This window comes from Vicia villosa, linkage group LG1, assembly GCF_029867415.1.
Source record: "Vicia villosa cultivar HV-30 ecotype Madison, WI linkage group LG1, Vvil1.0, whole genome shotgun sequence".
In the NCBI taxonomy this organism is placed as follows: domain Eukaryota; kingdom Viridiplantae; phylum Streptophyta; class Magnoliopsida; order Fabales; family Fabaceae; genus Vicia; species Vicia villosa.
Window position 1 is genome coordinate 135592513 of NC_081180.1, and position 72089 is coordinate 135664601.

Sequence of the window (72089 nt, forward strand, 5' to 3'; positions counted from 1 at the left end):
TGTCTTTTCCATGCAGCGAACTCGTCTCATAAGCTTCTTAAAATTTATAGGTAATCAACTTCTCCCATTTTCTATAGTTCTTGTTAAAAAGATTTTTTTTCATTTGGCATTATATTCTCTTTTTTTATTTGGTTAACGTTCCATGTATGCTATTAATGTCATGGTGTTTATGTTTTATGACTTATAAGAAAAATGAATGAAGAAAACCACCTTAGCAAATCGCATACTTTGGCTATGGTTTACATATGGTTTATGTTGCTATGGAAAAGTAATACAAGAAGTATGAAGCTGTTGTGTAAACTTCATCTGCCTTGTATTTTTTTCATACCAACATAAAGTAGATGAACTTCATCATTAACTCCAAGATTCTTTTCAATAAAATGTATGTTCGTGAAACATTTTATTATGTATTATTTATTGTATGTTATTGTAGGTTGTCAGTGTCTTGTTGATAAAATGTATGTTGTTGTTTGTTGTTGTTGTGTTGTTGATAATTGTTATTGTTGATTAATATTCTCAAAGCAAGAATAAAATATTGCTAAGTCATAATAAGCATTTTTCTTGTAACTTAGTAATGTTTTGTTCTTTAATTTCTTATGCAGATTGACAGAAGGTTAAGTTGAGTTTATTATATTGTATGTAGATTGTTGTTTCAATAACCTTTCACTAAAAATGTATTCATTTAAATTGATTTAGAAACTTATAATCTGAAAATTAAGTTTTATTTGAAAACCAAGTTAGATCAATCAATGTTTTCCGAATTGCATCCATCTCATAATTCATCTCATGATCTTTAACATATAGAATATGGTTCAATGACCTAAGTTCTTCATGACATCGATTCCTTCTCTTGTAGTTTATTTTGAATAAATTCACTTTATTGGCTAAGTCTACCTTATTATCGTCACTTATCATCATAATTGTTAAGATGATAAGTCATCGTCACAATCATCATGATAATGACGATGATGAGGCAGACTTAGCCAATAAATTGATGTTATTCAAAATAAACTAGAAGCAAAGGAATCGATGCCATGAAGGACTTAGGCCATTGAACCATATTCTATATGTTAAAGAATAAGATATGAGTTATGACATGCATGCAATTCGAAAAACAGTAGCTTGTTTAAGTTATTTTTCAAGAATAGTTTAATTTTCAGATTATATACTTCTTCACCGATTTGAATGGTTGTATTTGTTTAGTGAGGTGTATGGAAAACAAGTAATCTATATATTATATAATAAACTCAGGGTACTTTCCACAACATATATCTAATGTAAATGTGGTGAAATGTTAATTATATTCCAAATAAATTTATGCTACTGGGTTTCAAACCTATTACCTAAATATATATCACAATGGTTGGTAATCGTAACCGTTGAGATAGGTAGCGCGCGTCATGCCTTATTATCACTGCCTCATGACCGTGGTGGAAAGCACCACACATACAACCACCTCTTACCTTATAACGGTTGGTCAGACATTGTGGTATCTCTTTTTCAACCGTTGTGGTATGATTTTTTCGTAGTAGTGCCCACACCTCTGAAAACTCAAAATTTCCCTCATAAATTTTTGTAGATGCATCTCCGAACGCACCTTACCCTGTTTTTGCCAAAAATTGGTTCGGAGATGCATCTTCGAAAATTTCCAAGGTGAATTCAGACGTTTTCATTAAAATTGGTGTCATTGTTGGGGACTCTGTCAATTTTAACCAATATTAGAGTCATTGGAATTGTATCATCGCATTTTGGCCCATGTGTTCCTCTATTTCTAGCCTTTACGCGATCTAGCGTAAAAAAACTCAGTTTTCTGAAAAATTGACTCTAAATTAAAATTTTACCGTGTCATTTCATCATAAAAAATATGGGACACCACCCTAAAAACCCTTAAATACCTTGTTTTTCTATTTTATTTGATTTATTTTCTGTTTTCATATTTTCAGAAAAATCCGAAAAAAATATGTAGACACTTAATTTTATTTTAATTGATTTTTAGTTCTATATTCATATTTTTAAATTTTTTTAATCGTTTTTTTATTTTTTAATTGTTTTTTAAATAGGGACATTGCTGGTATATACATCCGAATAGATTCAATATTAAATTAAAAAAACACAACAGAGAACTTTGGGGATATGCGTATTCAAAACCGCCATTTTTTTATAAAAAAAAATAGAATTTATTCGGGGGCATCTTCAAAATTAATTATAATGGGATGAGTCACTCGTTTATGCTCAATTTTGTGAAAAATAGATACGTCCGAAGATATATCTACAAAACTTAAAAACATTTATAATTTTTTCTCAAAAATTTGTGAGAAAGTATAAAGGTAGGAAAAGAAATTGTGTATTTGTTAAATTTCTTTAACTAGAGACGAAAAAAAATCCAAATAACCATGTTTAAAAAAAATTTTACACCAAAAACCAGGTTTTCGAGAAAATTACCTGTATGACCAGGTTTGGGAGGTGGTCTCCACGTAGGAGCCACCTCCGGTGGCGCCAACACACAAACCCTAACACATATGCGCCACCTGGGGTGGCGCCATTGTGCAAATCCAACATACAAGCCACCTGGGGTGGCGCATACTTGTTGGTTCTTTTTTTTTTTGTTTTTTTTCTTGTTTATGAAGGGGACGTGGTTTGGCATAATGACAACATGGGGAGGAAGAAAAGAGGTCGACCAAACAGCACCCGGATCAGAACCGAGATGGATCATGAGAAAATGGTACGAAAGTGTGGCATATGTCGTGAAGTCGGGCACAATAAAAATACCTGTCCTAACCGTGGATCAACCTCCACCAACAATTAGTTGTATGTCATTTATATTTTGTATTTGTATTTGTACTTCTTATGTATTTCTATTTGTATTTGTATTTGGACTGTTTATGTATTTGTATTTGTATTTGTATTTGTATTTGTATTTGTATTTGTACTGCTTATGTATTTGTATTATCTCTTATTAAATCAACTAGTCATGTATTTGTCTTGTAGTGAAACTGTCTTCATGACCCATACTTTCAGACTGTATTTTGGACAGTCAAATACGCATGCTTTCGTCTAGTCCCATCAAGCCATGCATTGATTAGTGTGCCTTCATTTATCATACAAGTTAGGCGTGCTTGTAAACAGTATGCAACAGTACTCCTTTTCTACCCACTACTATTATAAATTAGGGGTTCCTAGGATTGAGTTTACACATAGAAACACAAACTCCAAACACCAAACACAAACACAAACACAATAATGTCTCGCATTAGGCTAGATGGATGTCACCGGACAACAGAGTCGCCGCCCCGGAGATCAACATGGCGTATCGAACCTGAACCGGAGTATTGCAGAAGGAACGGACATGTCATATTCTCTCCCGTCAAACCTCCCATGCCGGTTATGTTTTGGAATATCTCTTCCGTCGAGCAACTCAAGAGGACTCTCATGACTTTTTTAGAGGGGGAGTACGAATCCGGCGAACAGATAAGAAGCATCAAGAGGCTTAAAACAAGGGTTGATGCTGTGACTGGAGCAACGATAAGTTTCTGGGATAACGTGGAATGCGACATTGATTGCATTCAAATGATGCATGGACCCAATGACATTGTTTTAACCGTAGTAATTTCTTAGATGTTTTAGTTTTTTTTTTTTGGTTATTTTCAATGTACCTTTTAATGAATGAATTAATGTTTTCCATGAACGCTCGTGTTAGCTGATTCACTGATTCCCTATTTATATCATTAATCACTACCTGTCTAATTATTTATTTAATAGTTTTTTTTAATTATGTTAAAACAATTTTAAAAAAATAAAAAACAAAATAAAATAAATATGTTAAAACAAGAAAAGAAAAAAAAAAAAAGAACCAACAAGTATGTGCCACCCCAGGTGGCTTGTATGTTGGATTTGCACAATGGCGCCACCCCAGGTGGCGCATATGTGTTAGGGTTTGTGTGTTGGCGCCACCGGAGGTGGCTCCTACGTGGAGACTACCTCCCAAACCTGGTCATACAGGTAATTTTCCCAAAAACTGGTTTTTGGTGTAAATTTTTTTTTAAACATGATTATTTAATTTTTTTTTCACTAGAGACCATCATACTAATTAATTATTTTACGACCAATTGCCAATAAGAGTTATCTATGATAGTGACGTTAATATCCCTCAAGTGATTCCCTACCAAACTCTCTTACACATCTTATCTAAACTCACAGTAATTATTGTTTTTCACCTCTTCACTCTCACCCTATAACAATTTTTTAAAAAGTAGTAATACAGATTTAAAGACAGTGTTAGATGGAGTCTGGTATTTATGTTTCCATTTCAATAATTTGAGAGAATTTTTTTGGTGGTGCCTCCCAAATATGGTCATCGGGATGATTTTTTTAAATATTAGTTTTTTTTTTTTTTAAAAACTTGGTTATTAAAAAAGAATCTTCAATTTGTGAAGCACTGCATCAATAAATGTTTTCCATGTGTTTTTGCGTCTTGGGGTTCTTCCATCTATCTAAAATTAATATTTATTATAATCACTAAAAGCATTTCAGTTCCTCTTCTTAAACTTGAAACCTATGAACATTATATTCATCCGATCTCTTCATCAATGTAAATAGTGTTTTAGTTACACAAATGAGATATGGAAGAAAATCCTTGAGTGGATTAATGTGAACCATATGCTTCTGCCGTGGAATGAAGAGATGAACCGGATAAAAGGAGTATGCTGCCAAAAAAGGATAGAAAGCTAAGCCCTATATTTGAAAGCCCCACTTTTTTAGCCCCATCAAAGTCCTAATATATTAAGCCCCTATTATTGAAAATTAATTTTAGGCCCTAAAATGTTAGGCCCTCTACATAATGCATTTTTTTGGCCCCATTGAGAGGGCCCTATTTTATTCCAAAAACTTACACAGGATTCTATTTGTTCAAAGACTCCATTGTACTGTTCAACAAAGAATTGTAATTATTCCATTTGTTAAACAAAAAAGTATTTTTATTTTAAAGCATAATCCTTTGATTCTTAAATCACATTTATAGAAATAACTAATAGTCATAGAAAATAATTTAATTGGATCTATCTTTAGAAAGAATTGTTGTTTACATATACAAATTGAATCCAAATAATACATAAATTCAATTGTTTTGTCTGTGTGTGTAAAATTAGATACCATATTGCATCCTGCAAATTATATTGTCAAAGCCTATTAATTAAATTTTCTCCAAAACAAAACTAGGTATGAACAATTAATTTTCTATTTTTAAAAATAGTTTCATAAATTAATTTTCAAAAACTGTTTTAATAAAATAAAATAAAATAAAATCTGTTAGCTTTACTTTTGAAAACTGTTTAAGGATAAAAATATTAAAAAATTGTTTGAAAAAATTGTTTCCTAATTCTAAATTTTACCAATGAACATTTTTAAAAACCTAAAATCTAATATTTTAAACTTTATAGTAAAACATCTTTAATATTATTCAAAGCTACAAATTTATCAATTAGATAAAATAAGTTAATAAAGAACCTACTTAATTATTTGAGATTCTCTATTTAAATCTTTTACTATTAACACTCGATTTGGAAGTTTTCTTGTGTGCGGTGCTTAATAAATAATAGGTTGTAAATTTTGAATTCAGTTATATATATATATATATATATATATATATATATATATATATATATATATATATACTACAAAAAAGATGCTCTGCAGCGACGTGGAAAGCACGTCGCAACATGCAACATCACGTTGCAACCAAAAAACAACGACGTGGGCCAATACGTCGCAGGAGCCAAAGTGGCAACTTTGTAGCGACGTGGAGACCACGTCAGAAAGTAGCGACGTGACTCCCACGTCGCAACAGGATTACATGGGGAACAACTACCTGCACACACAGCAGGTGTGGCAGGTGTTGAGAAGTGTGTTTGTTGACCATTGTAGCGACGTGGTTTCCACGTCACTACATTAAATGTTTTTTTTTTAAATTTAATACGCAGGAGCTATTTGATTTTATATAATTAATTTATTTATATAATAAAATTAATATATAATAAAATATATAAAATAAAATCTATTTAATAAAATATATAAAATATAATTTATATAATAAAATTTATATCATAAAATTTTATAAAATAAATTCATATAATAAATTTATATAATAAATTCAATTAAATAAAACTAAAAATTTAAAACTAATATTTTAATGAATTAAAATGTATAATAAGTTACATAAAAATAAATTAAAAACAAATAAAATACAAAATGTTTTTAAGAGGCATCATCATCCGGAAAATAATTATCCGGATTAAAATCATCAGCCACTCCGTCATCCTCCGGCTCTTGAGGAGGAACATTACTGTAATTTCCACCTCGTTGCATAAACCGTCTCATCTGCTCCTCCATCTCAGCTTGTTTCTTCAGAATACCCTCTATCTGCCGCGCATGCTGCTCCTCCATATCAGACTGCTTCTTCCGCATCATCTCCAACTGGGCCTCATTTTCGCGTCTCACCAATTGCCTTATTAATTCAGTTTGTTCCTGTGTCAGATTTGGTTGACGCGATCCACCCTCTCCATCCTGAACTCTTTTAAACAAATTGCGGTCACCACGTCTATAGCTGGACGCCAGATTTCCAGCCCCAAAAAAGCAACCATTAGGCCCTTTTTCTTTAATAACCTCACACCAAATGTAGTGATCAACATCCGCGTTAAGCGGCTCCCCCTCTGCTGGCATGAATTGAGGATTATTTTCCAGAAAAATGGCAAGTCGGCTATCATATTCTTCCTGCACACATATTCAATAAAAAAAATTTAAGTTAAATATTTAAATGCATATTTAATGATACTAAATAAATATGTACATACTATAAATTAAAATATATTAAAAAGTTGCCACGTGATTTTCACGCCACAACTTATGATTTGTCACATGATTTTCACGTGGCAATTTATCAATTGCCACATGAAATTCACATCACAAATTTTGTATTAATATAAAAAAAATAAACAACGTAAACTTCACTTACAAGATACATCTTCGTGCGCTCGTCGACAATACCTCCCGATCTCCTTGTACGGGTCCTCGAAATCAGCTCAGGCATCAATGGTCTTCTCCCCAACTCCTTAGCCTAAATAATATAATTAAAAATAATTAGTAAAATATATTATGAATAAAGATGTAACTTAAAAATTTTAAAATTTTTACCAATCTTCGGGCATGCTCGGCGGTGCTAATACTTCCAACTGTGTTGACACAACCGCCCTTTTCAGATGCCCTCATCTTCTTAAAAGTTTCTGATTTAGCCCGGAATTCTGGAGTCCTCCAATATATTACAAGCTCCTGAAAAACCTCCTCGCCTATCCAGCTAGGACGGATGCCGTGAAGCTCATAATTCTCCCTTACTCGCCGCAGCATATCAGACATTCTTTTAGAGCATCTGGTATTGAAAACTTTCTGAACGACTTTTTCACTCAATGGATCCCACACACATTTCTCCTGCAATAATGTTTTGTATGACATTGAAATAAAATGTTAAGTAATTATAATGAGAATTTCATTTAAATAACCATAACTAAAAAAATAAATTAAATGCACAACTTAAATAAATAACAATACCTTAAACATTCTAAACCATTCATCTTTATTTTCGACGTCCCCATAGCTCTTAAAAGCTGATTTATACATCTGCTGAATTATATAGTTAACAATCCTAGCAGCAGTCCGACTCGGCGTAAAACTGAAACAAAAAATGAAAATGTTAGATATAAATTTATACAAAAAATGAAAATGTATACATACTATAAAAGTTTTTAAATAGGAAACTTACTTGCTTCCTTCGGGATGAATCCAAAATCTACCGTCAACGACATGAATCTCATCGGGATCATCCCTCCCACGAAGATCAGCTCCATCTATCTCATCAACTGCCTCATCAACCTCACGGACTGGTACATGTGTGGGATGTGGGGTGCGTGAGCCTCCAACCTGTGTGGGGCGTGGACTAGGAGATCGTCCAGCCTGTGTCGGACGTGGACGGGGAGATCGTCCAGCCTGTGTGGGGCGTGTACTAGGAGATCGTCCAGCATGTGTCGGACGTGTACTGCTGGATCCTCCCGTCTGCTGAAAGGATGAAGTCATCTGCATGGGATATGAAAAACCAGATCCTCCAGTATGCTGGAAGGATGAAGGCATGCCAGTATGGGCGAATGGAAAGCTGGACGGGGGCACACTAGTATGTGTGAATGGAAAGCTAGGTCCTCCCGCCTGTTGGAAGGACGAGGGCACACCAGGATGCTGGAAGGATAGCGGTACCGCTGAGTACTGGAAAATGAAAATGAAAATGAAAACTTGAGTGTATGAAAATAATTTATTAGTTATAATTTAGCGTAAAACATTACTTGAGTGTATGAAAATAATTTATTAGTTATAATTTAGTGTAAAACATTACTTGAGTGTATGAAAATAATTTATTAGTTATAATTTAGTGTAAAACATTACTTGAGTGTATGAAAATAATTTATTAGTTATAATTTAGTGTAAAATATTACATGTAGAAATTATTACCGTATTATAGAAAAAATTGTGCACCTTAATTATTAATCAATTAAAATTAGAAATAAAAAATTACCAAAGTGACATTAATGAAAACATAGTGTTTTCAACATGTTTTCATTTTTTAGATTTTTTTCAAACAAAAAACTGAAACTGGAAACAAGTTTTACAACTTTTCTATTTTTTAGTTTTTAAAACTAAAAAACAAATTTTTTTTTTTCGATTTTTTTATTTTTTTTTCATAATTATGTTTTTTTTAATTTTATTTGGGTCTTATGGCCCCCTTTTGAATTTTAGGGCCTTCTAATTTTAGGCCCTATGTATTTGAGGGCTCACTATTGTTAAACTTTTTTAGGCCCTCTTAATATTGGAGCTGGGGCCCAAATTAATTGGCCCCTTAAATTGACACCTCTAACTGAGACCCTATTAGAATTTGGCTCAGAAGAAATGATGTGGTTTTTGGACATAATACTCATACTGATATAGTTTATAGCATTCTAGACTGTATAGTTTATAGAGAATGAAGATGGCAACAAAGAAAACTTAGGAATCATTAATCACTTTTGATGTTATAGGTTATTTTGGTTGTTAGAAGGTTGGATCTTTAGATCACCTTTATGTATAAACAGCTTTTTTGATAGTAATATATTCTATTTGCTTCAAAAAATAGTGTTTTAGTTTATCATAATTAAATGCTTAAATAATATATTAATACTTAAAGCAAGTGTTGAGAAATAATGCTTTCAAGAGCTTATGTGGCAATACGGTTTACTACTCCAGCTATCAAATATAAAAAGTTTTCAATGCAAATCTATCCTGAATGGAAGTGGTAGAAGAAAAGAAAAAAACGAGATGAGTCAATTTGAAAGTAATTTGAGAAAAACTACAATAATGAAAGGCAGGTTTTCAAATAGAAATATAATTCTCCATAGTTGGATTCAATACAGCAATGACCATTTCCAGATGAAACAATTGGAAATAAAAATGAATTCAGCCTAAAATTCACATTAGTAAGTTTCCACATCCTAGTCTACATTCACTTCTCGTAATGTAATCAGGAAGCCAATTCCAATTGACTTATCCATCACACGTAACAATACTAGTAATCTCTTGGCCAACCAAAATAATCAGGCTAACATATAATAAGCGAGTCTTCTTTCCTCAAAAGAATATTCGATCTCTTGACCCGGAGTCATGTCCAATCCAAAAGGAGCTGACGAGGGAACTGGAGTTGTCATGGCCACATTCATCAAAACTGATGAAGGAGCTGGAGTCAAGGCCATATTCATAGGAACTGATACTGTTGAAGGTGTTGCAGGGATAGGAATGGGCATTGTCTTAGGAGTTCTATTCTCTGTATCAACCACAGTCATTGCCTTGCAGGGACTAGTGAAGGGCACATTGTTGAGTGGCAATACTTTCTGCAACTTCTCGCTCTGCATACTATGTTCATTTGCAGCATTCACCACATTGGCTTTTGAGGACACATTAGATGAGATGGGAGAAAAAGGTTGCCTTGTTAGAGGGGATTCCATGCCAGGAACACTAGGTTGTTTTGTTAGAGGGGATTCCGTACCATTAGCACTAGCAGCACCAAATGAATATTTTTTAACAGGAATACCAGCAATATCCAGTCCTCTTCGAGCTGCACATAGGGACAAAAAAAAGCACTCATTAGAGTTTAAGTCCATATTGTACACCAGAATGTGTCCGAGTTATATTATCGATCATATACGTGGCTATTTGTGCTATACATAGACATCAAGTAAATAGCTACTCCAGATATGTTATTTCCTCCTACAATGTACAGCCTCAACTTAAGCAAAGAGTTTGAGAGAAAGTACATAGAAAACATAAACAGATATCATGTCATCATCTCTTACTATAACTCTTATTATGCAAGAAATTTTTGGCAACAACAAAAGGTATAACCAAAAGTAGAGTTTGAACAAACTACCTGATGATAAACAGGAAATACCATCTTCTAGGTAACTTAGTTGCTCAATTTGATGCACTTTGTCAGTCTTTCTCATGGCACGTGAATTAGCAGTAGCTTTGGAATCAGGTTTTGGAGTCTGAAGCATTGCTCCTCCAAGTGAAACTCTTCTACTAGCTGCACCTCCTGTTGACATCCTAGCTCCTTTCTTTACACTCTGGGGCTTGGAAGGGCTTGGTTTAGACCCATATAGTGCCTCCTGTTCCGCTATCATTTGTCCCTGAAGCTTCTTCATATCCTGAAACAGAAAAAACAACATTATAACAAGTTTAGGAGAAATAGAAAGTACACAAAATATCTATCTCTTCCCGAAATATGGTGTACTCTTAAAGTATTGAGATTACAAGGGTTTTCAAAATCCAGTCTCAGACAATACTAGGAGGACTGTACCCGCTGCCTACGGCGTTCTTGCTCTTTCTCTTCCCGTAATATGTTGTACTCTTCAAGCATTGAGAGTAAACGAATCTAAAAAAACAAAAACAGACAGAATCATTGGAAGCTGATTTATTTGAGCAACCAACTATAAGAAAAATACTTAATAAGTAGAACATTCCAATTTTTAGTTCGAGAACTGCCAGGGACTTAGAGAGAAAACTTACACCGTCATACGTGAACTGTACACCTCTCTCCGCTTCCCATGACATAGTTTTTGAAGTCAGCACATCAACCATTGCTATATACAAAAGGAAAAAAGGACATATCACAAACATATATAAATATTGATGCAGATGGCTTGGCATAGAAATGAAGTTGCAGTGGAACAAAATGTAAAGTAAAAGGAAACCAATAAAAAAAAAAAACTATGATGGTTATTTATTCCATTCTTGCTTTTGGAACTCACAAACAAAGTTAGAATATTAAGCACTATCACTACACATTTAAATTGGCACCTTTGCTGAAACTCCACATAATTAAATGATGTATTATATCGTTGAGCCATGACACATGCATAACAATTAAGAACTATAGATACCTGGAATTTTGTTCACCAAGCCACGAGCTTTCTCAGCTCGCTTCAGAGTGAGATGAGCGCCTCTTCCAGCATTATATCGATTATCATCCTGGAAGATGAAAATAATGAACAGTGTGAGACAAGTATGATTGAAAAATGGAAGTCAAAGTGCCACGCTGAAGGAAAATACAAACACAACTAACCCTGTTGTATTCTTCAAGCCAAGACTCTTCATCACATGCTGCTAACCACTTCTCAACCTTTTCAAGTATTTCTTTTCGACCCAAAGCTTCCTCTTTAACTTGGGCAACCTGACGCTCAAACTGTTCAAGCACACAACCAGGGTCCACAGATCCTGTACAAAGAACATGCGAACTTAGAAGTGTGCAAAGGAAATAATTGCAATCATGTTCTGGATACACATTACTCATCAAAATAGATAGAATGTTACCGGATTCTATAGCTTCAACAGCATATTCGACTGCACCATCTATTTCTGGAATCAAATGAGTCTTCCGACAAACCTCCTCCAGCTCGGTTCTCTTCTTTAGTACAAGCTCCTTCATTTTGCTGGATTTTAATTCTTCTAACCTAGATACTTCAACCTCCACCTGCATGGCATTAGTATTAGTACTTCTCCATGAATTATGAACCGCATAAAATAAGGAAAGATACTCCATATTATACTCGAGTAACATTTAACTCACACAATTGATGAAATCCGCAGATAAGGTGTTTGGTTCAGTTATTTCATGTTCTGCAGCAGCTATATTACAAGTAACATTCTGAAAATTTTGTTGCTCCTCAATAGGTGTATCCATCAGGTTCCAGAGCTCCAACATTGTTGTTGCAAGATCTTGGAGCTGCCAAACACACCATTTACAACTATCAAGCAGAGGAAAGAACAGAAAATTCAAAATATAAAGTGGCAGAATTTATTATTAAATCTTTGTTTACCTTCTGCATTCTCTGTAGTTTAATTTCCCGTAGTTGTTGTATTGCAACAGCCAATTGCTGGATGGTGTCATTACTTACACTCTTGGGTCCTTCTAAGTCTCCTAAACTGGGATGAATTCCAAGGACTGTCTGCTTAAAGTCAAAACCAAGCACTAAACAAAGAGACTCTAAAGTACACAGGTGCTCCTGAACCGTCTTTAAGCGAGAACTCTGCATGAAAAGAACAAACAACCATTATTAGTAATTGGTAATAGTGATAAAGACCAAGATGACAAATTATCATTAAGAAGTAAATTAATTGACCTTTTCACTTTGAAGTGCATTTAGTTGTCTGTGCAATTCTTCAAGTTTTCTCGTAGACAAATCAGTTTCATCTACAATGGAAGGAATATCTTTGGGGCCAAAAATCTCAATTGAGAGGCTTTGAATCTGCTCTTGAACTTCTATAAATTGATTTCTACGCTCAGCCTTCTGCTTTTTCATCTCTTCCAACTGTGGAAGAATTCGTGCGTGCTCTTCTTTTAGGCTTCCGGCATTTTGATCAGACTGGGCAAAAGTGAAAGGGGACATAGTAACAATCATATTAGTAGTCTAACTTAAGCATAAAAAAGATACCCAAGAAAACAGAAAACTATGCATTAGCAAGGCTAATGTCTCCTTGTATAATATAGGGTCCAAACATTCACCATGTAAATGTGAAAGAATGAAATGACTTATCCTTTGGTCTATTAGTGAGCCATCCCTCCCGAGATTGTGAAAGTTGTTGTGTTCAAATAGGGTAGCAATCCCTTCAGGGTGCTTTTTTAAATGCTGATCTTACCACATCAAATTATTTTCAAATCTAGCTCTTCTTTGGAGCGACAAACACACCCAGACTAAGACAAAAAAGAGCAAATAATGCGGTTATTAAAACAGCCAACCTGTCTGATATGCACCGGACGCTCTCCCATTGCTGAACAGATGGCTGCAAGTTCAGCCTCACAATCCGCAATTGCCTGTCTCAGTTGAGCTCTAGACCGATTCGCCTGATCTACTTTCCTTCTATAAACTTCAAGACACTCTTGTTCAAGCTCAAACAACATTCTATCTCTGTCAGGCTCAGCCTCCCCAACTTCATCCCATATTATCTAATAAACAATTCAAAACAAACAATAATAAATTCTCAAAAGCTTAACAATCATTTTCGGTCATAGATTATCACTTTTTTTTTGCATAAAAAATAACTGCATTGCATCAAAATTCAACGCATACCTGAAGTTCATACAGAAGCGATCCACAAGTTGTCTCAGCTTGCGAAATAGGATCATTCTGAGGATTAGACATTTCGAATCACTCGTATCTGCCAGACACATTCTCTTCAAAATTCAGATTTATATAAACTAGCTACAAATATATCTAATTCAACTTGAAATTTACTTTTCATGAAGTCCGAAACAAAATTATAAAAAATAATTAAAAAAATAATTTGAAATTGTTAGGGTTTCAAAAGTAAAATCTGAATTCAAACGTTACTCGAATTTGAAAAAAAAAACGGGGGAAATAATTACGAGAATGATTATAGATCTTAGCTGGAAGTAGCTTGAGGATTTGAAATTCCAGGGAGGGAAAATGGAAGGTTGGTAAAAAAGGAATAGAAATGAAATTAAAGTGTGTGAGTCAGGAAGAGAAATGAAAATTCGAAAATTAGGGATATAGATGAGAAAAGTGAAGTGAGTAGTAGAACACTGACCTGAACGACGGAGTACGACGGAGATCGGAGAATTGCTTTAGGGTTAGATTCCGGTGTTCTCGAGTTGAGTTTTGCAGAGAAAATGAGATTGAGGTTTTGAAGTTTGAAGTTTGAAATGATGTGAGAGAGAGATAGAAAGAATGTAGCCGTTTTAATTTTAATTTTATTTATTTTAGGGAAGGGAAAATGCGTGACCGTTGAGGTTTGAAGAAGCGCTCAACGTGAATTTGATTTGGAAATTTGGATTTATTTATTGTTGTATTATTATTATTATTAATTTTTAGTTAATTAAATAAATTGTGTACGGACAGATCTATTGTGGGGTTCAGATTCGTAAAAGAAAAGTGATAATGATGAGATAGTTAAAAATTGAAACGAATTTTTCAAATTTCAAATTTATAAGAGAGAGACATATATATAGTTGTTTGGATGGTATAGTAACGTAACCAAACGTGTGGTGATATCTCATAGGGTCCAGATTTTCATCAAAGTAAACGTATACAAGATTTTTTTTGAAAAATACCAATATGATTTTATGACCATAATTAAGCACATTTCACAAAATTGGAAATGTTGTTACCCTCGGTAAAAATGAAATATTTTAGCTAATATTTTTTTTTTAGTAAGCTAACATGTTAATTTGTACCTTAAAATAACATCTTAAAATATACTCAAAAATAAAATGTTAAAACAACAAGATTTAGCAATTTCAAGAAATTGAATATGTAATTTTCAAGACAATATTTTTATATTTGATTTTTTAACATTTGCCCTTATGATTAGTCAAAATTCCCTAAACTTAAAAATGGTTAGAAAAATACAATATAATCCAATATAAAATAATTAAATATTTTTCTATTATATAAAGTTTAATGGATGTTATCAGAGTGTTTTTTTTTTTACACAAACAAACTTAATTCATATAATTTTTCAAACAAAATTCAATACAAGGAGGGATCATATGTTATCAGAGTGTTAAACTATTTGAAAAGTAGTCGAATTTAACAATTTGACATAATCCAAATGAGGTGGAGCAATTCGACGATGAACCGCATAACTCAAATGAAGTCGATGAAGAATCACATGATGTTGAAGAAAGTGAGGAAACTATTGATGACAACCTGTTGGAAAGAGACATGTAAAAAAGAGTTATGAAGCCACCTCATAGACTTGGTTTTGCAGATCTCATATCGTTTGCTTTAATCTATGCTAGTGAGGTACTTGATGAAGAACCTAGAGATTACAAGGAAGTCGCGAGGATTCAAAACAAGACAGAATTGGCTCCTAGTGAAACCTATGAGTGCCATAAACCTATGTATGTGTTTATCCTGAAATTTGGTAAACAAACGCTAATCTTCCAAAACAAATGTTTTTAGGTTACTCACAAAATCGACTAGACTGATCCTAGGACATGTGCTTTATTTCAAATAATATTCTTCGAAATTAAGAACACTTCGACAATATTCATAATGTTGTTTGTATTAATCTGAGTTAATCTTGAAATAACTTCACAAAACTTGTAAGGAAATGCAGTAAAAGCAATTGAAAGTAAATTGCAAGAAATGAATAAATTTTGGAAACGTAAATTGAAAACTGAATAAAGATGGTGTTTTACACATACATTTCTCAAGGACTCTTTCTTAATACGCAAATACTTTGAGTTTATGTGAGAATTTCTACATATGAATGAACACACAGATTCCTAACATTAAGACTCCTATATATAATAAATCGAAATAACCGTCTCTAACGACATTTCTCCCTGAACATGACACATTTCGCTCGACAAGCCTTTCTTTCACCCTGAAGCTCCATGTGTCTTCTGTTGAAAAATGGATAAGGATGAAATTCAGTTATTCCTTTATTCAAATTCAAATCTCCTTCGAATGCCATATGTTATTACATCGAACCCTTTTAATACTTAGAAAATATTTCTAAGTCTCATCCAACATATCCTCCTTGTGCAGAGGTGGCTTCTACTGGATTTCTTCAACTAAACTTTCCTCGTCGAAAGGCTTACAATATCTCTAAAGATATTTTCTCCTCCTTATTAATATAACCAGCGTCGAAAACTTTAGCTAACAGTATGCTATGTATTTATGTTGGGATCCTAAATGACTATAAGTATTTATGTCACTTGGTTGCATATAGAAAAAAGTTTTGAAAGACAACTTGAGCTATATTGTGACATAAGTCAGTCGGATAACGTTTCAATAACAGTTTTATAAAGTTCATTGACTTATAAGTTATTGTTGTTAAAGGATAGAACATATGAAGAGAAACTTTATGCTAGTTGACTTACTAATAAAAAATTTGACAACTAAGGTCTTTAATATGGTTGTCGTCGCTAATGATGTCTTATATTAGTGGGAGTTTTTCTTCTTTTATGTTGTATTTTTGTGTTTGATACATAAATAAATTTTGTTATGATTTTCTGCTGAAATAAAGTTAACAGGGTTATTATTGTTATAACTATTTATGTATAATTTATGTAAGTATTAAATTTGCAAACTTAAGTTTGATCTCAATAAAGACTTTAGTTGGACCAGTTGGAAATAGGCATGATTCAGATATCACATTACATAAAATTTTCATGTCACTCATCCATATCGATCTATGTCATCAAGTACATTGATGTGGTGGTCGTCAGGATTCTGTCATGTTATACGTCAATGGCAACAGCCGCGGTGGTCTCATTATTGATGTATGAGGTGGATCAGGTTGTAAAGTTAAAATCTAAAGATAAATAGCATTAGGATGCGCGCCTAAAAATTGTGATATAATTATTGTAAATGTATTGCCCAAGTGGGAGATTGCTGAAATATTTTGTAATTAAATATTATTTGATTATTATATTCTGATAATTATTATATGGGCATATATATTTTAATTGTATTAGCTATTTATCAAAATTAAGAGCCTTAATTGATGAAGTGATCAAATAAATTTAAAAGGCTAATTAGATTTATATTCAGTAGTTAATTAATTAATTAATTAATTGGATATGAGCTCAAATATGAGTGGATATCAGGATGGTCTATTTCAGAATAATGGGAGCCCTAATTGGCCATCACCCTATGTATAGACTATGCTCCCCAATATACCGTACACAGGCAGTATTACCTCTTCTCCCTATCCGAAGATTATTCAAGGCATTATGAGTCATCAGGTGTTCGTTGTTTGTCTTCTAACTTTCAGGATTACCGCCAACAATTTTTTTTTCAATAGATCCTGGTATTCCTACAATCTCTTCTCTTTATACTAACATGTCGTAGATCATGTAATTATATACATGTTCGTTTTATCTATTTTATTTTGCATTAAAGTATATGACATAATATGTAGAACATGTATATGTGATTAATTTTTATTGATTTAATTTACAACAGTTTATAAATAGACTGATTCTCTCACTTGTTAGAGAGAGTGTTGGTTGTTGTTATTCACTTGTAATCTTTTGCCTTAATTGAGAAAGTGAATAAAAAACGGTTATAACCAATTATACTTCTTCTTCTTCTTCTTCTTCTCTATTCTCTCTTTTTTGTGAAACTGAAACGTTTCTCGGTTAACCAATAAACTCTCTCTTTCTCACAGAATTACATCGTTATTGATATCGTTTATTACAACATGTACACTAATGAATTTTAAAAGAGAGGTTTGTTACATGCATAAATCTTGATTTTCTTGCATCCATCTAACAAATACCTCATTCTTGAGAATATAAACAAGATTATTAGCGTTGAAGTGCTTTAACCTTCAAAGGAGCAAATTTGTACAATTAGGTCAAAAATCATATGGTTTATGGGCTTTGTGGTTTGGCAAATTAAAGTTCACCTTGCATTAAAGATGGAAAATGTTTCAATTATTATCCCAAAAAATTTCAAAATTCAACTATAGTTAATCCCTATATATAGAAGAAGAGGTGATGAACACAGACAGGGCCGTCTCAAACTATTTAGAGGCCCTGTTCTAATATAAAAAATAGGCCTCTAATAAAAACACGTTTTTTTTTTTAAATATCAATTTTTATATATATACTACAAATTATAAATGTCACTAAAAAATACAATTAATAGTTATATGTTGCTTAGTGAAAAACGTAGAAATTCAATTAAACTTTTATTTTGAATTTATCGTTTAACTTTAAAGATAAAAGAAAAAATATATAATAATTAGAGTATGTATTATTAGAGATTAAAACAAGTCCCACAATGATCAATACAGTAGATTTTAGTTTCATTTTAAAAAGGATAAAAAAAAATTAATTTAAGGTTCACAAATGTTGAGAACTCCCACATCGGTTGTTTGTGAAATTGGAAAAATGAGATATGTTATAAATACCAATGCACATTGTCATATTTATCCCATATGAGAAATGATTATTTTCCTTAAAGAGGAATCTCAATAAATGCATTAATGATGATTCGTTTCCTTTTCCAAAATAAGCTTTTTAAGAAATTTAATACTGAGTTGGACTGGGTTGAGAAAAATGAGGCCCCTCAAATCATGAGGCCCTGTGCTAAAGATCAGTTTGCACTGGTTTATCACCGGCCCTGAACACAGAATTGAAAAAATAGAATCATCCTTCATGAGGGTTAAGTAGTGCCTCACAAAACAAGTTTATTTGTTGAAGTATGAAGCACACATCAAGTTTAGAGAGATAAGTTCTTCCCTCTCTCTAAACTTTGGGTTTCCCATGTTCCCCTCTTTTGATGGGTGTCATTTCCCCTCTTCTAGGGGCTCCTCCTCCTTCATGGAAGCTATTCACCACCATTATGGTGGTCATCTCCTCTTCAATGGAGGTTCCTCCCCCATTGTAAGTTTTCCCTCCTCTCTTTTCATTCATTTGAAACCCTCACTCATGTTAGATCCATACATGCTTCTTCCTCCAACCTCCATCAAGCTCATCCTCCTCTCCACCATCAACCATCAATCGTTTGCAACTCCAAAATCACCTCCACCAACCAATGGCCTAGAGTGGTATCGACATGGAAAACGACCTCCACCGGAGCCTCCGCCACCGAAAGATAAGGAAACCCGGATTTTATGTGTGTGTTTTCATGTAATAGTTTATTTTATTGTACTTGTTTTGTTGTGGGTTCTATTTTGTCTTGTTTGGTTTGTCTTGTTGGGTGTGTTGTTATTAGGCTTAGGTTGTTTTAAGTTTGTACTCAAGGTATTTGATGAAATGCCTCAAAGAAGCTTGGACGAAGGATATGTATTTTGGAGTAAGAATCTTACTAGGGATGTGGCAAATCAAACTTCTCTTTTCAATCAACAATTGTTTTATTCACAAGTTGTGAGATTAATCAATATTGTGAACTTGAATAATCGATTTGAGCGTGATAAAGCTAGTGTCAAAGCTAAAGATATGATCCGTAATTGGATAGATTTAAAGATTGGAGTTCCAAAACTCACATGTCTCTTGCGGAAGAACTTTGCTTGGTTGATTGGATTAAAGTTTTGGTGTGATACCTTCCTTTTGGTTTCTATCCTCTCAAAGCTTCTTAATGTCCATAGCTTGTTAGTCTTAATTATTAGTGATGTTGTCAATGTGTGGATGAGAAATGCCCTAACACATTTTCTTTCTCTATGTTTGTACTCTCTTTTTTATCTAATGAATGAGATTGTTTTCTATAAAAAAAATAATAATAATAAGGACACATCAACATGCAATGATGCCTCACAACCTAAGTTTATATACAGAATGTAAATGAAAAATAATCAATGTTTACCCATTTCACCCTGCCAAATATTCCTCTTTTTTGATGTCTTTTATCAAATGATAAATTATAATTTTGAACTACCAACTTACTAAATTTGATCTTTCATCTGACTTGAGTTAATGTCTTAAAATGTCAGATCATTTATAGTTGCATCTAAACAAGATAAATAAATCAGGATATTCAACTCATCCACAAATTATCATAACATCTTAATAGTTTTGTATCATTTATCTTGCTCTACTAACAAAAGTTGAAGGCAAAACAATTCTCTTTTAGAGTCTTTTTAAAATGTGTATTTTAAATAATAGTAACCATAATCCTTTTAAAAAATAATACTTCCTCCGTTTTAAAATGAACTAGATTGTCCACCCGTACTCCGCACGGATATATTAGAAATAAAATTATATTATTTTATAATAATTCATATTAAATTTTTATATTTGCATATAAAATTAGTTTATAGTCCATTTAGCTTATGTTTGAAATTATACTTTTAATTTTTTAGTTAGAAACAACAATATCTATTATGGTTGCATTTATATATTAAAACATTAAGAGTATAAAAATATTACTACTTGAACTATAATAAGTTTAACATTTAATTTATAATTTATATTAATTTTATTACAAATGAATATAATTGTAATAATCGTAATATCGTAGAAATAAAAAATTAGAATTAAAATAAATGTATTTATGTCAACAACAATCGCATCGTATATTTATAGTTAATATACTAAAAATATCAAATTTGAGAAAAAAATAATTTTCACTACTGTAGTGAAAAATATGTAGCTATTAAAATTTCAAAAGCACAATTATGAAAATACATTCTAGTAAATCACGTTATTCTATATATAAAACATTTACATGTAATAAATCTATATAATACACAAATGGTTGAATATGCAAGTATTGATTTTATTTTATTAATTAGATCATATAGTATTGATTAAATAAATATTTTATTTATTAGCACTATTATTAATTTTATTATATTAATTAGATCATATAACTTTTATTAAATGAATATTTTATTTATTAGCATTATTATCAAATTTCGAATACCATTAATTAGAATAAAAAAAGGCAAATTTGACGATTTTGCTTTGAAACAATAATCCACTTTACTATATTAAAAATAAAAGGACAATCAACTTTACTATATTGAAAATAAAATGACAATCAACTTTACTATATTGAAAATAAAATGACAATCAACTTTACTATATTGAAAATAACAGGACAAATCAATTGCACAACATGCTTGCAAATCCCAATTGTTCTGATTATTCTCATTTTGGTTCGACTCCTCCACTCTCTCCAATGTGGCTGTCATTCCTCACAGAAAAAAATGAAAATGAAAATTCATCAAAACCAAAACAATAACAAACAAACAACATCAATAACCACATATCATCATCATACTTACTTATCATTGTATAATTTATATATTCTCCTATCTTCCGAGCATTCAAATCAAGTAAAAATTTGCATTTGAAGCCCTTAACACATTGACCCAATTTAAAAAACTCACATAATATAGACTTGGGATCAACCCGTAACAAAATTCAGCTACATTAGTTTCCAGCACCACTAAATAACACAAACTTGTTAAGAAAAGAGCATGAAAAAGATAGAGGAAGAATAAAAGAAAGATGATGGTGAGAATATGAATTTTGGTGGAAACCCTAGCAAAGTGATCTGGAAATCCTATTTGCACTTTTTTCTCTTATCGAAATTGAAGAGATCCAATGAAGTTGATAAGCAGACAGATTTGAATCCAAATATATAGGTGGGAGTGAGAAGAAGAAAAAAGTCTATGTAGATCTGCAAATGAAGTTATTAGATTTACGGTTATTTATGGGATATGTGATAAGTAACGGTTGTAGGAACCGTTTTTTTGCATATGAAAGATAAACTATTTTGTAACCGCTGAAGAATGAGAAGGATGCACAAAATGTGAAATTATCGTAGAAGTTTGAAGAAGAAATATCACGTTGGGTATTTTACCCATTAATAAAAAATAGTAACCGAAAAAAACAGAAATAAAATATTGCATTAAAATAGTAATTTATGGCACCTTTAATGAATAGTTAAAGAGATGAAAAAAAACTAAAAAATAAAAAGTTGTGGGTGGTTATGAAATAGAAAAGATATATATATATATATATATATATATATATAAATAAATAAATAAATATATATATATATATATATATATATATATATATATATATATATATATATAAAATTTATACCAAAATATATTATTACTATTAGAATATAGGAATATAAATAAAATATAATGATAATTTTTTTAATATAAATTTATATTTTGAAATTAAACAGTGAATGCATCAATTAAAATTAAATTTTATTATATCAATTGTAAAATGTAACCGAGTTTTAAGTAATAATATCTTCATAACTGTTATTATAATTTATTAGATATCATTAATAATTGAAATATAAATGTAAATATTTTTATAAGGCTTAATATTTCAATTTATAATTGGAATTGGGATATAAATAGAAAAATAATAATAACAATAATAGTAATAATATTAAAAAATATTTATTAATATTTTTTAATATTTCTTATGATATATCAAAAAAATTATTTGATTAACTAATTTTCAAAAACAGTTTAAATTTTTTAAAAAATTAGTAATTTGAACTTTAAAAATTATCATACTAACTTATAAAAATAAAAAATATATTTTATTGAATACCATGATTAAAATTTGAATTATATAAAATTAAATATATAATTTAGCCCCAGAATAAAATTGAGACAAATTCAATTTTTATAATAATTTACACCAAAATATATTATTACTATTAAAATTAGATAAATATTAAATTAAAAATAAATTTGTTAATTTAAATTTTAAAAATTATTGTTCTTATTTATATTAATGAATTTTTTTAAAATTATATTTCATCATTTAATTTTGAGTTATATAAAATTAAATATATGATGTAGTCACTAATTAACAATTTATATAAAAATATGAATAAAGTTTTAAATAGTTTTATTCTTACTTGATTTCTTTAAATTTTGGTTGGGTAGTAATTATTAATATTTTTTTTTTGTTTTTTATTTTTATATTATCATAATTGTAGTATACTAGTCATAGTTAAAGTGATTATAAAATGGATTTTATTAAATAATTTTTATTTTTTGAATTAAAATAAAAAGAATGAAGAGTTTTATTTTTTATTTTTAATTATAAGTGAATTGGATTAGGAATGAGTTTTGTTTTGTTTTTAATTTATAATTGAAATTGATAATTAACATATTAGAGTTTTTTGTCCAAAGTTACTAAACTTACTATGAAGATGACATGTCAGCATTTGATTACTATGAAGGTGACATGTCAACATTAGGGTTAGGATTGTGTTCAAGGTTGTCATCATGACAACCTTGAATTTATATTAAGTAGATGATATTTAATGTTTTTGCATATAGATTAAAAAATACAATAATATTATCAATAAAACATTGCACTTTTATTAAATTAACATTATTAATGTGTTAGAAATAATGTACTGAGTAATAATTAAATGACACAATTAAAAAAATAACAATCATTTTATATTTAAAAATGAAAAATATCATTCATTTTGAAACAAATATTTTTTTTTCCTAAAACAACACAAAGTAAGATAGTAATGTTTTAATACCTGAACTTGCTAATGAACACATTTGATAAACTAGCAGCTTACCATCCTGATCCTTCAAAATAAATAATTTCTCTCTCTATAACATATATTAATTATTATTCTGTGAAAAAAAAGATACAAGCCGTCCCTATTTTTACCTCTCTCTAAAGTCTACACAAGTCAACCTCATGAATCCAGAAGCACAACATGCTATATAGTAAAAGACAATTCAACTTCCCTTAACTACAAACACCTCCTATCTATTATGTAAAATAAAATAGAGAGGGTGTCATTTGAACAGAATCAGAGGTGTCTGCAATTGCAACCTCCAAGCGAATGCGGGGCGGTAAAGGGATGTTTGCGCTATTTAAGCATATCTTGTGAGAGGTGCGCATCGCATGAGGCACTTCAACCTTCGTATTCTCTTTTGATGATTTCCAACACCAGTTCATTCCAGGTATCAACAGGACCTGGCATGCACCAATGCAAGCAATCCTGTGGTGGCGGCCTTCCGTCTGGGCCACGTTTTGTGATCTTATTTGGGTCGGGGCTCCTGTAAGGCCCGGGATGACCATCATGTCGGTATTGAAACATTTGAGTTATGTCCATTAATTTCATCTTTGATGTATTTGTAGTACCCTTTTTCCCAGCATTGTTAAAACCTGTAACCTGTTGCCTGTACATCGTGTTCGTGAACCCGTTCTCTACTAGTTCACCGAGTGGAATAGGCTTAACCTTCCCAGTGCATGATCCACCGGTGTTCCAGGCTCCACCCTCATAATGATCAGGCGAATAGGACCTCACAATTGTTAGACCTTTGTAAGTTGGATGTGTAGCAAGAGCGGTAAGAATTGTTTCGACAGATATACCAAATGCTTGAATATTGTTGACCTTCATTTGCTTAGATTTGTCTGGCCACCACAACTGTCCTCCCACTATCTCATTGTTCAAGATGTACACAGACTTCTTAGCAAACCAATGACCGGAAGAAAGGACGACCACGTCAAAGTTTGGGATATGTTCCATTAACTTCACATCAGGGGCATCAAGATGGAGCTTATCCACACCAGCTGGAGCATAATTAAATGGTTCGGATGTTACTTTGACGAGCCATGAGGACCATATCCTGACTATCATTACAGATGCGGACCTAAAATAATATCGTTGCATATTACGATTTCCCCGATTCTTCGGTACCTCTACCTGAAAGTACCATATTTTAATAAAATAAGCATCCATAATAACAAGAGTTAATCAATTTATTCAGATGAAGCCAAACCAGACTACCATAAAACCTAAACAGCTTGATAGCATTATCACGTTGAAGTCTTTCTTCCACGAAATCATTAATATAATAATTTATTGCCAAACAAATTGAACTGTATATGGTTCAGATATGAAAATCTCATATATCGTACCTAGTATCATTCAAAGTCAACATACCTAAATTCCGGCTTTATTTCTAGAGAACTCATTATCACAAATGATAGGCAGCAACAATGACGATAGTAATACCGTTAATATTTCTGTAATCTTGAAATCATTTAATTTCCAATGCAAAAATAGTTCAATAAGGAATCAAAGAAATAACCTGCCACAGAATACACAGCATTGACTCCATCTGGTTTCGAGCTACTGAATCTCCAATGAAAGCCAAGGTCTTTCCTCTCATGAGCTCCAAAAATTTCCGAGGATCAAATCGTGGGATGTCACACTGAGAGGGTTTCCATCGCCAATTCTCATAATCCTTGTCAGGCCTCCCATTGCCCTGGCAATTTTGCATCTGTGTCAATACAGGGCATGTATTGTTTGTGTATAGTGGTCCCAGTGGATCATGTACCCAATTCCCATGGTACAGATCACAGCCTGCACAACAGAATGGAAATCCAATTAAAAAAACTCATACCGTGTAATTCCAATTAATAAACATCATCATGTCAATACTCCTCTTGTCATGTTGATTATAGATCGCCAAACTCAATGGTACAATCTATCCCAGAAGACAAGAACAAAAGTAATGTTTTGATCCTTTTTGAAAAAAAAAAATCACCTATAACTTAGAAACTTAACAGACACACCAAAATTCCAGTAGATCTTCCTTTCATTTTCCCTAAACAAATTAGTCCCTAAGTTTATGGAGAAGTTAAAGTTGATTAACATGTTCAACAATTTAGTTTACTCGCCCAACCCAGAAAACCACAATAATAAGTGGTCACAGGGTATTCAAGTCAGCGGGAAAAGGAACATAAACTGGCGAAGGTTGAAAATGTTTTATTTATTGACCTGGATAGATCAAAGGCAAATTTGGAACAAGAAACTTATAAATTTTTTCACACAGAGAAGACAGTCATTTTCACGGAAACTCCTTTTAAGCAACCATGAATAGCACACTAAAAGGAAAGCCACAAATGTATTAAACATAACAAGTTATAACTGTAGATACAAACTGCACCATTGCAAGAGTTTTGGCCTTCTTTGTTTTCTTCAAAATCTATAAAACAGGCCATATAAAATGACTTCAATTTGAAAGGATACATCCAAGTCACTAAAATGTCATTGAATCCTATGAATCTAAGACAACGAAAGTCTGAATAAGGAGTGTTAAGACTCTCACATCGGACAATATATGGCATGAGCATATGTTTATAAGTAGGGTGTATCTGGTGGGCATCGGTCACACTGGCGTGGTTGTTTGTGGGAAAAAGGTCTCTGGGAGGGTCAAATGAGAATGGACAGTTAAACGGGCTTGGATAGTAGTGAATGACATGACAATAAGAGAGAGAAGTAGTGAATGACACGAATATCCACCCAAAATAGAACTATATAATGTAACAACAAAAAAGGTAAAAAATTGTGGATGGAACTAAATGACAAATCTCTGGGGCTAGCACGAGCAAGAGTCAAATTTTGCATCTGACGCACTTGACCGTGAGCTTGCATAATCACCTTGTGTGGAAAAAAATGAAGTTCTAATGGATGATAGCTTAACTACAAACCAGTACAGTAATATCATTGACAGTTTTCTCCATAATACAATGATATAGACAATACTTAGTGATCTGAGGCATCGTAACATGCATTCCAACTCAACATATCAGATTTATGCTGACATTAACATGCAAAAGAAGTTCTAATAATTTTCACAAACCACTTAATTAATCCAATTGAGAACTAAACAGAGACCAGAGTAAAAGAGAGGTTACTTGACAATTGTACTAAAATCAAGCTAAAGTGGTGGATGCATGGAATCTCATTCCAAGCCCTCATTCCTGTACTAAGAAATATATATGGACAACATCACTTTTTCTATATTATTGTCTACTGTAATATATTTCTTTCTCTTTCAACCCAAATCCTTTAAAAGTATGAAGCAGAAGCAGTACATATGTATGCATGTGTTAAAGACTAAATCACTAAATGAATCTCTCCCTCAGTGGTTTTTGCTACTACAATATTAACAAGACAAATAGCTAAAAGGGTGTTTTAAGTTGATCAAAATTTTAAGTTAGATAAAAATATCCTTTGTGAAGAGAAAATTTGGGGGCTGAATTATCTAATTTTCTTTGCCAATTCCAGTAATGTTTTGAATAATACACTTTGATCCTCTTGATTTTCCTATCTTCCAATCACTTCAGTTTTTCTAGGTTTCAATCCAAACAAGTAATGAGTTAAAATGAGACTATTTTATGTCACACAATGGGTTTCCAAAAGAGAGTGAAGTAAAGAAAAGCATAGAATTTTATGCTATTCTTGATTACATAAAACAAAAACGGTAAATACCAGACACAAGGATGCATTTAAAACAAGCTAGTGCAGGTGAAAAAATTGCAACTGTAACCTGAATTAACTGAACCAGCATCAGATGCTTTATCAGGCTTCTCAACTGATTCTGGAACAGCTGTTGATGTGGAATTATCAGAAGTCACAGAAGCCTCATTTGATGTCGTAAATACCGCACTGGACTGATTGACTGAAACCTTAGAAGCGGGTTCCTCAGATCTAACACTACCTGTCAAATTAGAAGCATCGGTACCTACTTCTACCGGAATAGTCACACTTGAAGCCGAACCAGCTTGCGAATTTGTTTGAGCAGGCAATCTAGTATTGGCCGCATCTAAACTATTGCCAGATGTTTCATTCACACCCTCCTTCTCCGGAAGTTTCACAAAACTCGACTTACTATCATCTACTCGCGAGTTCGAACTAGCATCAATTTGTTTATCAACAGAAGCATCATTTACGGACAAATCTAACTTCTCGGAACTACCTATACCGTAAAAATACCCATGAACATGAGCACCAATTGGGGACGAAACAAGAACAAACGAAGCATAAATCAAGAAAATCGCGAGTGCTCCTACTAAAACAACAATCCAAGAAAGTGGCCTTGGATGGTAAGACATTCTGGGAGAAGTATCAAAACTCATGACATTCAATCAACCATAGAAAAACATCCAATATCCAATATAAAAAATTCAAGCATAAATCATAGTAATTTTCAGTGATGAAAATCACATAGTAGTTCCCGAAATGATGGATCAACGACCGAGATCAACGAAACCTGTTACATCGAATAATAAGATAGAAGTAATCAATAGAATGCAATAAATTCGGAGTAATAAAGTGAAATAAGAGAACACTTGTCTTAATAACGCATTAAGTTGGAAAATTCGTTAATTACAAAGAATCAGAATTGAATAATCGAAACAAGGATAATAATTAGGAAAACCCAGTGTGAGATGAAAATGAATGGAAAACGAAACTGGATCAGGGAATGAATGAATGAATGAAAAGAAGAAACCTTTGGAGTGTGTTGTAATGAGATGCGGGATTTGGATTGGAAGAAAGAAGAGTAATAAATTGTTTGATTGGGATGCTTGTCGGTTCTGCAACGAATGAAGCGTGGCGTGATGGGAGAGAGATTGTGTTAATGTGAAGAAGAAGCTCACATCACATTCACGAGTTTGCTACTTCTTTTTTTTTTAGAAAAATAAAATAAAATTTTTTCTATGTGTTTGGTGGTCAAATAAATGTTGGAGTAATCAATTTTTTATTTGTTCTTTTACAAGTATTGCATTAATGGAAACTGGCATGCTTCTAACTAATTTCATTATGAATTTAATTATTTTAATTTTGTTTTTTTAATGATTAAACACGTTCATTTTAAAACTAGATAAATATATTTATATATGATAAGGGAGTGTTTGCTTAAAAATTATATTTATTATTTGCTCCGTCTTAAAATAAGGGTGTGTTTGTTTCATGGCTTAAGATTATATTCTTTGGAATATTATTCCTAAGATTGTTATTTCCTGGAATATTGTTCCAACCTATGCGTTTGGTAGAAATTTAAATTCCTAGGCATAATAATAAAATTTGTTTAATTTTAAATTATAAAAAAATAAAAATAATAATAATTATGAGTGATAGTTGGAAGTTAGAGTTAGTTTAACTTATTCTCATGGAATATTTTATTCCCATCCTTTATGTCTTGGAATAAGAATTGAAAAACTATGTGTAAATAATATTTTTTGGAATAAAAAATTCCTTGGAATAATTTTTTAAAACTTCAATCAAACATGGGAATGTAATAATTTTGGTAACATTGAAACAAACACACCCTAAGTGTCATAGTTGACACTTTTAAACAGATTAAAAAAATGTAATAAATGAAAGAGAGAATGACAACTTTACCAAATTATCCTTATTTTTTATTGGTGTATTCTAATCATCATTAATGTAATGTGAGAGAAATAGTAAATGAAGAGTATTAATTAGAGGGTACAATTGAAAGATAAAAATTAAAATTGTATTGGTAATTAAAAGTGACAATTATTTTGGGATAAATAATTTTTAATAAATATGACATTTATTTTGGGACAGAGGGAGTATTATAAAAGACAAAATATTTACCTGTATGGACACTTTGGTTATACCGGAAAGACACTTTGGAATGTGAATAATGCGGTGTGGTGTATTAAAGTGTTGGTTTGGAAATGATCCTTTATCAGTGAAATTACTCAACCCATTTGTAATTTTTACGAATTTAACAAAGCTCCTTTGTTATTTATTTCGTAAGACTAATTGGTTTGTAATTTCCCTTTTTGCTGGCCGGTTTATCCCAATTTATGTGTAATCAGGTTTTAAGAATCCTTAATTCTCTTATATAATATCTTGCTTACACAAAAAAAATTATACTTTATTTGTACTCTACGTAAAAGATTTATTAGTGTTGGTGCTAAAAATAAGAAATGTCCAAATACAAAAATACGTTGATTGTCGGAACACAAACGCATGACCACTAAATTTAAAAGTTTTCTATCCCACAACTGAAAAAACTTCAATGAAGTTTACAAGGCATGTTTCCTTCCTATCAAATCACATTCACGAGTTTGCTACCAATTCTTTTTTTTTAGAAAAAAATATCCATTTTATATTTTCCATGTTTTAAATAGTAAGATATGTTTCTTTTTAAACAAAAGAAGAAAACAAATGTTAGAGTAATAAATTTGTATTTGTTCTTTGTAAGTATTGCATTAATGAAAAGTGACATGTTTCAAGTTAATTCTATTGTATGATTCAATAAATTTAATATTTTTATTTTGAATAAAATAGTTTTTTATTTTGACTTAAATAGTTTTTTAATATAGGTAAATTGGTGTGTTTTTTTTTATTTTATTACATAAACTTTTATTTTTTTTATAAAATTTTTAAGTGTTGAGTTTTGTTTGGTTTTAGTCTTTAACGTCAACCATTTGTTACAAAAAAGAAGAGATGACAAATGTTCAATGACGTAGCACCAATGATATGGTATGGGAGGATGAAATCCAATAATAATAATAATAATAATAATAATAATAATAATAATAATAATAATAATAATAATAATAATGATAATAATAATAATAATAATAATAATAATAATAATAATAATAATAATAATAATAATAATAATAATTTTACAAAACATCTCCTCCCTCAATCCATTTCCAACCTCTATTTTTCTCACATTCAAACTTCATCTTCAACCTTTATTTTTTCTCACATTCACCTTCATTTTAAGTTTTACAAACTCCATTTTAAAAAGCAGTTATCTTTCCCTATAATCCATATCTCATTCTTCACAAAATGTTTCTATTTCTATTCTCACTAACCTCATCCTCCATGGAGCTCCATAAGCAAACTCATAACTTATATACCAATTCCTGGGCAAACCCATTTCAAAGACCATAATATTTCATTTAAAGAAAATATGTTATGTGTTTTGTAGAGAAAGATGGTTGTTCCTCTGTTAAATTCTGGGTTTTGAAAAATGTTGGGTTTGAAAAAATTATGGGCTTGTATGAAGGTTGGAGATGAAGATACGAACATAAATCCAGAATTTGTGTTGAAGTTACATCAAACCTATGGAGAATTTCGAATCAATCTTGATGAAAAAGATTTAATCACACCGATCTAATTCCCTCTTGTTCTTCACTCTTCACTCGAGTAAATCAACCAACCTTGGTTGCCAGATAATTTTGTTGTGCAATTTTTAATGGAAGAAGAGAAAAGGATGAATTGGGGAAGAAAGGGATTTAAGGTTTAACGAAAATAGGGGAAGAAGAAAAGATTTTTCTGCAGAGTTTCTCTCTGCTCACAAACTGTGATTTTATTCTTTGCAACTGCAAGTGTTCAATAGTAATCACAACAATAGGGGTTACTCCCTATTGATAGATTTTGGCTTTGCTTGCTCCCTAAGCAAAGCCCAAAAAACTTAATTCTGCTAACTACAAAATAGGTCTAAGTCAAAATCTTGTCGAGGTAACGCCTTCGACATTTTAACACACAAGCACTAGGCTATTTTTTACACAACCTTATTTTTGTCGAGAAACATGCTTTGACACAAGGAATTACATTCTCAACACACCACCTAATTTATTGTATCTAAGCTATCTACATTCATCAAAACTCTTAGTCTTTTGAATACTTTGACTTACACTTCTTTCGTCATGATGTCTGCTATTTGATTTTCAGTTCTGCACTGTTCCAAGTTCAACTTCCCTTTTGCTACTTGCTCTCAAAGATAGTGGAACCTCATTTCGACGTGCTTGCCTCGTCCATGTGTTATCTGATTCTTCGCCAGATTGATAACATATATGTTATCGATCTCCATGGTAATTGCTCCATGATTCTTCCTTGTAATCTCTTTGACTAGATTTACCATCCATGTTGTTTGACATGCACAAAGAAAAGCACATGTGTATTATGCTTCACACGACGATAATGCTATTACTGGTTCTTTTCTCGAACTCCAAGCAACTAGTGCATCACCTAACACAAATACATAACCAGCTGTGGAGTTTTTATCCTCAACATCACTACACTAACTTGAGTGGGTGTAACCCACTAGCTTGTATTCCCTTTATCAACGCCATACTTATCCTAGTACGATGTGGTTTAAGGACGAACCATGCGGAAGCTGGTGGGCATGTAAAACCCGAGGCCGAAGAAGACGGGGGGTGGTTGCACCGCATGTAACACTTGAGGCCAAAGAGGGCAAGGGTGGTCGCCACATGGGAATGAGAGGGATCTTGAGTCTGTGCAGGGATGTGACTGCATGGTTGAAGGAAAGATAATAAGAATTATGTGGTACTATTTATATCAATAAGACACATCTTCTTTTCGGTAGTCCGTTCTATAAGAAATCCACAGTTAAGCGTGCTTGACTTGAAGCATTATTGAGATGACCTTCTGGGAAGTTTTCCTGAAAGCGTGCGAGTGAGGTCAAAGCATGCTGAAAAGACACGTGTTGGTTTGCGGGGTCAGTCTATAATTCCGAAAGCAGTCTGGAACAATCGATAGAACAAGCTATATTGATGATGATTATGTTGTTGTTGTTGCTACGATGAAATGTTGTTACTACGTTAAAATGTTGTTAAGTGGTTGCTATTTTGTTAGTTTCTATATCGCGAAGACGTTGAATGATTATCATGTGTATTTGGTTAAATTGTTGTTGTGTTATCATTATGTCTGGATGTGTGGTAATGGAAGTGTTGCCAAACACGACTTAGGGGTCAGAGAGTAGGACGCGAGGGTGGTATCTAGAGTTGTTCGCATTAGATAATATTTTAGGACGAAAATTCTTTAAGTGGAGGAGAGTTATAACACCCCAAAATAATTAGATTATTTATTTAATTATTTAATTGAGAATATTGTGATTGATTTGTGAAGTTATGTGATGTTGATGAATATGATGTGTGATGTGGTGCTGTGTGTGCTAGAGCGGGAATTAAAGAGATATTTAGTATTTTTAATAATTTTAGATAATTAAAATAATTAGTTAGAATTATTTTAGTTAGAAAATAGAGTAATATAGTGTTTAGGAGTGACAAAACGGACGGTGGCCTGCCGGGCCGGTCCACGCACACGCCAAAAATGGCAGTTTGGGTTGAGATTTTGGATTCGTCGCCTATCAAAGCCCGCCCCGCCAAAACCCGTTGCCCGCCTAAGCTCACCCCGCCAAAGTCCTACGCCCTCTAAAGCCCGTCTCACCTATTTATTTAGTAAGCCCGTCTCAACTTAAGTTCCTTTTTTTAGTTAATCCTAGTAATTCAAATTCTTAATGGTTTTATTTTATACATTTACTTGTAAATATATGCAATATTTTTTAGGTAAAATTTATTTAAAAGATGCTTTATAAAAAATTGTTTTAAAGAATAAGTGAAACATTTAATTGAAAGGTAAAAAAAGACTATTAATTTTTTTAAAAATGAAGAAAAAAATAATTAAAAAATAGGCGCGCAAGCCTCCTACCCGCCACCTTGGCGGGGCGGACATGATTTTTATGCTCATTTTACTTGGCGGACATGCCCGCCCCCTCGTTTTTTTGCGAGCTTTAGGCGGGACGGTACGGGCGGCCCATTTTTGCCACCCCTATTAGTGTTAGAGATTACGAAGGCATAATGGTCAATTATAAGAGGTTAAGTGAGGGTGAAGGTGGAAAAACCATATTAAGGGTCCAAGGGGTAATATTGACAAAAAGAAAATATTGAGATTGAGTAATTCATTCTGTACAATCACTTTTGGAAGAGAACTAGAGGGAAGAGGCTAGGGCACGAAGAAAGAAGAAGAAAACCCGGTAGAACTCGAGGAAGAAGAAGTGATTGCTGTAAATCTAAGGTAAGGGGGTCATCATGGTTATTTTAATTGGTATTAAGGTTTATGTAATCGTGGGTTTTGTGTTTGGGATTTGTGATTATTGATGATAATATAATGAATATGGTGAATTTGATGTTATGAACCTGATGATATTGATGTATGTTAATAGCAATGATAATTTGAGGTTTGATCTTGCAATATTTCATGAAGTTTGGGTTTTTGAGATTGGGACAAAGAGGTTTTCGTACCGCTACTTTTCAGAATTCATACAACTGTTTTTCACAGGATGCAATCGATTGAAGTGCAGGTGCAATCGATTGCACTGTCAAATTTAGGTGAATATTTGCTTCTGTTTCAATAAGCAATCGATTGCTGTGAGGGTGAAATCAATTGCACTGTGTGAAAATTGTGAAATTTTGCCTCTGGAACAGGGTGCAATCGATAGATGTCTGAGTGCAATCGATTGCTCACTATTTGACAGTATTTTTGTAAACTTTTAATACTCATAACTTTTGACTCGGGTGTCTGTTTGAAGTGCCGTTTGAACCTACGAAAAGCTAGAAACATTTTCTATAATATAAATATAATTTGTAACACAATGAATGATTATTTGATGGAGTCTTATGTCTTTTGTATGGAATTAGTCTTGTATGTTTGTATTGCTTTGCGTTATGGAGTGTTTGACGTTACTATGATGATATTATGTTTTATTATGATGTGTTTGATGTTGTAAGAAGTGTTTGATGTTGTTACGACAAAATATGAGATATTGTGAAGTTGTTGTGATGATTTGATGTATGTTGAGGCATGATATTTATGAGATGCATGTTTGATGGTGTGTATATATATATATATGTGTGTGTGTGTGTGTGTGTGTGTGTGTGTGTGTGTGTGTGTGTGTGTGTGTGTACTGTGATGATGATTATAATGTTGGTGTGATTTAAAAGATGTTGATTGTCAATATGATGTTGTGGTGAGTATATGAATGATAATGCGTTTTGACTAGCCGTGGTCATGTATTTCTTGTGTTGTTGCACGTCATGCATTCATGGAATATGTTAGGACTTCAGTCCAGTGGTGATTTGTAGGACTTCGGTCACGTGTTGGAATCAATCCCATTGTGCGGATTGGGTGCGTTTATAAGTTTTGCTTTGGTTCCATGTAGGAACCGATCCTATTGGTGGGGATCTTTGGAGGTAGATGACTTAATGTCATCATTGATGTTTTTGGTACCATATGCATTATTCTATGTTGGTACATTTCATCCTATGTGACATTGCATATTTGATGATATAAGTGATGGATTGATAAAGTTGTGATATAAGTGACGTTGCGTTTGTATTGTGAATTGAATGTTGTTTTAAATTGAGGTGAATAATCTAATAGAATAATGATGGGGTAATTGAGTTGATATATCGAGATGATATGTGATATGGGATGCTATGTGAATCATATCAATATATTGTTGTACCTACTATACTTATTCCTTGCATCTTATTGTGATTTCTCAATCTTTCTGTTTGGAAATGTTGCCTCAATATATGGGTAACTTGCAGGTAATCAAGAATAGACGTAGAAGCTCGAGGATAGCTTTATGAAGTCTTTTAGTTGCTTTATTATGATAAAGACGATCCTGCTTTGATATGTAACACCGGGGTCTTCGAGATCGTTTTAATTCAAACTTTATGTTCTTTGTTGGTATGATGTATTGAGATGTTTTATCTGGTTTTAAGATGTTCTAAGCCTGGATGATGAGTTATGAAGTGTGATGATATTTTTATTTGAAGTATTTAAAAAGATGTTTTTGAGATTATAATTTCCGCAGCGATGTTTGATGTTCTTGATGATATTTTCAATGAGATAAATGTTTCAATTTTTGAAAACCCGTGTTACGGAGCAGGATGGCTTATTGTGATGTTTTACATAAGATGTGACACCCTTGTTGGTGATTTGTGATTGAATATATTATTATTTATTCGCGTAGATTTCTTGGGATTTAGAAGGGTGTTACACCTTTCCTTCATTCTGCTGCAGGAAATAAAATGCCATAGCCGAGAGTTCCTTTGAGATACTTAATTATCCTCTTTGTTGCTGCTAGATGTGATATCTTTGGCTTCTGCATGAATCTACTCACCATACTCACATTATATGCTAGATCAGGCCTCGTGTGATAAAAGTATCATAATGACCCAATAGGTACCGAAAAAAGGTGTTGCTTTTCAAGCCCATAATTTCAAACTCAAAAAAAAAAACACATCACATGTGGTTAAAAGAGAAAGATTAAGAAGAAGAAGATGAAATGGGTTTGAGAGAAGAGGGAGATGGAGTTTGAAAAGAAGAATTGAAAATGTGGAGCAAGAGAGATGAAATGCAAATGAAGGTCAGAAAGTGTAATAATGGTTAAAAATTAGATTGTCCGCAATAGTCATACACTTTGCAAATTACTTTAAAAAGATATGAAAAAAGTATGCAGAGAATGGGAGACTGGTAGAACTAAAGAGAACGATGAAAGAGAAAGAGAGAAGAAAGGAAGAAAATACAAAACATTGAGAAGAGAGATGGAAGAGTATATACACATCTTTGTCAGAGCGAAAGTTTCTTTTTCAAATAATGTTTATTTGGAAGCAGCATTTGGCTTTGCCTTTGTTACGAAACTAACTTTTATTAACATCAGAGCAAATTTAATTGGACAAAGACAAATGATAAAGTTGAGATGAAACAAAGTCATAATTTAATCACAAAAGATATTATTGGAACACAATTTAACCTTGAATTCAATATGGGGCATTTTTTGAACAAAGGACAAAATGGACTTAACCATGTAAATTTATGTTCATGTATTAGATACTTGTTATTGCAAAAGAATAAATCCACAATCGATATACTCATGATTATTTGTTACCGTAAAAAAAAAATCAAACACAAAATGCAGATTTTCTACTTCAGAAAACAATAGAGAGATATTTAAATTTTTATAGCATACAAAGCTCTAGTTAATTTAGCCATTGAAGTTCCTTAAACAATGTCTTGTCTTTAGACTCTATTAAAGTAAATCAGATTCTCTTTGGTAAGATAGGAAACCTAGAAATTTTATTGAAATATTTGAATGTTCTCTAGCGGCTAGTTCCCCGGCTGTCAACGGCTAGTTTCTACGGTGGTGTTCTCCTCCTTCCTCCACCCTCCGCTCCTCTCGTTCCTCTCCTTCGTCTCCATTTCCAACATGGATGTTGCTCTGCTCTTCCCAGAAGCCCTCAGCCCGAATACTCCAACACCAAAACCGGTGGAGAAGATTGTTTCAAACATTCCCAAAACCTTTGCTACCATTGTTTCTAACAACGTTTGTGACATCCCCCTTAGTCAATTCCCTCAAGCTTGTGTTAAAGGGGACATATTAGCTATAACAATTCCAGAGGAGGAGTATAAACTAGGTGTCGAAGCCTGCAAACATCACCTTCATGGTAGAGTCGTCTGGTTCAAGGGCACCACGCCGCTAACGGTGGTGGGCTTGAAAACTAAACTCATGTCTTTATGGCCTTCAATTGGAAAATGGGGAATAACCTCTCTGGGGAAAGGTTTCTTCGAATTTGCTTTCTCCTCCCTCGAGGATGTCCAACGGGTGAGATCTGTCAATACCTGGAATCTTTCACAAGGCACGCTCAAGCTTTTTCCATGGACAAAAGATTTTATGCCAGCTACCCTTAAGCAAACCTCTGCACAAGTTTGGATAAGAATTCACGGGCTCTCACAAGAGTATTGGAGGCCTCGGATTATATTCGCTATTGCAAGCAGTATAGGAACCCCAATATGTATTGATTCAGCATCCAACAAATCTGTCTTTGAAAGACCTTTTGGTCATTTCGTTAGGGTTCTGGTGGATCTTGATATGACCAAGGAGCTCAACTTCAAAATTCTTGTAGAAAGAATTGGTTTTGCTTTCTTTGTTGACATAGAGTATGAGAAACTTCCAGAGTTTTGCAATTTTTGTTCTTGCATTGGCCACTCCATTACCAACTGCAAAAGGAAAGAGGGCAAGAAAGATGTTAACAAGGAGGCGAAAAAAAAACGCAAAAGGAAAGCTTAGCTTCAGATAGATCGAAGAACACTGCTGAAGGTCAGATACCTGGGCCTCTTCCCAACAATGATGCTATTCTTATCCCTACTCCTGTGGAGCGCGTTGCCGGTGAATCTTCAAATTCTCAACCTTTGGAGACTCCAGTGGCCGAATTTGGGAATGATAGAACTATTGTGATAGGTTCCACAGCCAATCAATCCAATGAAGAAGAAAACAAATTGGATAGTGAGTATGTGGATGCTACTCAGCTAGTGGAAATGGTTCCGGAAACACAAATAGACCCAGCTCATAAAGCTCTAGTCACAAACTTTCTTGATGAATCCTGGGCAAACATGGCAGACTTGGACAAAGTTGATGATCATGGGGTAGATCTCTTCCCTGATAAAGATTTCCAACTTGTCTTCAACAAGAAAAGAAGAAATAAGAAGTCTCTTTCTTTGACCAACACTAGACCTAGGTCTAGTCCCAACAAACTATCCCTATGAATTGTCTTTTCTGGAACATTCGAGGGATAGCAAACAATGCCTCTAGGCTGGCCCTCAAAAGTATGATCAGTAAGAACTCTCCAGACTTTGTCTTTATTGCAGAGCCCTAGATGAACATAGATAACTTCCCACAAAGGTGGCTTGCCAGGTTTGATTTAAAGATTTTTGCAGTTAATAACAGAGGTGACCTTCTTCCTAACCTTTGGTGTATTTGTAAGTCTTCCTTGAATCCTGTTATTTTGTTGTGTGATGACCAACATTTTGACTTCACTATTAGTCTTAATGATACCATTTTTGGCTTTTCTGTGGTTTATGCTTCTACTAATTATATCCATAGGAGACATCTTTGGAATTCCCTTAATAACATTCCTGACAACATCCCCTGGACTTTCTTAGGAGACTTCAATGCCATTGCTAGTCCTTCTGAATATAGGGGCAGTCACACCCCTGCCAAAATTCCCATGCAGGATTTTCTCAATTGGTCTGATAGGAAACAGTTGCTGTTCCTTCCCACTCTTGGCAATGCATTTACATGGTGTAATGGCAGGAGGGGTCGAAATAGAACTGAGAAGATGTTAGATAGAGTCCTCTGTAACTTAAATATTCTTGATAGTTGCAACTCCATTGTCTGCAATACCCTTACTAAATCTAAATCTGATCACTACCCTATCCTTGCTACCATTAAGTTGGACAATGCCACTTTTAGAAGTCAATTTAAATTCCACAAAATGTGGACCTTAGACCAGGACTGTAGTAAGCTTGTTAAAGACACTTGGAATGTGAAGATTTATGGTTGCCCTATGTATGTGCTTGACCAAAAACTTAAAATCCTTAAGAAAAAGCTTAGAACTTGGAACAAGACTACTTTTGGTAATATCCATGATAAGTCCAAACTGGCTGCAGAACATTTAAAAGATATTCAAAAAACTATTGAGGATTATGGTTACACAGACACTTTACATGATAAAGAGATCAAAGCCCAACATGACCTTGACCTTGCTCTCAATATGGAAGAGGAGCTTTGGAAAGAGAAATCTAGAATTAATTGGCATATTCATGGAGATAGGAACACTAGGTATTTCCATACTTATGCCAAGATCAAGAGAAAGACTAAGCTTATTTCCTCCTTACTTGTGGATGGTAATATTGAAACTGATCCCTACAGACTTGAGAATCACATTGATAATCATTTCAACAATATATTCAACTCTGGTTTTGTTAGACAGGACACTGGCCTTGTTCAGAGAGTGATTCCCAGGCTGGTTAATGAGACCACCAATGAGTTACTCACTAGGATTCCTAATGACAGTGAAATCTATAATGCTATCACTTCTCTCAACATCGATTCTGCCCCTGGCCCTGATGGTTATGGTGCTTTTTTCTATGTCCATTATTGGGATATTGTGAAAACTGATGTGTTAAATGCTACTAAACAATTTTTTCTGCATAACTGGATCTTACCTAACTACAATGCTAATAATGTTGTGCTCATTCCTAAGACTAATGATGCTAACTGTATTGAGCAGTTTAGACCTATTGCTATGGCTAATTTCAAATTTAAAATCATTAGTAAGATTTTAGCTGATAGACTTGGTTCCATCCTGCCTAACATCATCTCTAATGAGCAAAAGGGTTTCATTGCTGGGAGAAATATTAAGGATGGCATCTGCCTCACATCTGAGGCTATCAATATCCTTGGCAACAAAAGTTTTAGTGGCAATGTGGCCTTGAAAATAGATATTGCCAAAGCCTTTGACACCCTCAACTGGGACTTCATCCTTAGCACTATGCATTGTTTTGGCTTTAACTCTAAATTCTGTGGATGGATTCATACTATCTTGAAATCTGCTGCTCTTTCCATCTGTGTTAATGGTAAAATGGCTGGTTTTTTCAATTGCTCCAATGGTGTTAGGCAGGGTGATCCCCTATCTCCCCTCCTTTTCTGTATAGCTGAAGATGTCCTCAGCAGAGGCATACAACACTCTATTGACAACAACATGATTAATCTGACTAGAGCCAATAGGTTTTGCACTGTTCCCTCTCACACTTTCTTTGCTGATGACCTTATGATTTTTTGCAGGGGAGATATCAAATCTATGAATGCTATTTCTGCTCTCCTTGAGGAGTATGCACTGAACTCTGGCCAGATTTGTAATGGATCAAAATCCATCATGTATGCAGGGGGTTTGTCCAATGAGAGGCACTGTACCCTTGCAAACATTTTAGGTTTCTCTATTGCCTCCCCCCCTTTTATCCATCTTGGTGTTCCTATTTTTATAGGGAAGCCAAAAGCTATTCATTTTCAGGCTCTGGCTGGTAAAATCAAATTGAAGCTTGCTAGTTGGAAAGCAAACCTCCTATCCATGGCTGGCAGAGTGATTCTTGTTAAATCTGTCATTCAAAGCATGATGGTTCACACCATTACCATATATGACTGGCCAGCAAGTATCATAAAGAGCATAGACACTTGGACAAAGAATTTCATATGGAGTGGCAACATTGAGAAGAGGAAATTGATCACTGTGGCATGGAGCAAATGCTGCTCTAAGGCTGAAGAGGGTGGTCTGGGTATTATCTCCCTCAAGCACTACAACAAAGCCACCAACCTTTTCCTTTGCTGGCAGTTATTAAGTAGGAGACAACCCTGGGCTTCCCTCCTCTATGCTAGAGTTTTCAGAAACAGGAAGGCCTTAAGCTACAATATTCAATCATCTCTTTGGAAAGGTCTTAAGGAATGGTACACCACTGTCCTTGAACACAACACTTGGGTCATAGGCAATGGAAAGATGATAAATTTTTGGCTGGATAATTGGTCTGGTGAAGTTCTTGCCTCTAAGTTCAAAGTGCCAGACTGTTTTCACCCCAACCTCAAGGTTACTGTGGCAGACTGTTGGAATAATGGATGGGCCATTCACACCAACATTCTAACTGCTCTGCCTAATCTCCTGAACTCTATAAGACCTTTTTTTGTCTCTGGCCTTGATTTCCCTGACACACTGGCTTGGAATGCAAATGAGAATGGTATCCTCACCATCAAAGATGCGTATAAAATGCTCAAAAAACCCTCTGTTTCCAGTAATTGGTCCCTGCTCCCTTGGGACTATGATTCTGCTCCCTCTCAATCGATGTTGGTTTGGAAAATTATGCATCGAAAAGTCTCTACTGATGAGAATCTTAACTTGAGGGGTTTTCTTTTTCCTTCAATGTGCTCTTTGTGTCTTTGTCATGAGGAAAATACTAACCATCTTTTCTTTAATTGTAGCTTTGCTGTGAACATTTGGAGATGGTTTAGTAGTCAAACCCAAAGTCACCTAGTGATTAACTCTTTGGATGACTGTTTGCAGGTGCTTAGGAGATCTTGGAACCCTCAATCTTTGGCTGTGATCAAGGCCAGTATGGTGTGTACTTTTTCGCAGATTTGGCATGCGAGGAACTTGGCTAGGTTTGAAGGCAAGCATCTGCATTGGAAAAACTGCATAACAATGATCATGGCTAGAGCCAAACTTGTGGGAAGCACAACTACCAGGAAATCAGATAATTCAATTCACAATTTTTTTGTCCTCAAGAATTTTGAAGTCACCATCCAGCCGCGTGTGCCTAAAAGATGCATTGACTCCCTTTGGTTTCCTCCTGATGTCTCGTGGATCAAATGTAACATTGATGGGGCTGCTGCAGGAAGTCCCTTTCTTGCTGCCAGTGGCGGTCTTTTCAGGGATAACCAGGCGAATCATATTATCAGTTTCTGTACTTTCCTTGGAACCGGTTCTCCTCTTTTTGCTGAATTTATGGCTGCCATTATCGCCATTGAGAAAGCAAAGGAAATGCTTTGGTCGAAGCTTTGGATTGAAACGGATAGTCTTATTGTTGTTAATGCTTTCTCTAACCCTTCCTTGGTGCCGTGGACCATTAAAACTCGTTGGCTTAACTGTTGGAAGCATACGCTTGAAATAGATTTTAGAATATCGCATATCTTTCGGGAAGCCAATTTTTGCGCGGATATATTAGCTAGCATCGGCTTAAAGAGCAAATCTTCCTCTTGGTTCAATTATGTGCATAAGGATATCTTTAAGGATTACTTGTTAGACAAGGCGGGTACCCCTAGGCCTAGGCTTTGTTCTTGAGAGGTTTTGGCTTGGTCCCCCTCTTGTGTCTCTTGTTTTCCTTCTTTTTGATTATTAATATATAATCCTTTTTTTTGGCTAAAAAAAAACAAAAGATTCTCTTTGGTAAAGGTGTCATTTTTCTAGTGTGACAAGTGAAAATGTCATGGCTTCAAATCCAATTCTACATGCTAACAAAACATATAAGTATAAAATTAGTCTTAAATAATCATATGATATCTCAATGATAAGAAAGATATAATTGTAGTTGTAAGTTGTAACATTCACATTCTACAAATGATAGAAGTTGAAGATAATAACATCCATTCAAGTTTAGTAAAAAAAAAAAAGCATTCAAGTTATCAATTAAAATTTAAAAAGAAATTGATCACGTTTATCTACATAAATTCATACATCATAAATGTAAAAATAATAATAATAATTGACGAATGCAACATAATTTTTTTATATTAAAAATACATGTTAGTATTTTTTAACAATAAGATCTAGCACAATGAGTTTCAGAGCATCCAAAAAAAATTTCTCAGTTAATTTTCTTCTAAAGTTGCACTCTACGTGTAGTTACCCGAGTTTATACATGAAGTAAATTTTGACAATGGTCATTTTATCCAATGGAATACGCTCCACACCTTTGAAATATTTTTAAAAGATTAATGCACATGAAATTACCTCAGCTCTTATAATTCTCCCATATCTCATTTTGCCAAAAAATAAATACGAAGATGCATCTCTGAAGATTTTTTGGGTGAATTTGAAGATGTATTTCCATAAAACCTCTTAAGTTTATTTTAAGTTATCGAAAGTGTGTTTATTGCACATAAAAAATATTTCGAAGATGCATCTCCGCAACCCCCTGAGTATTTTTTACGCACCAACATTGTCTTAACTTTAATATTTTTTTAAGAAACTTATATTTTAAGTTATTTTAGACCATAAATTAGAAAACATATACATTAATTGATTCAAACATACTACACATAGATTAAAAAAGTCACAAACTAATAAAAGTAAATTCAAAATGTACCGACCATACATAATTTGTTTCGAAAATACAAAAAATAATACAAACAAACATAAACTAATGGAAAGTAAATGCTTGAAACAGAAGACTTCGAAAATTAGAAACAAATGGTTGTGAATCTCGGCCTTGTGAACCATTAAACGAGATTGCATTGACTCGAGGCCTTGTGGCATTGTCCCTGACCCCCTCACGTCGTATAAATGCGTGTTGGGACACACGACCTAGCCTAATCATGTCATGACTGTTTTAAGCTATTGTGCCTATAATAAAACCAGAAAATCACATCAAAATGCAGTCAGGTCAAATTTGAAGATACATCTTCGAAAATCAGTTCAGACAAATTTCGGAGACGCATCTCCAAATGAACTCGCGAGTTGCAGAAATGGTAGAAACTCCATTGATGCCCTAAACTCTAACCAAATGAGAATACATGTTTATACCAACTACCTATTTCAAATGTACTACTATCTAATGCATGTTAAACAACTTATATTACCTAAAAAAAAGAAATGAGAAACTTACTAAATTAGAGTAGTTGATGAAAAACTTGAATGTATTAAGTGAATTTGCAACAAATGAAATAGAATGGAGCGAATAACCTTGGAAATTGGACTTAAATAAACTTGCTTAAATGTGGTTTGTAAATGACTTTGTAGCAAAGAGTTCAAATAGGTTTGGAAAGACTTTGCAGCAAATGAAGGAGGAAGAGAAGAGTCTTACGCGGATATATGAAATAAATGGTTCGGAGATGCATATTTGTAAAACTCCACAAGTTTTGAATTAAAGGATTTTACGAAGATGCATCTCCAGACTCACTCTAATGTTAATACGGAGATGCATCTCAAAATTAAATATTGACAAAATAAGAATGACTCGCCAATTTGTACAGAGGAACGTAAAAATGTGTGTTATAAATTTTAAAGAAATTACGACTTTTTACCGTGGTAAAGAAACACCGTAAAGATGGGATAGGTAATCCCCTAAAATTTTCACTAAATGTAACTGAAAAAGAGTGAGCGAAGGGCCTGCCTAGTAATAAGTAGGAAAATTTCTTTATTGACCCCCTATGGGGAAGACCCCCAGCGAAAACCCCAACTTGCCCCTGCTTCGGAGATGTATTTCCGAAGTATTTTTTTTTAGATTTTTCCAGACTTCGGAAGTGCATTTCCGAAAATGGCAAATGGAGGGTGTTTTCGGAGATGCACTTCCGAAAACACCTTTTTCACATTTTTGGGGGTTTTCGGAAATGCACTTCCGAATTATGCAGAAATTGTGTTTTTTTTAATGTTTTTCTTAACAGTCCCGTATTTTTAATTAAACGAAAACGCAAAATAAAATAAACGACATATCAACATAAAATACTAATATAATAAATACAATCCGAATAATATATACAAGCCGAGTAATAGTGTGCGAAATACAAGCCGAATACAAGAAAAATAATCCGGAACCCCTACTATGTATGCCTAACCCTCTCTCCCCGGGACCTCCTCTGCCTCCTATATGCCGCCGCATAGCCCGCATCACCAACCATCCTCTCCACCACGACGACTGCCTCTGGACCGTCCTGATCAATGATACCTCGCTCCAACGCGTCCCGCCCAAGCATCTCTATCCGTTGGCAGATCGGCAGGAGATCAATGGCATGGTCATCCTCGGCCTGCTGGTTCTCCAGGATCTCCTCGTATGCTGGCCTAGGAGCGCCGGAAGCGTCGGCTGTCATCAGAGGATGTGACACCCGATAGAACCATGTGACATATCCCTCTACACAATTCCAGTCCTGGGTGGCCTGCATGCGACGATACTCCTTCTGGACCACATGACGCTCCCAGTCCGCAAATATGACAATGAGCTCCACACGGGTAACTGTGTCGGGAGCAGCCTCAAACGGTGACCTCGGTATCATCTGCACATGTCCAAACTGTCGAATGCATCGCTCAGGGAGATACCTCACCATGGTGTTGGTCCCGCATGCCAACCAGTCAAAATATAACGCGATGCGGTCAAAGGGGACAACAGTAGTGTAGTCACTGAATGGCCTCCTACGGATGTCATCGTGAGCTGTGCGGTCGAGGTACCCACGATATGGTCCCACTGCATTGTTCCCCCTTTAGAGAACGTATCGGGCGGCCCTGGGCATGGCGTCCTGGTACGCAGGATCAATGGAGAAGTCGTGGATGCGGGGGAAGTAGGAGATGATCCATCCTTGAAACACAAACACGATAATGTATTAAAAATAAATACGAACCATAAATAAATGTGAAACAATTAAAATGAAACGTACCGTCAGGAGTGTGGCGGATCCGGTCATTTGCCTGGTCCTCCAGTTGGAGGCTTCATTCAGCTTTTGGTATAGGTATACCAGAATAGCTGACCCCTAGTTCCACTGGTGAATGGTAGTCAAGTCCATGAAGTAGCGGAGGTAGGTCACGTCGACGTATCTTGCACTCTTGTCCACAAAGAGTGCAGTGCCTACCAAAAACATGAACCAGCACCGGAGAGTTCAGGCACAGTGATACTCCATAAATAGGCCGTTACCCGCCTCCTCGGATTCGGCCGCCGCCATCAAGTGGTGCTCATAATAATCGCTCAATGTGGAGAACCAGATATGAGGCCCATTTGTCGTCCGGCACTCAAAATCAGCCATACCTGGGTCCATACCCAGATAGATCGTCATCCAGTCGATCGCATCGACCCTCTGGATCCGGGAATGGTCCAACAGCATCCCCCTAATCGGCAAGTGGAGAAGACAGTGCACATCGTGCAAGGTGATCGTCATCTCCCCAACCGGTAAGTGGAAAGAAGACGTCTCCCTATGCCACCGCTCCTCAAAAGCTCCCTGCATGTCATGGCTGATGGTGGTATACCCGGTCATGCACAACCCACCTAGCCCTGAAGCTGTCACCGCATCATTAAACCACTACGCCTCTGGTTTAAAGAGACTAAAAATCTTCCGCGCGTGGTTCACCATTTTTAAAGTCACCCTTTCCTGTTACAACAAAAATAAAAAACATTGTTAGTTAGACCGTTAAGAAAATGTGGAATAAAAAGCTAAATAAAAAACGGTTAAAATAATAAAGTCGGATAAATTATAAAAAATACCTCTCCTCCCAGACACGTCGAGCGACATGCTCGTGGTAGGAAATCAGCACGGACGTGTCACTGGGCCCCTCCTCCCCCTCCTCCCCGCGCGGAGGGTCAACATCCGGTACCTCCTCCTCCGCCTCCTGGTAACTCACCTCCCCCTCCTCCCGTACCTCCTCCTGATGGGAAGAAGATACCCGAGCCAGCCGACTCCTCGATTCAGACGAGGAATCAGGCTCATCTGTCTGTACGGGTGCTTGTACTCCACCCTGTCTCCGCGTCGATGCAAGCTGCGCCGCACGCTCGCTTCTAGCCGACGCTGTTTGTGTCTCTCTCCCATGTCTGATACGTGCTGGATTACCTGCCATATTCCTGAAACAATTGAAATCCATAAGAATGCGAAACGATTCAAAAAATAAAAAACCAATTCTGGACACATTTCGGAAGTTCATTTCCGAAACTGGTGAGGGAGGTGTTTTCGGAAATGAACTTCCGAAACACCCCTGCGAACACCATTTCTGCAGCTTTCATGGCAGACCCCAAAATTAGTAGTTCAAACAGTTTGTATGCTTCTAAACAACCCTAAAGACTACTAACAACCTACCCCTATATCATTTTTCTAATTTCTAACAACCCTAACATGCATTTCAATTATAAATCTAAAGTTTTAGAAACTTACAAATTAAAGGTGATTGAGATGCTTTTGAATGTAGTAGAACAAGTAGATGGAGCCTTTATTGTAGCCTTGGAAGTTGGTTTACAGAAAATCTCGATGAGGTTGAGTTCGCAATTGGTTTAGGGTAAATGAATTGGGGGGAGGGGCTGTTTTGTTTAATCTGCAAAACGCGCAGTATTTCGGAAATGCACTTCCGAAATGCTGTTTTCGGAAATGCATTTTCAAAATAAGAAAAATTTTGAAAAAAAAAAGGTGTTTTCGGAGATGCATCTCCGAAAACAGCATTTTTTTGCACTTCGGAAATGCATTTTCGAAACAAGGGACATTTTGGGGTTTTCACCAAGGGTCACCAAGAAGATAGGGAGGTGGATAAAGAAATTTCCATAAATAGACACCCCAATATTTGAAGCCCAACTCTTTAAAACTTGTTGCACATGGCTAAGTTCGGTTCATGCACGAAGTTGTGAGATTGAATAATTTGGTCTACCACCAAGTACAATTATCATCACACAGACACACACGTTTATCAGTGGAGGGCAAAATATTTCGGAATTCATCATCTTTAATGTAATTTACATATAATAGAATATTTAGATGCGTTTGATATTACGTTATATATGATCTTCATGTTTCTAAAATTATAGTAGTTGATAAAATTGAAAGCATGTTTCTAAAACTATGACTAAACTAAAAAAACATTGGAATTAGTATTCATAATTTAATTTGATATAAAAGGTTAAGCCATAATATAGGAACTTTAAGTAATTTTCTAACAATTTCTATCAAACTAATTAAGAGAAAGTTTAACAAATTAATTAAAGTCTATTAACCTAGTTGAATAATTTGTTCCTGAATTTTGTCATGAACAAAATGGCAATTCATTTCGACGTGTTTAGTCTTCTCATAATTAAAAAAAAAATGATTTATTGCTATATGTATATCACTTTTATTGTCACAGAAGATGGATACAGGTTGTTGGTGGGGATGGAGGAGTTTATCAAGTGGTAGAGGAGCCATTGGATTTCACAAGATGTGTTTACAAGGGCCTTGTATTTAGCCTCTGAAGATGATTTGGAAATAACTAGTTGTTTCTTACTTTCCACTTGATAATTGATGTACCTAGTTAGAAACAAAAACTAATTGTAGAGCTTTTGGTTTCAGGCAAGCTTCCCAATCCGAATCTGGGAAACCAGTTAGACTAAGGTTGGAGTCTTTTCTGAAGAGTAGTCTAGTGATGTTGAAGCTTTGATGTACCTTAGAATTTGTATGGCTACTTGTAAGTGTACTTTGGTAGGCTTGGATACATATTGACTTAATCTGCCAATAGTAAAGGTAATGTCAAGGCATGAATGAGTAAAGTAAAACAACTTTCCAATCAGAATTATGTATTTTTTTAAATCAATGAGAAGTTTATCAGGGCCAAATTGTAAATTGTGACAAGCATCCATGGGATTGGAAGTTGGTTTGGCTCATAAGAGACTTAATCCGGAAGAAAATCCAGGCTATATTTGTTGGCATAAATAGGGCTGGTTATGGTTCAGTTCTGTAAGAAAACTGAACCGAACCATACTAAATCATTACATAAGGTGATCCGAACTGAACCGTTTCAATTTTTCTAGAACCGAATTGAACCAAAAATTTTGGTTTGGTATAACGTTTCTTAATTCCGAACCATACCAAATCATTTGAAGACAAATTTTTTCAAACTAAACCAATTGTTAAAGAACCAAACCGTTATATTTAGTTTTATAAAAAACTTTTTTTGTTTTTCGCAAAAAAATTGTTTTTTTTTTTAATTTTTGAAAAAAAACGACTTTTTTATTTTCGAAAAAAAATGAATTTTCATAAAACACGATTTTACTGTATTTTTGGAAAAAGTAGATTTTATTGCAATTTCAAAAAACTCGATTTTACTGTATTTAAAAAAACAATTTCAGTATTTAAAAAACATTTTTACTAAATTTTCAAAAAACACGATTTTACTGTATTTTTGGAAAAACTCGATTTTACAGTAATTATAAAAAAATCCCAATTTTACTGTAATTTCAAAAAACTCAATTTAACTATATTTAAAAAACGATTTTACTGTATTTTTAGAAAAAACCCGATTTTACTGTATTTTTAAAAACTCGATTTTACCTTATTTTCAAAAAACCTAATTTTATTATATTTTCAAAAAAACTTAATTTTACTATATTAAAAAAAAAAATTTTTTGTATTTTCAGCAAAACCCAATTTTACCGTGTTTTCAAAAAAACTCGATTTTACTGTAATTTTTCAAAAAAAAAAAAAGATTTTGCTATATTTTTAAAAAACTCGATTTTACTGGGTTTTCAGAAAAATGATTGTACTATATTTTTCCAAAAATACAGTAAAATCGAGTTTTATGAAAATATTGTAAAATTGAGTTATGAAAATATAGTAAAATCGAGTTTTTGAATATTACAGTAAAATCAAGTTTTTCCAAAATTTCTGTAAATCGAGTTTTTTTCCGAAAATACAGTAAAAACAAGTTTTTTTGAAAATACAGTAAAATCTAGTTTTCTGAAAATACAGTATAATCGAGTTTTTTGAAAATACAATAAAATCGAATTTCTCCAAAAATATAGTAAACTCGGGTTTCTCCAAAAATACAGTAAAATCAAGGTTTGTGAAAATATAATAAAATCTAGTTTTTTGAAAATACAGTAAAATCGAGTTGTTTGAAAATACACTAAAATCGTGTTTTTCCAAAAATACAGTAAAATCGAGCTTTTTGAAAATACAGTAAAATTGAGTTTCTCCAAAAATATAATAAAATCGAGTTTTTATAAAAATACAGTAAAGTTGAGTTTTTTGAAAGTACCGTAAAATTGAATTTCTCCAAAATCAAAGTAAAATCGAGGTTTGTGAAAATACAGTAAAATCGTGTTTTTCAGAAAATACAGTAAAATCGAGTTTTTCAATAAATACAGTAAAATCGAGTTTTTCCAAAAAATACAGTATAATCGATTTTTTGAAAATATAGTAAAATCGAGTTTCTCCAAAATGACAGTATAATCGAGGTTTGTGAAAATACAGTAAAATTGAGTTTTTATGAAAGTATGGTAAAATCGAATTTTTCCAAAAATACAGTAAAATTGAGTTTCTTGAAAATATAGTAAAATCTAGTTTCTCTAAAAACACAGTAAAATCGAGTTTTTCCAAAAATACAGTAACATTGAGTTTTTTGAAAATACATTAAAATCGAGTTTTTCTGAAAATATAGTAAAATCGAGTTTTTTGAAAATATAGTTAAATCGAGTTTTTCCAAAAATACAGTAAAATCGAGTTTTTCTGAAAATACAGTAAAATCGAGTTTTTCCAAAAGTACAGTAAAATCGACTTTTATGAAAATACAGTAAAATTGAGTTTCTCCAAAAATACAGTAAAATTGAGTTTTTTGAAAATACAGTAAAATCGATTTTTTTTTCGAAAACACAGTAAAATTGAGTTTTTTTTATTTTTCGTAAAAAATCGACGTTTTTATTTTCAAAAAAATCGACTTTTTTATTTTTCGTAAAAATTCGACTTTTTTAATTTTCGAAAAAAACCATTTTTTTTATTTTAAAAAAAATCAAAAATTTTCATTTAAAATTTTTTATTTTTGAAAAAAAATTCAATTTAGAAACTAATATATCAAACGGTTCGGTTCGAAGTTAATTAGATATTGGTTAATTGCTTAACGGTTCGGTTCTTGAACCATTAATAAAATACAAGTTTGGTTCACTAACCATTACTAATGGTTTGATTATTTTAACTTCAATTTGGTTCGGTTCGGCGGTTCTTTTGAACAGGCCTAGTCATAACGAGCCTTGAGAGGAACATGCAATCTCATAGCCAAGAAAATATTTGAGGATACCCAAAAAAATTTATGCAATTTTTTTTTTTTGTCCAAGATATGTTTGATGTTTGCAATTTTAGACAAACTATTTCCTACAAGAGTTAAATCATTAACATATACTAATATAACAGTAAGGGAAGAATTGTGTTTCTTAGTGAACAAGGAATAGTCAGATTTAGACTAACCCATGTTAATAATGGATGAGGTTAACTTGGGTTACATTGCCTACCAGCCCATCGTCGGCCATATATAGATCAGTTTAGTTTAAAAACAAGGTTTTTGTTAGAAATATTTAATCTAGGAGGAAATTTCATATAAATCTCTTCATCTAAATCTCCATGTAAAAAAAAAAACCGAGTATTAATATCTAGTTGGTGTTTGAAATAGTGTTGCGATGAAAAAATAAGAAGTCTAATGGTTATCATCTTTATGAATGGACTAAATGTTTTATTATAGTTTAACTCGTATGTTTGATTCAAGCATTTGGCAAGAATTTCCTTGTACCTTTCGATAGTGTCGTTTACTAAATAATTTAACTTAACAATCCATTTGAAACCTATGAATTTAATATTAGTGGGAAGTTTAGTCAAATCCCAAGTGAGTGTCACTAAGATATTTAAGCTCATTATTGATAGCCGGTCTCCAATTGGGGTCAGTTATGGCAAAAGAATAAGTAGTAGGTTTAGTGATGGATGATAAACTTAAGGTGAAAATTTTATGGTGATGAGATATGTTTTTAAAGGATATATAATTGGATAAGGAATAGGGAATGTTACTTGTGTTAGTAGAGGAGTGAAAGTACCTTAAACCTTAGAACAATGATACTATTTAATATATGTTGGAGGTTCAGATATCCTATAGGATTTTCTTAGGGGTGGTGGGTCTGGGTTGTTAGTGGTGTAGGGTGTGTTAGAGACATGGATATTGTTGGTAATATCCGGGGAGGAATGTAAAGTTATGATGTTGGGATTGTTGTTATCGTCATGTAAGGGATTGGGTGGTATGAAATTTGTGTAGTTGTCTAGATATTCTAGGGTTTGATCATTAGTTGGATGATATATATTTGGGTAGGTTTATTAATGGGGAAAGGAAATATAGTTTTAAAGAAGTCTGTGTCCCTAGATAATAATTTTTTTTGGTTGTGAAGGTCATATAGAATTGCGAGGTGGTGTATTCATCCTGCAAAAACGTTAGTCGCAATTTTTTGTAAGGGAAAATACACCCCGCAACTTTGCTAGGTGGTTTTCACCCGCAACGTTGCAAGGTTATATGCACCCCCCCGCAAACACACTTTCCAAGACTTGCAGGAATGTGAAATAGATTGTTCAGAGCAGGTGACACAGTTGGTTCAGAGCAGGCGTGCAATATGTTAAGTGACTTGCGGGGTGAAATTCACCTAACAAAGTTTGAATATTTAAAAATTTGTAGGGTGAAATTCACCTGGCAATTATTTCATTTCTTTTAAAAAAATAAAAATTGTTTTAATATAATAATAATATTATGTTTTTATAAAATATAATAATACTTTGATTTAAAAAATAATAATAATATTCTATTTTTAAACAATAATAATAATATTTCATTTCTTATAAAAAAAATTGTTTTTGATATAATAATAATTTGATTTAAAAAAATAATAATATGCTGTTTTTACAAATAGTAATAATATTATGTTTTTAAAAAACAAAAATAATATTTCATTTCTATAAAAAATAATAATATTCTGTTTTAATAATTCATTTTTGTCAAAAATATATATTAAACCTAAAAAAATTATTATTATCAAAACTAAAAACATAAATTATTGTTAATGGTTCCTAAAATTTTTACAAAATTCTAAAAACATACATTCTATGCAACTAACAAAACAACAACATATATTCCATCATTTAAACAAATTAATACACAATACCATAAAAAATTTATCTCAAATTTTTTAATATATTATACACAAATTTAACCATCACTATTTTTATCATACAAATTTCACAAATAAACACATAATCTTAACACTTCATACAATCCAATATCAAATGACAAAAAATTAATTTCATATGTGTACCTTATAGTAGATGGCTTTGATAAAAAAATTGAAAGAAAATCCAAATCCAACAAGATATTTGAGTATATGAATTTTTTGTTTGTGTTAAAAATAGAAGATATAGTGTTTGTGGAGAAAATATTTTTCAGGAAATGAAGGAAATGTGAGAGAGATAAGATAAGTTAGGATGTGAGGGAAGAAAATGAGAGAGAGATAAGATAGATTGGAATGTGAGGAAGAAAATGAGAGAAAGATAAGATAGGTTGGGAGATGTGAGAAGTAAGGTGAACTGGGTGATATTTATTAAACATTTGTGGGGTGCATTTTACCCCGCAACGTATGTGTCATAAATGCTCACCTAACATTCACATGCACTCTGGCCAAATCAGTAAAAACAACTTTTATTTCCCCCCCGCCCCCCCCCCCCCCCCCCCATTTTTTTCAAAAATACTTGCGGGGTGAATATCACCTGACAAAGTTTGATGACGTTGGGACTTGCGAGGTGGAATGCACCCCGCAACCAATGTGTCATAAAAGAGCACTCAATGTTCACCTACACTCTGACCAAATCAGTAAAAGCAGCTTTTATTTTCCCTCATTTTTTCAAAAATACTTGCGGGGTGAATATCACCTGGCAAAATTATTTTCAAAATTTTTGAATTTCTCTTACACTGTTGCGAGACAAAAAAACGTATAATTTTTTTTTATAAAAAATATCTGCATTGTGAGGTGTAAAGCACCCCGCAAGTGCGTTATTTAGCAAGGTGATTATCACCTGGCAAAATCACCTGGCTAATTTGATGTTTTCTTGTAGTGGTTTGGCATAAAAGCATGTATCACATGGAGAAATATTTTTAGACATTTTATGTAATAGAAACTCTTTATTAATATGAACAATGGTTTCATAAGAGGGGTAACCAAAACGGTTGTGCCACAAGTTACGAATGTTTATGGTAGGGTTGCTTGAACTAAAATGATGCCTAACAAAATTAGTATATGGGTGTTATGGTAAGTGAACAAATATAAGCCATTGTGCAACTCAACACACTAATCGTCATCGTGGTACAGTTATCCTATATGATACCATTAGTTAAATTTAAAAAGAAAGGTTGCAATCAAAGAAGGTGGTTATTTTGGGTATAGATGTCAGATTAGTGAAGAAATCAGGAATGTATATAATATTGATCAAATAAAAGTTGTTGATGAAAAAATTGTTCCAAAAAAATTGGTGGTAAAATAGGCTTCATTATGGAGCCTAATTTGTATCGGTTTGATTTCAACTATATGAGTAACAAAAACACTCAAATGATACACATGATCTTTGGTACGATTATCCAAAATCCAACTATCATTAATGAAATTGTTAAAGGGGTTAATAGTTGTAGGGTTACCCGAGGGCATGTTTATTGTGTTGTTGAGATGATAAATGGTAGATTGCTGCTGAATTGGTGTGTGTTGAATGAGTGCAAGAAGAGCCTTTTGCTAATCTACGGTGAATCCAATGTTAGTAGGGTCATAAGATGTGTCTTCAATATGGTCTCGATGGATATTTTAAATGTTGTCTTTGGTGGGATATACTTGACCTAAATTCATCATCTTGACATAAAGAGGTAGCATATGCTTCTTGATCAGACCTCAAGGTTATGGTTTGGCTTATTACAATAAGTGCATATCTTTATGCCTCTCCATGTCCAGATGGAATTGATATTGACTTATAATGAGGTTAAATGTTTATGTTGATAGGTTTGGAAAGGGAAACAATAATTTTGTCTTCTACAAGCAAAGCGACATGTTTCCTTTCTTGTTGGTTCTTTGGTGAAAAAACCTTGCTAATGCGTGGTAAGAACTGCATAGGCATAATTTAAGACCATACTGAAGTATATTGCTCATTTCATACTTTGAGAAAACAAATAAACTAATCATTATATATCACGATAGTTTTTTATTTTCAGTAGGAGAAGGCAAGAACATTTGATGGTGCAGTTGCACGTTGGCAGAGGGTAGAAGTTATCGAGTTCTTGCCACAGTTTCTTGAGGGTAGTGAAGAATTGGGTGATGGTGTTTGTAACGCCCGTTTTTAGCTTGCGTGTTTTATTTAATTATGCCATTTATGTGTTATGTGTTTTATTTAATCAAATATGTGTTAATTAAGTGCTTATGTGGTATTTATGTTATTTATTGGGATTTAATAGTAAATAGCATGAGTTAGTGAGTTAGATGAGTTATTGGGTATAAGTTGACATTAGTAAGTGAGAGGTGTTAATTAGAGCCCATTAGTAATTAGAAGATAGTGAAGGTTTAAAAAAACAAGGGTTTTAGAGGAAAATAGAATTAGAAGCTTATTTGAGATTTTGTGAAAGAAGAGAGAAGAGAAGAGGAGAATCTCAAGGTTGAAGATAGAGTTGGCTTCAATCCAAAACTTAAAGTAAGGGTGGGATTCTGTCATGCTATAGGGATGTATGATGATGTTTAGGGTGGGGTTTTGATTATGTGTTGTATCCATGGAATTGTGTGTAGAATTTTAGGGTTTATAATGAAATTGTGTGAATCCTTGATAAGAAACATGTTTTGATTGTTAATTGGAGATGAAAGATATTAGATGATGTGAGTGGGTATGTGCATAATCCATGAATTGATGTGTGAATAAAGATGTTGGTAAAACCCTAACTTTGAGATGTTAAGAGATTTTCATGAAATTACCTTATATGTTATGATTTGATGTTTATAATTGATGCTATGTGTTGTATATGTGATATAAGCATGAAATTTGTGATGAAAATTGATCTGGAAATAATTTTGGGTTGAGAATGGGGGTAATGGATTTGCTGTCATCGTAGAGAAAATTCTGCAGAAATCGTTCATGGCGCGTCACGCGGTGTAGCGCGCTGTTGAGTTGCGCAGATCCCCAAAGTTATCGCTCGGGTTTGAGGGTGCTTAGCGCCGAAGGATCTGACTTATCGCGCGTAGCGGGCTCAAGGGCGCTTAGCGCGATCTGTAATTTGGAAACTTTGACATGATATATCTTTTGAATCGTAACTTGATTCCATATGTCGTTTGAATAAATAATTTTTTTATTTTAAAAAAGATCATAAATTCTATTATATATGTTGAATAAGCAAAATAAAAATATATATATAGTATGTAAATGACAAAATTACTCTTGCAAAAAATATATATTTAATTTGATAAAAAAATAAAATTAGTATTCATAATTTTAAAATTTTAATAATTATTTTACTTTTAAATATTCCAATTTATTATGTTTTAATTTTTTATATTATATAAAATAAAAAATTACCCTTATGACAATCATACATAGGTTTTCAAAATTATTTACTAATATTTTTTAATTTAATATCAAAATTAATTTTTATTATCTTTTGTCATATTTAATTTTTTATTTTAAATTATATTTTATAAGTAAATTAGTAAATTATTTTCTTATCTTATCCTGTCGAATTATAACATAGCTCATACTCAAAATAACAATTTGTATTAGTAAGACATGAAATGATAAGTTTCAGGATTAACTTATCGTCATCAAACATTAGATAAAAATATTATATGATACAAATATTCTATCATGTCTTTTATCTTGCGCACCAAACATATCCTTTAAGTTAAAAAGAATGGATGACCATACCCGAAGATACCAGCGATGATGAGGTTCCCATAATTAATCCATATATAACCTATGCTTCCTTGGCTTATCATCATGGCCAGAATGCATCCTCCATTAACCTTTTATCACCCCAAGTCAAAAGGGATGTAAATTTTTTAATCATAGCATGATATAAGGTAGCATACTTCTTTGTTCATACTTAAATATATAAATGATAATGGTTACTAGAAAACTAATTCTGACCCGCAGCATCGAAGAGACACTCATCAATGAGATTTCCTACATAGCCGAAAGTGTGAAAGAATTGCCTACAAACATGTCCTAAAGTTTTGACTTTATCCATCTATTAAAAATCCATCTCATGCCCTAAATAATCCTTATGTTTCAACCGTTTTCACACAACATATATTATACATGAACACTTTGATTATGTATAACTTTTTCATCAAAAACTACATTGATTTCCCTGTCCCACTTATATACCATCTCTTTTGAACTATAGTAATCAAAGGAAACTACACATGTTCGATCTTATAATGATACTAAATGACATCATGCATAATAACAAATGAACTCACAAGTCCAATATTCTCATTATAAGTATACATGCTTTGTATTGGATATAATGAACTCATAGTAGCTGGTTATGACCACCACCACCTTCTCCCCCAAAAAAGACACTTTGCCCCATTCTTTTATGGTCGAGTTATTGGTGGCATGCCAGCGTGCAAGGAAGTAAAGCATGCATGCATGCTCATGGTCGCATGGTGTAACATACAATATTACATACTTTTGTTTTGTATCATTATCAATGTGTACCCTTTGCGTCCCCTTTTCCAACTTTGTTAATTAGTGCAAAGAAAGTTTGGTTTCGTGTGTGTTTAATAGGAGAGCATAAAAGATAAACATAATGAATACAGAAACTTCCACTAATTGGTGAGGTCATTTTCAGTTTCAAAATGGTCTTGGACGGTGGAGCAGTTTTTTCAACTTCCATCATCTTATTTTAGCTTTCTTTTACACTATAAAGGCAATGTCTTTTTTGTTTTTGTTTGTTTAAATTACTAATTATAGATATTAACAATTTATTTATATTAATATTTAAATATAAATAAATTTTGACCAAAACAATGTCTTTAATAAATGCAAACAATTTATAAAAAAAACAGATTTATAAATAAAATTGTTTAAACACAAATAAAATATAAGTTTGAATTAATTTTTAAAATTTTTAAAATATAGCATTCAAATTTATGAAGAAATGTTTATGCAGGAAATGTTTTATTTAAAGTAAATAAAAAAATTAAAAACTAAAACATAAATAAAATAAGATCATGATATTAATAGAATTAAGTTGGAAAAAAATATTTTAATTTAAAATGGTATAATTCAAAACTATAAAAAAAATATAATGAAATGGTGATTTTAATATAATAAGGTGAATTCAATAAATCAATATAAATAGTTGATTATATAATTAAAAATTAATGAATGAATAACAAAATATAAAAATATACTTGTATGTGCTAAAAGTACACAACGTGATAATCCCTGATGACTAAGGGTTGTTAAGGGCTTTTAGGTATGTTTTGGAGTTGAAAACTACCTCACATACAGAGGTGAGAAACTCTATCTATGTAGTTCTTGAGTGAATATTTGATTGTCATTTTCCATTTTCACTACAAGAAAATTAGGGTTTTACGACATAAAAATTGCAACAGTTACTTGATAAATGTTGTAACTCTAATATAGAGACGCCTGTCACGACGGTATACACCTACCGTCCTTACATTTTTAAAAAATTATTAAATATAACGATGGTTATACAACTACCGCCCTAAAAATCAATTCACGACGGCTTGAAAACCGCCCAAAATTATATGTTACGACTGCACATTAACCGTCACCCACCAAACCAAATAAAACATTCCTTGCACCATGAGAACCTCATCAAAGGTCACGACGGTGAACCAACCGTCGTCAGGCCCGGTCTAAGGGCTAGGCGAACTAGGCATATGCCTAGGGCCTCCATATTTAATTTCATATTAACTATTAGTACAACTTAACTACAGAACCTGTAAAAGAAAACAAAAACTAATAGCATTTAATTTTTACTGCTATCATTAATATTTGTTCCTTTTCAATAAAATGAGAATAACTGCACTTTACTATTATTAGACGATATATTCATTTTTTTTCAACAAAAATCACCGTGTTGTTGCTTATCTACTAAATTCTAGTATTAGTATCATATTAATTAGTAATATAAATTCTTACTATCAATTTTTCTTAGAATTGTGATCTTACTTTTTTTTTTTTTTTAGTAAAAAGAGAAAAGTTATTGCACAAATTAGATTGTATTTATTTAATATTAAATATTTTGATGTAAAATTTTTATATTTATTTGTGATGATTTTTTATATTTGTGTTAATTGTAAAATGTTTATTATTTCATTTTACGTCATATTAAAATTTTGAATCAAAAAGTTTAATATTAAAATAAACATAATTGAAGTTTTAATTGAAATATCGAATGAATTTAATTATCATATTTAATAAATAATTCTGTATTTTAAAAATATAAAATATTGACTTTTAAATAAAAATATTACTTTTATAAAAAATTATTATTACCAATAAAAAATTTTATTATAAAACTCGCCTTAGGCCTCAATATCTGTTGGGCCGTCCCTGACCGTCGTGCCCACTTACTTAAAAAACTATCAAACTTCACGACGGTGAACCTACCGTCGCCCACAATTATAAAACAATTATCGAAGGGCACGACGATGAACCTACCGTCGCCACCCCATATCCTTCACATGCGGATAAAAAGTCCACGACAGTGATTTTACCTATCGTCATCCACTACCAAAAAAATTCTCCTAACTTCGGGAGTTATTGTAGGGAGGTTGTACTAAACCCCCTCAAATTAGCTTGATAAATTTTTATTCCTGCAATTTAAAGAGAGTTTTAAAATATCCCTAAGGGTCTGTTTGATTCTGTTTTTAAAAGCTATTTTTTCTTTTTAAAATTTTTGAAAATGAAAAACTTGTCTTATTATAATGTTTTCTAATATTGTTTTTAGAGATTGTTTTCAATATTTTTGTTTTTAAAAGTGAAAACTATCTATTGAAGTATATTGAAAAGTCAAGAGAGATGGTAGAGAAGAAGATTACAATTGGTTCTAACAAAGTTAGTTAGAGTTAGTTATTTCTGTTTTCTTGTTGGATAAGTAATCATAGTGTACAACATATACATATCATGCTACCATGCAGCTCATGCAGCATATATATACGTGTTGTAACCATCCTATTCAATCAATGAGAACTATCCTTTTTCTTTCTCCATGTTCATGTTGATGCAACTTAATATGGTATCAGTTTTCCATCCATGAACAAATTCTCATTCACCTTCATCTGTTCATGATTCATCTGTTCATGATCCCTTCATTGTTTCTCATCTTCTTGATCGTGTTTCTACCATTTTCTTGTGTTGATATCTCACCTTTCTTCCTCATTTGAAGTTCTCTTCTTCTTCTTTCTTTCTGTTATCGTTTCCATCTGCTTTTGTTGTTGCAGATTTTTCACCATCATCGATCCAACCATGCCTCCGCGCCTTGCCCCTAACCAACAGCTTGATCTCGATTCCATCTACTATATTCATCCCAGTGAAGGTCCTAACAGTGTCACTCTCAGCCCCAAACTCGATGGATCGAATTACATGTCTTGGAGTAAATCCATGCGTCGTGCCCTCGGAGCAAAGAACAAAGCTAGATTCATTGATGGTTCCATGGAGGTTCCACCAGAGGATGATCTCAATTATGCCCAATGGGAACGATGTAATCATCTCGTTCTTTCCTGGATCATCAACTCGGTGAGTGATCAAATTGCTTCTACCATTCTTTATCATGATCATGCCCTAACTGCTTGGAATGATCTACGCGAACGTTTCTCTAAATCTGATCGTGTCAGAATTTTCACTCTACGATCCAATCTGAATAACCTGAAACAAGACTCAAAGTCGGTTATGGAATACTTTCTTGAGCTGAAAGGTTTATGGGAAGAACTCAATTCCCATAGACCCTTGGAGATATGCACATGCAATGTTAGATGCAGGTGTAATGCTGTGCAGAAGGCTCAAGAAAATCGTGTTGAGGAACAAGCCATTCAGTTTCTTGCAGGCCTGAATGATTCCTTTACTGTCGTTAGAACTCAGGTATTGCTCATGGATCCTTTACCTTCCATAAATCACATTTACTCCCTTGTTGTTCAAGAAGAAAGTCATCACAAGAAGCTTACTACAGTGGATGACACTTCCATCTCGATCAATGCTGCTCATAAACAAGATCCTCGATACAAAAATGGATACAATTCAGGCAAAAACTCCACAAGGGTTTGCACCTTTTGTAACAAATTTGGGCACACTGTAGATTTTTGTTATCAGAAACATGGTCACCCTAACTTCAACAAGAATAGGGCTTCAGTCAATGCATCTCAGGTAGATCCTTCTACCTCATCTCCATCTGAAGAACCTGTGGTTGCCCCTACTACAAGAAACCAGATGCCTATTTCACAAGCACAATATGATCAGCTTATTAGCCTCTTACAACAATCCAATACTTCTACTCAATCCAATGTATCCACTACTAATCAAGTCTCATCCAGTTCCACACTTGATTCTTCAGGTAGTATATGTAATGCTATTGTTGCTCCTTTATCTCATACCTGGATCTTAGATTCAGGTGCTAATGATCATGTTTGTGCCTCCCTCGATTTATTTGATACTTATTACAAAATACATCCACTCAAAATTACTCTTCCTAATGGCAATTGCACCTTGGTTCAGTATGCTGGTAACATCAGCTTTTCACCTTTATTTTATCTCAATCATGTCCTCTTTGCTCCTGATTTCAATTTAAACCTTATCTCCATTTCCAAAATTTGTCATGATTTGAAATGCTCTGCTGTTTTTTCTGTTGACCAGTGCATTCTGCAGGAATTGAATACCAAGAGGATGATTGGTTTGGGTAGCAAAAAGAATGGCCTATATAAATTGCAGTTAAAGGAAGCTCACTCTATAGCTAAAGCTATTCAACAAAATCAACTAAACAAGCCTACCACATCAAGCCAAGCCCACAATTGTCATGTTGCCACACAAAGCCCTACAACCAAACCTCAAAATATTGTCATTCCTAAGTCTGCCTTATGGCATTTTAGATTGGGTCATGTATCACATAGTAGATTAGCCCTTATGTCCAAATTGTACACTTCATTTGAATTTGATAGTAATGCCACTTGTGACATTTGCCATTTGGCTAAACAAAAAAAACTGCCTTATCATTTAAGTTCTTCTACTGCCTCACATAAATTTGAGTTGATTCATTTTGACATTTGGGGCCCTCTAGCCATTCCTTCTATTCACAACCATAAATACTTTCTCATTGTTTTAGATGACCACACCAAATTTGTATGGATCATCATGATGAAATCCAAATCTGAAACTTCATCTCATGTCCAAAACTTCATAACCATGGTCCATAATCAATTCCACATCACCCCTAAAATAGTCAGAATTGACAATGGACCAGAATTCCTCTTACATCAATTCTATGCCTCCAAAGGCATTATACACCAAAGGTCTTGTGTTGAAAATCCTCAACAAAATGGCAGGGTTGAGAGAAAGCACCAACACTTGTTAAATGTTGGTCGTGCTATACTTTACCAGTCCAAACTCCCTAAACCCTGTTGGTCCTATGCCCTCCAATTTGCCACCTTCATCATTAATAGAGTCCCTACTCCCATCCTCAAAAACCTTTGTCCATACCAAGCTTTACATAACCATATTCCTGACATCACTTCTTTTAAAGTCTTTGGTTCCGTATGCTATGCTTCTACCCTTCAAGCCCATAGAACAAAACTTGATCCCAAAGCCCGCAAATCAATCTTCCTTGGTTATAAACCTGGTATGAAAGGTTACATACTCCTTGACTACCACACAAATGACATTTTTGTTTCTAGAAATGTTTTTTTTCATGAGCACATTCTGCCTTACATCCCCGACCATACTATACCCTATACTTCTTGGTCATACTTTCCATCTATCAAAGATAAATCTAACCATAACATTACTCTTCCTGACAGTGTCCACTCACCACTTTCTTCAAACCACACCCCTGAAACTTTACCTCCACCATTACCTCCCTCTAACACCAATGAAACATTATCAACCACCACACCTGAACAACCAATCACCTCTCCAACTAAGCAAAATCACACCACCACCAGAACTTCTTCAAGAGTGAGCCATCAACCTTCTTATCTGCAAGACTATATATGCAATTCTCTAGCTACATCAGAACAATCTTCCAAAGGTACTCTTTATCCTCCTTTTCATTCAATCTCACATGAACTTCTATCACCCTCTCATTCTCAGTATGCTTTATCCATATTAACACATACTGAACCAAAATCTTATGCTGAGGCCTCAAAACATGAGTGTTGGAGGAAAGCTATGCAACTTGAATTGGTAGCACTTGAGAAAACAGGTACATGGAAGATCATGGACATCCCTGCTGGTGTTAAACCTATTAGATGCCGATGGGTGTATAAAATCAAATACTTGGCCAATGGTACAATTGATAGATTTAAGGCTCGATTGGTTGCCAAAGGCTACAACCAGATTGAGGGGCTTGATTATTTTGATACCTATTCACCAGTGGCCAAACTTACAACTGTCAGAACCATCATTGCCTTAGCCTCTTGTAAGCATTGGTTTCTTCATCAACTTGACGTCAACAATGCCTTCCTTCATGGCAACATCCAAGAGGATGTTTATATGGTCATAACACCAGGTGTTCATAACACTAAACCCAACCAGGTCTGCAAACTTGTGAAATCCATTTATGGACTTAAGCAAGCAAGCAGAAGATGGTATGAAAGACTCACTTCTTTCCTACTTTCACACAACTACAAACAAGCTACCTCAGATCATTCACTCTTTATGAAACATTCTTCATCCAACATAACTATTCTCTTAGTATATGTTGATGATGTCATCTTGGCAGGCAATGACATGGCTGAGTTTCACTCCATCAAATTGGCACTTGACTCTACTTTCAAAATCAAGGATTTAGGCACCTTGAAGTATTTTCTTGGCATTGAGGTAGCTCAATCAAAAGCAGGAATTTTCCTCAATCAAAGGAAATATTGCCTTGATTTACTTGAAGATTCAGGTTTCCTTGATTCAAAGCCAGTTGCCACACCCTCTGACCATGCAGTAAAACTTTTCCAAGATGCCAGCATACCTCATCCTGACATTCCCTCATATAGAAGACTCATTGGTCGCTTACTATATCTCAATGCAACACGACCGGATATCACTTTCTCTACACAGCAACTTAGCCAGTTCCTTGCTACTCCCACATCCACACACTTCACAGCAGCCTGTAGGATTTTGAAGTATTTGAAGAGTTGCCCGACTCGTGGCATTTTCTTTCCGCGCGACTCGAGTCTTCACCTGAATGGCTATTCCGATGCTGACTGGGCAGGATGTTTGGACACCCGCAGATCTGTTTCAGGACAATGCTTCTTCCTTGGTCGATCCCTTATATCATGGCGCACTAAGAAGCAACTCACAGTCTCTCGTTCGTCCTCAGAGGCAGAATATCGTGCCCTTGCAACTGCCACGTGTGAGCTTCAATGGCTCCTTTATCTGCTGAAAGATCTTCATATCACATGCATCAAGCCACCGGTGATTTACTGTGACAATAAGAGTGCCATTCACATTTCCTCCAATCCTATTTTCCACGAGAGAACCAAACACGTGGATATAGATTGTCACATTGTACGAGAGAAGCTGACTCAAGGCATCCTGAAACTCCTCCCTGTCAAATCTCAAGATCAACTAGCTGATTTGTTCACTAAGTCTTTACATTCTCAACCTTTCTATGATTTATTGTTCAAGTTGAAGATGATAGACATTTACCATCCTTCAACTTGTGGGGGGATATTGAAGTATATTGATAAGTCAAGAGAGATGGTAGAGAAGAAGATTACAACTGGTTCTAACAAAGTTAGTTAGAGTTAGTTATTTCTGTTTTCTTATTGGATAAGTAATCATAGTGTACAGCATATACATATCATGCTACCATGCAGCTCATGCAGCATATATATACGTGTTGTAACCATCCTATTCAATCAATGAGAACTATCCTTTTTCTTTCTCCATGTTCATGTTGATGCAACTTAATACTATCTTAAACGTGTTTTTCATTTTAGTTTTGAGTTTTTCTCTGCAGAGTTTAGATTAAAAACCACCGGGAAAATGAACAGTTTTAATTAATGGCAATCATGTAATAATAAACAACTATATTCATTTTTTTTTTATTAAAACCAAAATGCTTGCAGGCATATCAATTTTATTATTTCTTAATTCATAAAATATTATGATATCAAACGAAGGTAAATTATATTGCCTTTATTTATTAGCATTATCTTTCATTGTATTCCTATATATTTAAATATATTATTCTTTAATATTTATTCATATACTTTTAGAAATATTTTATTTCTCTTAATATAATTAATTTAAGAGATTTATTCACACAAATAAAAAAATATACTATTAAAAAACTAATATTTTTATTAAAACATCATAATCATTAATATAATTATTTTTATTGTAAAATATGATACAACTCCTATCATTTTAATATTACAATTACGAAATAATTAATATATTAAAAATTGAATCAACATAGTCATTTTGGACAACTTTTTATTTATAATTTTTTTTTTATTATTTTGAAATTTAGCTAGTATGATAATGAACTTTTCAAAAATGTGATATTTATAATAAACTAATCTTAGAAATTATTGGTATGTTTCTCACTATGATAAATCTAATGTGTAATTTTAGGATAGTAATGTATATAATACTAGAGTTTATTGTTTAATAAAACTATCAATTTTTTATATCAATAAAATAATGGTAAATATATGTAATTTGATAGAATACAAGTCATTCATTGAATATCTAATATAAAATTATTTTACATGTATTAGTTATATTAATTAGTTTTCTATTAAAAGGTAAAAATGACAATTATTTTAAAACCAATTTAATTGTAAAGTGGCATTCATTGTGGAATATATAAAGCAAGTAACACATTTTATTTTTAAGACCAATCAACACCAATTTAAGACCAATCAATACAAAATGGTATCATAAAACTAAATATTTGGGCAATATACTTTTATTTATTGTCTATTAAATTATTAAATTACTCTATTAACTTTAATAATAATATTTTAATAAATTAAATTAAATTTTGTATTAAAATCAATCGTATTCATTATTTTTTTTAAAAAAACCGCACACAACATAAATATAATTGGGTTGCTTTTACTCTACAATATTATAAATTGGTATAATAAATATATTTTAATAAATTTGAACTATGTTTTGAAAAAAAAGAAAAATCAAACTAGTTTTTCAATTTGTCTGCTCCAAAATAGTTTTTAAAATTATAATTACCAAATGATTTTTATTTTTATTTAAAAAAAAGTTTTAAAAAATAAATTTTAAAAACTAAAAACTATAACACATTTGTTGATATTATTTTCTATTAAAAAAAAAAACTATAACACATTCAAACAAGCTCTTACTTTCGTTTTTTTCTCTCAACACTCAAGCCCTCTTTTCTCTCATTTATTTCATTTGTGGTGCTTTTTATTTCAAAAACCCTAAAATTTCACAAATTATTTTCATCTTATATCTTTCATCTCTACATTCTTCTATTTCTATCTCTCTCGCCCAACTTTTTTTTATCTCTTGCATTTCAGTCTCTCTTGCTCCTTCATCTTCTTTCAAATGATAACTATAACTAATTAGACCATTTACAATGATGTGTTGAAAAAATTATTCAATAGTTGAATGTCTACAATGGTTTGTTGAATGAGGTGTTTAATGTGATGTGGATTAATTGGTGTTGAAAAGATTCAACATGTTGAATGAGAAAAAAGTGGGGCCACATGCAACACTTTACACAATTTTATTGGTTGTTGTGATTATTTAGATTTTATTTTCTTTTACTCATTTAAAATTAATTATTTCATAGTAAATAAATTTTTTATTTATTTTTATTTTTATCAAAATTCATTATTTTTTTTCCTCTATAAATAGAGACTTGGTTCATTTGATTTGGACTCATAAAAAAAATTCACTTTTTTCTCTCAATTTTTTTTCTATTTAGCCTTAAAAAAAATCATTGTTTGTAGCTCTAAACATCCTTGTAGTGAAATGGATCCCAACAATAACCCTTTTAACACCCAAAATTCGGAATATTTCATGATTAAATAAATTGTTTGTGAGCCGAATCTATTGTACTAATTAAATTATGTGTGTTTCATTTTTTGTGTGTTTCTTTTTTAGTGTGTTGTGTGTTTAGTGTATTTATTGCATTTTTAAGTTTTTTTATAATTTTATTTTTTTAAAAAATAACTATTTTTACATCTCTTATTTATTACTTGCAAGAAAAAAAATTAAGAATAGAAAATTAGAAAAAATAAATAAATTATTAAATTTAAAAAAAAAAAAAGTTTAAATATTAATTATTTTAATTTAATTTTAATTGATAATAGATATTAATATATAATCATAAAAACAAAACTTTAAAAGAAAATAAGAATATGATGTGGGGTAGGGTGTTGAATTTTATTAAACAAAACCATTGTAGTGAAAAAAAAATTGAATAGGTGTTGAATTATTAGGTGGAAGAGAGAGAAGATGATGTGGAAGATAAAAAGTGAAAAAGTAGGGTGTTGAATAATGTAACCATTGTACATAGTGTTAGGCACTATTTCTCTTTCATTGTTTTTGTTTCTAATTTTGGGTTTTTTTGTAAGTGACAAATTCCTAATTTTTTGATGATTAATGTTGTTCTCTTTACAAGTAATGTGTTTCAGGTATCAAATTCAACAAAAAAGTGCGAACAATTGAAGACAAGGCACAAACAATATTAGGTAACTGAATATTTTTACTTCAGTCTTTTGTTTACCCTTATTTAAGTTTATTTCATTTTTTATTCGGTGTATACAAGTTATTGGCAAACAAGTGTTAACTCAAATTTAAGTAAATTGTGGATGGCTAGATCTTGGATAAATTTGTACCTTTTCTCTTCTATTTTAATATTTTTTCAGGAATTGGGATCAGCCGCTAAGGATAGACGTTTATCTGAGTCTAGCTACTGTATTGCCGATAACAGATCAACAAGAAGGACAAATTAGACTTTGCTATGAATTAATTAGATTATGAACTTTTTATGTATTTTTGGCATAATAATACTTTTTATTATAATATTTTCGGCATAATGTATTCTCGCATTTTTTTAATATTATAATGCTTATTTGATATTAAATATTTATGATTGAAATTAATTTTATTACGTTAAAAAGTGATAGAAAATAAAAAATACTATAAATAAAACTATCATAAAAAAAATTTATAGAAAAAAATAATACTATATTTAAAAATATTATAGCAGAAATAATTTAAATAAAAAATATTATAATAAATATAAAACAATAGATAAAAATTAATAATAGTTTAAGCTGTTGCTAAATGTAAAAATTACATACTTAGAAGCGCCTTAAAATGTTACAAAATAAATTATATCTAAAATTTATAAATCAATTAACGATAGTTGAAACAGTCAGAATATTACATTTACGACAGTTTTATACCGTCGGGAACAACAACAAAAACAAAAATTAGAGGAATAGTCACAACGGTTTATAACTGTCGCAATTTCTAGTTTAAGTCAGTTCCAACACGTCGTGAACTAGCGCGACGGTTGGTGCGACGGTTTTGGCAATCGTCGTGAAACGGGTTGGGGACACACGATTCTACGACTGTACTGCAATCGTCGTAGACTATAACTTGCGGCGATTTTAACCGTCATAATCTTCCAAAATAAACGTCGTAATCTGACAATTTTCTTGTAGTGTTTCAATGTTGAGATATTTATAGTTTTGTTTGGGATCGGATACTACACCCCTTGAAAATAGCATCATGAGAGAATGTGGGAGCCTATTATTCAGGAGAATATGATAAACTTTCCTATGACTTCTTTCATATGGTAATCGATCATAGACATATTACTTTCCCATTTTCTCATGTTAGGCGGGTTATTCCAGAAATAGATAATATATTTAATTAATAAAAAGATGACACATCTAATAAACAAATTATTAGTATGATAAAATGACGGTCTAGAAAATTTTATGACGAGACAATTCATCTTCCATTTTCCTCGTCACCTCTCATGAACCTCTTACAAATATACCAATATAATATGCAAAAATAAATTAATGAAATAAGATTTTTGAAAATATATGAAATAAAATAATTAACGAAAGAAAGAATTATTTTATAAAATATTTGAAATAAAATAAGTTAATGTATGAAAGAAAAGATGAATAAAAAAAAGGATGAAGGATAAAATGAATTAAAAAGAAAGAATGACGAATAATATATAAATGACTTAAAAAAAATGTATAAAAATAATAGTAAAATTAATGAATGAAAAAATAAATAAATAATATTAAAAGAAAAAAATCAGAGAACAAAAAAATAAGGCAAATAATTGTACAAAAAATTTGTTTTTGAAAGTAGAGCCTTGAAAAACGTTTTTTTTTTTTTCTTTTCAAATGTTTAGTTTTAAAAATGTTTAAATAGAATTCTATTTCTAAGAATAATTTTTTCTCAAATTTTCATTTCCTCTTCATTTTCACTCTTTTTTTTTTTATAAAAAAAAAAAAAAGAAAAAAAAATGCAAGCATCTTCTTTGAACTTTATTTTTGAAAACTCTTTTCCTTACAATTTTGGATTTCCCTCCCATAATTTCAAATTCCTTTTTCAAAAGGGAAATATGTTTTTTTTTTGTTTCAAATTTTTTTGGTATTAATTAAAATTTCATATAAATTAAATAAACTTAAAAAAGTACAAATATGCAATAAAATTAAATTTTAAAATTAATACAACAAAATTCAAACAAACATAGAGGTAAATTATCCAAATTCATGAAATTAAAAATTTCAAAAGTTTATTATTTATATTATGTAAATTTAAAAAAAAAATCATACAAATTTTCATAATGTAATTTTGACCTTCATAAAAACAAGTGGGTCTATTGTAGCAAAACCCTATATATATATATATATATATATATATATATATATATATATATATATATATATATATATATATATATATATATATATATATATATATATATATATATATATATATATATATATATATATATATATATATATATATATATATATATATATATATAATGAAGTGAAGCTTCTCCAACATTATGTTTTGATGAATACAACTTTAATCTCAAGAACGTGCGTATATATCAAATAATGAGCAAAAGAACCATGACAAAAGAGCTATGTATCAAGATTTATAACTTATCTAGATGAATTTTGGATCATGTATCTTTATTTAATAGGTACAAGTTGTAATTCACGTTATAATATACCTTAAGTGCTCAAAAATACTTAAAGTACATTCATTCATACATATGCATTACTGTTTTAAAAATACATTGCCATTGATTTCAAACAATTTTTAAAAGTATTTTCTCATTTTTGGTATAGTGGTAACTGGTTATGAACAAAAAATTTGTTTTTTAGAAAATTGTTTCACATTCTGTTTTTGTTAAATATTGGCATTTGAAACGGACGTAACATCACTTTAAAACTGCCACAATTTGCATCGGTTTGTAAAATTTCCATGTCTTTGAAAAAGTATCTGTGGTAACCGGTAACACATATGAAAAACTAAATTTTCAAGCATTTTTCAGCTGTAACCGATTACGAGAATTGCTGTAATTGGTTACTGTTGAAGCAATGACACTTTTTCATGAAAAATCTGATTCAAACGTATTTTCTTTTCATACCATCAAACATTGCATTGATTGATCATTTTACACTCTTTCAAAATCGTATGATACTCATATAAATACCATACTTTTCAGATTTCATAAACACATGATCGGGACTTTATAAGTCTATCGGAATACTAGCTAACTGCAAGTATACAGTCTAGTCGTTTTAGTTTTAAAAGATATCGAACCCACAGAGATTGAGGATCAATATAGTACGATCTTATGTTACTATGTTATCTAAAGCTATCGAATTCTTCGTTTTAGAGAGAGAGACGGGAATTAGAACTGATTTCAATTAAAATATTAAGAATATTGGTATGTATAGTCTGGCATCCAGATTTAATATGTCATTGGCATAAGTTTAAATAGAAACACTCTTCAGAATACGATGTTTGAATTAAAAACCATCGTCTCACACTCTCATGTTTATTAATTTAGATTATAAAATCAGCCCTAAAGTTTGCTTTCGCTAAATCATTTAATAACTGAAAATACCTTTTGAAAATCAAATAAAATATAATCAACTCTAAAGCTCTCCCACTGTGTTTAGAATTGATGTTTGATAACTACTATCCAGTAAAAACCTTAAACTCTCGTTGTGTTGATTTTAAACCTTAGTTTATAATTTACTCTCGTAACAAAACAATTTAATATTAGTTTTAGAAATCGAAACCAGAAAAATATTTAGTTAATTTTTATGCCAAATCGTTATCGAACCTTTCGGTTCAGTGACCTTACATACCAGTATGGTAAATTAGCTAGACATACTATTTATTTCATACACGCAGAAACAATACGGGCAAATAAATTCAAACATTACAATTGATAACAAATATATAAGCATGTAAATAGAAACCTGGAAATTATATGAATACTGAATAATTCTTCAAGTGTTAAATGCTTCAACAGTCCAAAATAACTTCACGTACAAACTGATTCCAGAAATTAAACTAGACTAAAGTGCAATAATCCCTCAATGCAAGAAATAATTGCTTTGTAAAGTGAAATAAAAGGCTAGAAAACAAAAGGGTGTAGTAAAGGGAAAATAGTAACTAATTATGAACTTGCAGAGAACTGAAAATAATAAGAATTGACAGAAGGGAGAGAGCTGGTAATGTCGTAACTGACTTTCTTTTATAGCATACTTGCATGACCTAAATTCCTTAGAATCTAGGAGGCATGACTTGCTTCGTCAATTGGAGGACATGATGGACTTACTGCATGGGATAAAACCAAATAGTAAAATTTTTGATAATTTTTTATGGTGGAGGGATAAATGTGGTTTCTTTGAAAAAATAGTTACTTGTGATTGGACAATTTAGAAATCTATACTTCCAAACAAAATTTAAATGTTTGGTTGGAGACTATAACTTAATAAGCTCCCTACAAAAGTTAAACAAGAAGATGAGTCACTAAATAAAATCAAAATGTTGTATATCTT

The 72089-nt window shown here is 32.6% G+C and overlaps 4 protein-coding genes across 5 annotated transcripts; 2 read left to right on the plus strand and 2 right to left on the minus strand.

Annotated features, from left to right (window-relative positions):
• Window positions 1-9404: 9404 nt before the first annotated feature.
• LOC131617562 (65-kDa microtubule-associated protein 3-like) lies at window positions 9405-14357 on the minus strand. Its single transcript, XM_058888832.1, has 13 exons — window positions 14167-14357; window positions 13689-13776; window positions 13358-13564; window positions 12741-12983; window positions 12438-12647; window positions 12188-12343; window positions 11932-12091; window positions 11684-11835; window positions 11502-11589; window positions 11128-11201; window positions 10919-10993; window positions 10490-10766; window positions 9405-10177 (listed from the first exon to the last, which is right to left on the minus strand). The coding sequence occupies exons 2-13, from the start codon at window positions 13758-13760 to the stop codon at window positions 9660-9662; spliced, it is 2232 nt and encodes a 743-aa protein (XP_058744815.1). The 5' UTR covers window positions 13761-13776; window positions 14167-14357; the 3' UTR covers window positions 9405-9659.
• Window positions 14358-23635: 9278 nt separating this feature from the next.
• LOC131644266 (protein YLS7-like) lies at window positions 23636-28541 on the minus strand. Of its 2 annotated transcripts, XM_058914721.1 has the most exons (4): window positions 28363-28541; window positions 27400-28122; window positions 25153-25427; window positions 23636-24764 (listed from the first exon to the last, which is right to left on the minus strand). In XM_058914721.1, the coding sequence occupies exons 2-4, from the start codon at window positions 27986-27988 to the stop codon at window positions 23970-23972; spliced, it is 1659 nt and encodes a 552-aa protein (XP_058770704.1). In that variant the 5' UTR covers window positions 27989-28122; window positions 28363-28541; the 3' UTR covers window positions 23636-23969. The 2 variants fall into 2 exon arrangements, with proteins under 2 accessions (XP_058770704.1, XP_058770705.1); XM_058914722.1 differs by lacking the exon at window positions 28363-28541 and having other exon boundaries at window positions 27400-28337.
• An 8380-nt stretch (window positions 28542-36921) lies between these two features.
• Window positions 36922-38258, plus strand: LOC131655113 (uncharacterized). The gene is made up of 2 exons (XM_058925022.1): window positions 36922-37729; window positions 37813-38258. Exons 1-2 carry the CDS (start codon window positions 36922-36924, stop codon window positions 38256-38258), a joined length of 1254 nt encoding a protein of 417 aa, XP_058781005.1.
• A 110-nt stretch (window positions 38259-38368) lies between these two features.
• On the plus strand, window positions 38369-42379 carry LOC131655124 (uncharacterized). The gene has a single exon (XM_058925031.1). It carries the CDS (start codon window positions 38369-38371, stop codon window positions 42377-42379), a length of 4011 nt encoding a protein of 1336 aa, XP_058781014.1.
• Window positions 42380-72089: the final 29710 nt, after the last annotated feature.

Excerpts from the sequence above, each read along its gene's own strand:
- LOC131617562 (XM_058888832.1), bottom strand. The coding sequence starts at position 13,760 with ATGTCTAATCCTCAGAATGATCCTATTTCGCAAGCTGAGACAACTTGT. Across the intron at positions 13,565-13,688 it reads CGCTTCTGTATGAACTTCAG|ATAATATGGGATGAAGTTGG; the intron begins GTATGCGTTGAA and ends ATTGTTTATTAG. Across the intron at positions 11,202-11,501 it reads CTTGGTGAACAAAATTCCAG|CAATGGTTGATGTGCTGACT; the intron begins GTATCTATAGTT and ends TTTTGTATATAG.
- LOC131655124 (XM_058925031.1), top strand. The coding sequence starts at position 38,369 with ATGAACATAGATAACTTCCCACAAAGGTGGCTTGCCAGGTTTGATTTA.
- LOC131644266 (XM_058914721.1), bottom strand. The coding sequence starts at position 27,988 with ATGAGTTTTGATACTTCTCCCAGAATGTCTTACCATCCAAGGCCACTT. Across the intron at positions 25,428-27,399 it reads TGCTGGTTCAGTTAATTCAG|GCTGTGATCTGTACCATGGG; the intron begins GTTACAGTTGCA and ends TCTGTTGTGCAG. Across the intron at positions 24,765-25,152 it reads TGCTGTGTATTCTGTGGCAG|GTAGAGGTACCGAAGAATCG; the intron begins GTTATTTCTTTG and ends TGGTACTTTCAG.
- LOC131655113 (XM_058925022.1), top strand. The coding sequence starts at position 36,922 with ATGGATGTTGCTCTGCTCTTCCCAGAAGCCCTCAGCCCGAATACTCCA. Across the intron at positions 37,730-37,812 it reads CAACTGCAAAAGGAAAGAGG|GTCAGATACCTGGGCCTCTT; the intron begins GCAAGAAAGATG and ends ACACTGCTGAAG.